General features: G+C 59.9%; 1 protein-coding gene and 1 long non-coding RNA gene across 9 annotated transcripts; both read left to right on the forward strand.

Moving 5' to 3' along the window:
• Positions 1-979: 979 nt before the first annotated feature.
• Positions 980-8,956, forward strand: LOC138849471 (uncharacterized). The gene is made up of 2 exons (XR_011388316.1): positions 980-1,213; positions 8,701-8,956. It is a non-coding gene; the product is annotated as an uncharacterized lncRNA (long non-coding RNA).
• A 21,063-nt stretch (positions 8,957-30,019) lies between these two features.
• On the forward strand, positions 30,020-48,396 carry ZBTB21 (zinc finger and BTB domain containing 21). 8 transcript variants are annotated; one of them, XM_070073129.1, is made up of 3 exons: positions 30,045-30,170; positions 39,190-39,413; positions 41,617-48,396. In XM_070073129.1, exons 2-3 carry the CDS (start codon positions 39,392-39,394, stop codon positions 44,826-44,828), a joined length of 3,234 nt encoding a protein of 1,077 aa, XP_069929230.1. In that variant the 5' UTR covers positions 30,045-30,170; positions 39,190-39,391; the 3' UTR covers positions 44,829-48,396. The 8 variants fall into 8 exon arrangements, with proteins under 8 accessions (XP_069929232.1, XP_069929230.1, XP_069929233.1 ...); XM_070073128.1 differs by lacking the exon at positions 30,045-30,170 and adding an exon at positions 30,295-36,730 and having other exon boundaries at positions 36,891-39,413; XM_051830714.2 differs by lacking the exon at positions 30,045-30,170 and having other exon boundaries at positions 30,297-39,413; positions 41,617-43,233; positions 43,837-48,396.
• The last annotated feature ends 17,221 nt before the right edge of the window (positions 48,397-65,617 follow it).

Consider the following 65,617-nt stretch of genomic DNA (forward strand, 5'->3'; position numbering starts at 1 on the left):
GGCTCGCAAGTGGATAATGTGCAGGCAAACTGTCCTTTCACACAGAGCTGGACCACACCACCCTACCCTGTAACACATGAACACGCGTGCACACGCGTGCACAGTCAGACGTGCTCCATTCCCCCGCCACCAGCTGTCAGCTCTCCACCTAAAGGGTCCGCGCACACACGCTCTCCCCCAGCCGCAGTGCCCGGACTTCCCCCTCATCGCGGTGGGGTTAAATGTCTGCACAGTCTTGTGTTTGGTATCCCCTGTCTTCTCCAGGAAACCGTGACTTCTTAAGGTCGGAAAACTACAGAATCATCCAGCCTGGCGCCCAGCGGGCCCTCAGCCAAACGCCCCCTGGGGAGTGGTGCAAGAACGGGTCACAGGGAATCAGAGCGGATCGGGGCAGCTGGCCTGGTGTCATGTATCTTGGGGGCCAGACGGAAACCCCTCCAAGGGAGCCCAGAGCTCAGGGCCACAGGGCACGGGGATGGTGGCTCCGGTCTGTCACTCACTGCGGGGGAGGAGACTTGGAGAGCCGGGCCTGGGGGAGGAAACCGGCAGCCCCTGCCCCACGGATGTCCACGTTTCCAGCCAACTGGGCCCATGGAGGAGGGGCCTCCTGCAGACCCAGAGCCACAGTCACTGCAGAGCAGACACCCAGACACGGACCCATGGCCGTGCGGACCGCCAGGGACTGGAGCCATGGAGCCCCCCGCCAGGCACCCAGGAGACGGCGTGCAGGGAGATGCAGTGCCACCTGCCACCAGACGGGCGCCCTTCTCCCGTGGCCAAGTGCCCTCCCCCGCCCCCTGATCTGGAGCGTCTCGGGGGAGGAGTGCCAGGGCCACGTGCAAGTCACGCAGAGACAAGATCGCATCCCTGCAATCTCACAGCCTGGCCAACCCCAGGCCGGGCAGCAGGGCGGCAAGGCCAGGTCACCCGGGGCAAGACGCGCCTGCGCAAGTACTGCAAAGCTTCCTGGGTAAGCTTCAGCAAAGAGCCCGAGGAGCAGCGGTGGCCCGCGAGGCGGGGGAGGGCGGTGTCCACTGCTAACCACCCACGTGGCTCGCAGCTTCCCCGTCTCACAGCCTCGCCAGCGGCAAACCTGTCTCGGCTTCCTGTCACTGCTCCAGGAAGCAACACAGACGGCACTGACACAGAGCCTCCCCAGGACGGAGCCTGCCGTCCGTCCACACTGCTCACCTGTCTACAACCTTCCCGCCAGGTGAGGGCAGGGGGGAGCGGGCGTTGAGGGGGAGCCGGCGTGAGGGGGACCGGCGCCCCGAGGAGAGACCCTGGAGAACAGGACATGACCGGGAAGCACTCAGCACCGCGGAGCCGACAGCCAGGTCCTGCGCAGACTCCGCAGCCCCCCGATGAGTGAGCAGCGGGGGTCCTGCTGCCGCTAAGTCACCCAGTCCAGGATCCCGCCTTGGCAGCCCCCGGGGACTGGCCCCTCGCCCCCCAGCTCTGGATGTCAGAAGTCCAAACTCCTGGGTTCAGCAGGGCCGCCTGCTCCGGGAGGCTGTGGCCGCTGCACCCCCCGGCCCCAGCCCTGCCCACCGCAGGTCTCTCTGATCTGCTCCCTCCCCAACCCTCCCCCTCCTTCCCCTCAGATGGACCCTTTGATGGCACGGGCGGGGGGTGGGCCGCCTTGAAAACCCGGGAACACATCCCCCTGCCGGGCTCTCGCACCCATCGTATCTGCGAGGTCCTTTATGCCGTGTGCAGGCAGGCCCGGCCTCCTCTCGCTGCCCTGCCCACCACAGTCCTCGAGAATCACAAAAGCTTGCGTTCTTGAAACAGCAGAGAGCAGAGTGCAGTGCGAACTGGAATTCAGCTCCCAAGTTCAAGGGCATGGGCCAGCTCTGTGGGCCAGGGCTGCGGCCCGGCATCCCATGTGGGCTCCAGTTCAGGTCCCTGCTGATGCACCTGGGAAAGTGGGGGAGGGAGACCCAGAAGAAGCTCCTGGCTCCTGGTTTCGAATCAGCTCAGCTCTGGCTGTTGCGGTCTTGGGGGAGTGAACCAGCGGATGGAAGACCTCTCTCTCTTGCTCTCTCTCTCTCGCTCTCGCTCTCTCTCTCTGGTTCTCTGGCTCTGCCTCTCTCTGTAACTCTGTCTTTCAAATAAATAAAATAAATCTTTTAAACAAAGAAGTTCAAGGGCAGGGGGCAGGGCGTATCAGGGGAACCCAAGGGGGCCGGGGTGGGGAGAGTCCTGGCCACAGCAGAGCCTTGGAAAGCCCCAGGGCAGCAGGAGGGGAGGGAGCAGCCCGGGAGCCCCATGTTTCAGGGGCAGGAGCCTGGGCTTTGCAGCCTGGTGCAGGCAGGGCTTCGGCGACACACTGCGGAAGGGCCACCCTCTTCCTCAGCCGTGTGACGGGAACCTCAGAACCCTGGCAGCACCCGGAGCTGTGGGGCCTGCTACTTCTCTGAGATCCAGAGCACGGGGCTCCAAATGGGAAAACAAGCCTCGTGCCAAGAGCCGGAGCCCAGGCTGCACCTGTTGACATTTCTGTCGTGCACACACAGTGCGGTGCAGCAGTGACCCTGCCGGCCCAGCTCGGAGACCTTGGCTCTGCTCCGGGCCCTCGGCCTCTCTCTTCCACTTCCACTCGGAGAGCCAGGGCTGGGCACTGACGCCCTGGGGCCAAACGCCAGGCAGAGAGAGGAGAGAGAGAGAGAGAGAGAGAGAGAGGTCTTTCATCCTTGGACTGTTCCCCAAACCACGGCCAGGGCTGTGTCAGGCCAAGGCAGGAGCCAGGAACCGTGGGAGGAGGTCACCACTAGGGGAGGGGCTGGAGCCACAGGTCCTGGGGAGCAGCAGAGCTCCAGGTCGGCCTCGGTGACCCGAGACCCTCCCCAGCTGCCCCGTGGCCAGCCCACCAAGCAACCCCAGGTGGACTTCCTGTTTCTTTGAGTAGCTGTATTTGGATGTCTCCTCGCCATGCAACGCCCCAGGCGAGGTGTAAACCGCATCTCCCCTTAGCAGAGCCATGATCAACACTTTCCTCACAGACAGGAACCCCCCCCCCCAGCAAGCGCTCCCCGGTCCCCCCGAGCCCCTCCCGCTGCCAGCCCCCAGCTGCCACTCACCGCCCTCTGTGTCTGCAGTCTCTGCGGACGGCAGGGTCGTGTGTCCAGCAGAGTGTGAGATCAACAAGTCCATCCACGGGGCCTCACCCCTGGGCATGGCTGAGACGGCCCCCGTGCGGTGCTGGCACACTTTCCTGCTGGCATCCCCAGCCGTTCAGGCTTCGGGAACCAGACCCACACACTGGGTGGCTTACAAAGAACCGAAACTGATTTCTTTTTTTTTTTTTTTTAAGATTTATTTATTTACCTGAAAGTCAGAGTTACACAGAGAGAGAAGGAGAGGCAGAGAGAGAGAGAGAGAGGTCTTCCATCCACTGGTTCACTCCCCAACTGGTCTCAATGGCTGCAGTTGCACCAACCTGAAGCCAGGAGCCAGGAGCTTCTTCCAGGTCTCCCACGTGGGTGCAGGGGCCCAAGGCTTGGGCCATCGTCCACTGCTCTCCCAGGCCACAGCAGAGAGCTGGACTGGGGTGGAGCAGCCAGAACTCGAACCAGTGCCCATATGGGATGCAGGAACTACAGGCGGCGGTTCCACCCGCCATGCACAGTGCCAGCCCCTTGAAACTGATTTCTTACCATTTTGGAGGCTGAAGTTCAAGGCCACGGTGCAGGCAGACGCTGTGTCTGGTGAGGCCCCGCCTTCCCATGGATGGCGCCTTTTTTTTTTTTTTTTTTTTTGACAGGCAGAGTGGACAGTGAGAGAGAGAGAGAGACAGAGAGAAAGGTCTTCCTTTTGCCGTTGGTTCACCCTCCAATGACCGCTGCGGCTGGCGCACCGTGCTGATCCGAAGCCAGGAGCCAGGTGCTTCTCCTGGTCTCCCATGCAGGTGCAGGGTCCAAGCACCTGGGCCATCCTCCACTGCACTCCCTGGCCACAGCAGAGAGCTGGCCTGGAAGAGGGGCAACCGGGACAGAATCCGGTGCCCCGACCAGGACTAGAACCCAAGGTGCCGGCGCCACAGGAGGAGGATTAGCCTAGTGAGCCACGGCGTCGGCCCTGGATGGCGCCTTCTTGCTATCTTCACATGGTGGAGGCGAGCCAGCTCCCTGGTGCCCCCAGGGATGGGACCCTTCCTCTGCCAACCACTCAAGCAGGCTGTGCGAGATTCTCAATTTAAAAATTAGCCTGGGGGCCAGCGTGTGGTGTAGCCGTTGAGGCTGCTGCCTGCAATGCCAGCATCCCATGGGGCACCAGTTTGAGTCCAGCTCCACTTCCAATCCAGCTCCCTGATAATGCACCTGGGAAGCCAGCAGCAGATGGCCTGAGTGCTTGGGCCCCTGCACCCACGTGGGAGACCCGGATGGAGCTCCTGGCCATTGCGGCCACCTGGGGAGTGAACCAGCACATGAAGACCTCTCTCTCCATCTTTCCCTCTCTCTCTGGAGCTCTGCCTTTCAAGGAAAATAAGCAAATCTTTTAAAAAAATACCTGCTGCAGATGTGTTGAATTTGAGTCCTGTCTGTGGACGCCTAGGAAGGGTCAGACAGATGTCCTCACGGTCCCTGGGCTGGACCTTCACCACCCCTGCAGGGCCCATGGCCTGATTCCCTCCCAAAGGCCCCACCAGTGATGGCCGGCACAGTGGGGGTGAGGGTGGGACAGGGGGGTGGGGGCAAGTACAGTGACACAGAGGCCGAGGGTGCGACAGGGGGGTGGGGGCGGGTACAGCAACACAGAGGCCGAGGGTGCGACCGAAGGGGGGGGGCGGGTACACCGACTCAGAGGCCGAGGGTGGGACGGGGGGGTGGGGGCGGGTACAGCGACACAGAGGCCGAGGGTGCGACAGGTGGGGGGGTACACCGACACAGAGGCCGAGGGTGGGACAGGGGGGTGGGGGCGGGTACAGCGACTCAGAGGCCGAGGGTGGGACAGGGGGGTGGGGGCGGGTACAGCGACTCAGAGGCCACAGCACTGATCGCGTGCAGTGGACACACGGCTGTTCCCACCTCTGATTCAGTGCTGAGGCCCCATTACTCTGCGTTTCAAATAAGCAAATCTTTAAAAAAAAAAAAAAAAAAGAGGAGGGAGACAGAGAGAGACGGGGAGAGGGAGCCGTTTCTGCACCCACACCCCCATCTGTTGGACAACAGCAGTGCCAGGTGCTGACTCGGCACTGAGCGCACACAGTGTCCCTCGCTGGTCCTGTGCTCAGGGCTTGCAGCACGTGTGAGACTCTTCTTCTTCTTCTTTTTTTTTTTTTTAAGGTCTATTTATTTATTTGGAAGGTAGAGTTATAGAGAGGCAGAGAGAGAGAGAGAGAGAGGTCTTCCATCTGCTGGTTCACTCCCCAGTTGGCCACAATGGCTGAAGTTGGGCCAGTCCAAAGCCAGGAGCCAGGAGCCTCCTCCAGGTCTCCCACGTGGGTGCTGGTGTCCAAGCACTTGGGCATCTTCCACTGCTTTCCCAGGCCACAGCAGAGAGCTGGATCCATGCACGGCACACACACACACTTAGACACACATGGCACAATCCAGGCACCACATGCACACAGCACACATCAGACACATAGCACACATCCCACACACTTATCCATGCACGGCACACAGCACACACTTACACACATGGCACAGTCCAGGCACCACACACACATAGCACACAACACACACACACACAGCAGATACCATACACTTAGACATACATGGCACACACCATACACCACACTTACACACACAACACACACATCATATACCCCCCACACACAGCACATACACAACACACATCACACTTATATATAGCACGTATCATATACCATACACTTATACACATACCACACACATACATGGCACATACCACACTTATGCACACATCACACATACACACAACATACACTTATACACCACACACAGCACACAGCACACACTCATACATATGCCACATAGCACCCACTTCAACATACATCACACATATGCACATATATGTACAGAGAGACACATCTAGATGCACACATACCACACACACAAAACCGACACTCACACGTCCCACACACACACACACACACACACACGACTCTCTTTCCTCCTCCAAACTGTGAATGAAGCCTCCCACGGTAGCGACTGACACTCAGCACCTGTTTCAATCCTCCATGTTGCCCAGGGGCCATCTAAAAATACATTAAAAAAATCTGTCCCTGGGGCTGGCGCTGTGGCACAGTGGGTAAAGCCGCCGCCTGTGGTCCTGGCATGCCAGAGGGGCCCAGTTCGAGTCCCAGCTGCTCCCCTTCCGTTCCGGCTCTGCTGTGGCCTGGGAGAGCAGTGGAAGATGGCCTGATGCTTGGGCCCGGCACCCGCGTGGGAGACCCGGGAGAGGCTCCTGGCTGCAGCCCGGCCCTGGCGGTTGCGGCCCTTTGGGGAGCGAATCGATGGGTGCTCGTTCACTCTGCCTCTGCCTCTCTGTAAACTCTGCCTTTCGAACAAAATAAATAATTTTTTTAAAAATCTGTCACATAAAGTTCCTGAATCCAGGAACGCAGCCTTTCTCAGGCCAGCGGCCAGAAGTCCCGACGCGGGAGTCAGCGGGAATGACGGGCCCTAGGGGAACCCCGCGAGCCGTTCCGGCTTCTGTCCAGGCTCCACGTCTCCCCTGGAGGGCGCCAGGGTCGGGGTGGGGTCTGACCGCGTCCTCTCTGCAAATCAGGGCACACCAGGGTCCCGGGGTGCACAATACCAGAGGGCACACAAAGCTTCCCCCAGGAGTGCTTGTCCGCCCTCCAGGGCGTGAGGAGCCACAGGGAGGCAGGAGGCTAGCCGACCTCCCGGGCGCCCCCGGAGCTGGCGCCCCCTGCCCTGCACTGGGAATGTGAGTGAGGCCGCCACAAAACACCCCGAAGGCCGGGGAAGGGGAAGGGGATATTGATGGGAGAAACCCGACAGACCGGAGGGAAGGGGCGAAGAAGGAAAAAGAGGAGAGAGAGCATGAGAGAGAGACCAGGAAATGGAGAGAGAGCCACGTGTCAGGAACAGGTCCTGTGGAGCCTTTGCCCGGGGCGGGCAGAGAAGTAGGAGCAGCGAATCCCGTTAGGGTGGGGGTGGAGCTGACACCGGTGGTTGGGCCATGGGGTCACCTGGCTTCCAGCAATGATGGTGTCGGGAGGTGCAGATGGCGCCATAGATAAGACTGCGCCATTTTACTACAGGGAGGCTGGAAAAGCCTGGCTCCCCAACACACCTGCACCCCTGCCCACGCCCAGGACGGCCTGGCTCCCCAACACACCTGCACCCCTGCCCGCGCCCAGGACAGCCTGGCTCCCCAACACACCTGCACCCCTGCCCACGCCCAGGACGGCCTGGCTCCCCAACACACCTGCACCCCTGCCCGCGCCCAGGGCGGCCTGGCTCCCCAACACACCTGCACCCCTGCCCGCGCCCAGGACGGCCTGGCTCCCCAACACACCTGCACCCCTGCCCGCGCCCAGGACGGCCTGGCTCCCCAACACACCTGCACCCCTGCCCGCGCCCAGGACGGCCTGGCTCCCCAACACACCTGCACCTCTGCCCGCGCCCAGGACAGCCTGGCTCCCCAACACACCTGCACCCCTGCCCGCGCCCAGGACGGCCTGGCTCCCCAACACACCTGCACCCCTGCCCGTGCCCAGGACGGCCTGGCTCCCCAACACACCTGCACCCCTGCCCGCGCCCAGGACAGCCTGGCTCCCCAACACACCTGCACCCCTGCCTGTGCCCAGGACGGCCTGGCTCCCCAACACACCTGCACCCCTGCCTGTGCCCAGGACAGCCTGGCCCCCCAATACAGCTGCACCCCAGCCCATGCCCAGGGCGGCTTGGCTCCCCAAGACAGCTGCACCCCTGCCTGTGCCCAGGACAGCCTGGCCCCCCAATACAGCTGCACCCCTGCCCGCACCCAGGGTGGCTTGGCTCCCCAAGACAGCTGCACCCCTGCCTGTGCCCAGGACGGCCTGACTCCCCAACACACCTGCACCCCTGCCCACGCCCAGGACGGCCTGGCTCCCCAAGACACCTGCACCCCTGCCCACACCCAGGACGGCCTGGCTCCCCAACACACCTGCACCCCTGCCCGCACCCAGGGTGGCTTGGCTCCCCAAGACAGCTGCACCCCTGCCTGTGCCCAGGACGGCCTGGCTCCCCAACACACCTGCACCCCTGCCCACGCCCAGGACGGCCTGGCTCCCCAAGACACCTACACCCCTGCCTGTGCCCAGGGCGGCCTCTCCGGGCCTCACCCTTGCCTCTGGGTCTGCAGTGCTGTGGCTTCCTTCTAGGCCCCCAGGGTTTTTTTGTTTTTCATTTAAAAGGCAGAATAACAGAGAGAGAACCTTCCATTGGTTGGTTCACTCCCCAGAGGACCTTGATGGGCATGAACCCCAGCCAGGTCTGGGCTATTTCCACCAAGAACAACACGAGCACTGTTTGCTGAGTGCCAACGCGGGGCCAGTCGTCATGCAGAACTATAAGTCCAGGGCAGAGACTGTGAGGGGATGGGAGACAGGCAGTTAGGTCAGGTCCCTGCGGCCATGAGAAAAGGGGAGTCCATATGCTGGCTTTGGGGCTGGCACTGTGGTGTAGGTAAAACCTCTGCCTGCAGTGCTGGCATCCCATATGGGTGCCGGTTTGAGTCCTGGCTGCTCTACTTCTGATCCAGCTCTCTGCTATAGCCTGAGAAAGCAGAAGAAGATGCCCAAGTCCCTGGGCCCCTGCACCCGTGTGGGAGACCCAGAAGAAGCTCCTGGCTCCTGGCTACGGATCGATGCAGCTCTGGCCATTGCAGCCGTCTGGGGAGTGAGCCAGCCGATGGAAGACCTCTCTCTCTCTCTCTCTCTCTCTCTCTCTCTCTCTGCCTCTCCTCTCTCTGTATAAATCTGACTTTCAAGTAAATAAATAAATCTTTCAAGAAAAAATACGCTGGCTTCTACACTGGCGTGAAACGTACAGTCTCAGAGGTTGGCCACACTGTGGCACACTTTCTGGTCACCTTGTGCAATGTAGAGTTGAAGTACAATGGCGAAAACATTAAATGTGACATTTGGACAAAAAAATGCTGGCTTCTCCCCAGAAGGTGCCTTTAGAACAAAATACCCATCTCGGCCCTGAGTTCTAGTTCTATGAGAATAGAATAGGTGGTCACCTGTCCCACCCTTCCAAGGGTTTGTTTTATCCAGAGCAGGCTGGACAGGATTACAGCCCCGCCCTCCGATGGGCTGTGTTCCGACTGATCGTTCAGGTTGGTGCCTAAGACCCCGCCCTGACATGTTCTGGGGTCTGCGTCTCTGGGAGCACCCCCCACCCCCACCCCCACTGCTGCAGCCAAAGACTCCTGCCTTCAGTGACACGGCTTTGCCTACTGCCACGTGAGGGCAGAAATTCTACGTGAGGCAAGAACCGAGGTCCCTGCTTCGTCGCCATTTCCCGGGGACAACATGACCAAGGCGGACTCGGCTCCCTCCAGGCCCAGTGCTGGGCTCCCCTCTCCAACTGTGGGGTCCCATTCCGCCTCTCCCACCTTCTTCTCAGCCCCAGCAGCTCTCTTCATGTCCCCACTGCAGGCCAACCTACTCTCAGTCACCCAGTCCCCATGACCACCACCTCTTGCCATGGGGCCACCCCGGCCCCGCCCACTGTGAGCAGTACCCCAGGATGGTCCCCGGAGCTGACTCAGCTCTGTCCAGTCCTCCCAACTCCACCAAGCAGCCCCCACCTGGCCCCATCTTGCTCCCTGCCTTCACTCCCCTACCCTTCCCAGGGGCCCGTGAGACCTGCGCCCTCTTCTCTCCGGCACTGTTCAGGCAGGTAGCTCTGCGTGTAGGCGGGGCCAGTGGGAAAATGGGCATTTCTGTGCTGTGGGATGGACCAAGGAAGCCAGGCGAGGGAGCTGACCAGTATTTACATATCAGAGGTCCAACTAACGGGTTGGGTGGGTCCCAGCCCCCCAGCCCTCTCCCTGGGGGTGGCACCAAAGGGGCTATTGTGAAGTTCCGGGAGGGATTCCACACCCAGCAACCCTCCACCCATCAAGGTCCCAGAAAGGGTGTGGGGGACGAACGGAGGGCCCAAGCCCACATCCAGAAAAGCTGCAGTCGGAATGCAGACGGGGCTCTGAGCTCTGCCAAGAGGCCGCCTGGGCTGGCAGGTGTGCTCTCTGCCTGCAACGCGGCCTGCATGCCCCCCCACCCCACCCCCACCCCCACCCCCCGAGCAGCCGGTGCTGGCAAACAGGACCCGTGAGCCATAGCACCCACCTCTGCTGGCTCGCCCGTTCTGCTGGGCTGCCTGCTCCGCGTCTCTCTCCTCCCAGCCAGGGCCCTCGTGGGACTGCCTCGACCGGGATGACCTGGCCCCTGTGGGCCGATGGCTGCAGGGGCGTCTCCATGTAAAGGAGTTCCCGGGAGGGGACCCCTGGTCAGGACAGTGTGAAGAAGCATCAGAGAAGCTGCCTGTCGCGGTCCCAGCCCTGCCCACTGAGGGGACCAAATCAGACACAGCAGAGGGAGGCAGCTCCCGCCCCAGCGGGCTCTGGTGGCACCTGCTGTGGCACGGCCCCCCTCCTGCAGGGCCACGGCATTCCACGTGATCAGGCCTCCCCAGAGTGCCGGAGGGAGGGCTGGTGACAACACTGTCAGGGGGCCCCTCTCTCCCGCGAGGACCGTCTGGCCCTCAACGTGCCAGCCCCGAATCCCAGGTTCCAGGACCTGGCTCCTCCTGCTCACCCCTGCTCAGCCCCAGCTCCTGACTCTCAAGTTTCCTCACTGTCCCGACACCTTTGAGCCCTGGCTTCATCCTTAGGCTGCATCGTGCCCAGACCCCAGGCGTCGGCAGGCAGAAGCAGGGGACAGCTACAGCCACCACAGTCCCTAAGATGCTCAGACCTTCCATTTAAAAACGCACACTTCCACACGCGTCCCCTAGGGCTGCCGTGTCCCGGGCAGCTGCCGCCAGGAAGGCAGCGGGACTGGTGCCTCCACAAGGGGTCTGGGATAAGCAGCCTCTTAGCACCTGTGCAGTGCCACCCACCCAGTCTCCTGAGCTCAGAGCTACTTCCTGGAGGGACTGCATCAGGCCTGCATGGGAAGAGGAGTCCAGGCTCTCTCCTTTTATTTAGTTGTGGTGAGAAGACAACGTAAGAGCTACGCTCTCAAAGCTCGGGGTGTGAGAGATACAGCAATGTTGCCTCCGGCCAAATCGTGCACGCGGACCAGACTTCCTGCAGCCTGCTGCACGGACTGACAGCTGCTGCAGCGCCCCTGCCCCTCCCCCAGCCCTGGCACCCACGCCCACCCCTGCGTTCTCTGGATTTGACTGCTGTACACCATCAGTGTGTGATCGAGCAGTCTTGGTGCTTCTGAGACGGGCGGACCTCACCTAGCACAACGTCCCTACTCTTCAGCCACGCTGTCCCATCCATGCCGTCATGGGATGGAGTTGGTTGAATTAAAATTGCAGGGGCCGGAGCTGTGGCATAGTGAGTTAAGCCTCCGCCAGCAGTGCCGGCATCCCTTATGGGCGCTGGTTTGAGCCCCGGCTGCTCCTCTTCCCATCCAGTCTCTGCTACAGCCTGGGAAGGCAGTGGAAGACCTGGAAGAAGCTCCTGGCTCCTGGCTTCGGATTGGCTCAGCTCTGCCTGTTGCGGCCATCTGGGGAGTGAACCAGGAGATGGAAGACTTTTTTCTCTCTGTCTCCCTCTCTCTTTGCCTGTAACTCTGCCTCTCAAATAAATAAATAAATTCTTTTAAAAAAAATTAAAATTGCAAGAGGCCATTGTTTTGGACAAAACTCCTGCAAGGGCCCTCAACAGACCGGCTAAGTATCAGAATGGAATCCCTCGGGCTAACGTTCCCAGCCACAGAGCTGAAGCTAAGTTGTAGATCTGAGCTAACAGCCGCGTTTCCCCAAGAGGCAGCATGAAGTTCACGGTGCCCTAATCCCCACGCAGAAGTGGCCCGCTGTAAGCTGCTGCTGACCCATCCGACTTCCTCCTGGGTTCTGTCCTCTGATGTGGGCAGGCACACAGGTTAAAACTGTTCAGGGCTGGCGCCACAGCTCACTAGGTTAATCCTCCGCCTGCGGCACCGGCATACCAGGTTCTAGTCCCGGTCGGGGCTCCGGATTCTGTTCCGGTTGCCCCTCTTCCAGTCCAGCTCTCTGCTGTGACCAGGGAGTGCAGTGGAGGATGGCCCAAGTGCTTGGGCCCTGCACCCCATGGGAGACCAGGAGAAGCACCTGGCTCCTGCCATCGGATCAGCACGGTGCGCCGGCCGCAGCGCACCGGCCGCGGCGGCCATTGGAGGGTGAACCAACGGCAAAGGAAGACCTTTCTCTCTGTCTCTCACTCTCACTGTCCACTCTGCCTGTCAAAAAACAAACAAACAAACAAACAAAAACATAACAAAACAAAACAAAAACACACACACAAAAAAAAAACAAAAAACACCTGTTCAGGTTTGTGGGCTGGAAGACCACGCCTTCACCACGCCCCTGTGTGACCTCACGCCCTTCTGGCCACACCTGAGCGCCCACCGGCCAATCAGGTTCATTAACCGTTCCCCTCTGGAAGTGGATTAAAAGCCTGGGGCACGGGGTGCCCCTCCCTTCCTTTCCTTGGCCTCTTGCCGGGAGGGGACCTCCAGGGCACGCAGCCTTTGGGCCACCTGCCCCTCCACGGGGCTGGTTGCTGGTGCCCGGTGTGAACCCAGATTTACCTCTCTCCTATAGATAAAGCCCTCACTCTCCCGTGCATCTTTCTCAAACAAAAGCTTACAATGTACCACGCTGCCTCGGTCACCTGTGCCAGTATTCAGAGTTCTTCTCTGAATGTTAGGAAGAACCCACACAGGCTCATTAATACTGGGAATTTATCAATAAGCATACGGTGATATCGTGTGGCACCCCAAGTCCCGGGTCCACCTGTGCCCGCCTTCCAAGGAAAGTGACCGAAGGGAGCAGTCTGCTTCAGCCCTTTCTATGAGACCAAACTTCTCTGGCAGGCCACGGGCTGCTGACTCTGAAATGAAGTCTTGCTGATTCTAACACAAGCAAGCCAATCGGACCATCAAACGAGGTGGTCGCGGTTTGGTCTTTGATAGCTTGTCTCCACAGGTCGCCTGTGACCAACGAGGCTGCAGTGCACCTGCGGGGTGCTAACCTCTCTTCCAGGCCCGATCTCCATGCTTTTGCACAAACACCAGGCCTGATCACGCAGTGGAGCAAGGGTTGGGCAGGCGGGCACAGGGGGGCACGGCAGTGTTCCAAGCAGAGCTAACAGCCCGCACCAGGGTGTGGGAAGGGAAGGGGCTGTCTCGGGGTTGGGCTGTCCATTGCAACCGGCTCCGAGCCAGAACCTGGGTGTCGTCACAGGTGCCTCCCTCCTCCCCAGGCCCTCACCCCCAGTGAGTCACGGGTCTTCTAGAATCTCCCCTTGGAAACAGTGTGGCTGGGCACCTGCTAGGAGCAGACACTGTCCTAACAGCCAGTAGGACGTCCCACACACGGTGGAGTCTAACCGTTGGGTGGGTAACCTCCATCGACAAGAACGCTCTGGGAAGAGCCATGGTGAAAATGTTGGGGTGGGGGGCCGACCACCGTGAGGAGGAAGCAGTCAGACACTAGAGCGCCAGTGAGGAAGGGCGGGCTAGGTGGACAGGCGCCCGCGGGAGGCCACTCAGGAAGCGACACAGAGAATGGCCACGGGCCATGCCCAGGGGAGCCCCAGGGGCCACCTCAAGACCCAGAGGTCACAGGCTGGGTGTCCCCAGGAGCAGCCACTCACTGCCGGAGGTTTGGGGAGTGGGAGAGGGACCGGGATGAGGTGGGGGGGGCCGGGAAGCTGCATGCAGCCTCAGAGCGAGCTGTGGCCGCCCTGGGAGGAGCTCTGAAGGTCACATGACCCAGCCAGAGCCGTCAGGGTGGGAGGCAGGGCCTGTCCTGCTCAGCCATCAGAAGCCCACTGCTCGGGGATGAACCACGGCCCTGGGCGAGGCCGCTCTTCAGCCCTCTCCATGAGGCCGAGGCCGTCTGCCAGCCACCTTGCCAGGAGAGCGAGGCCTTCGTGCCTGGAGCCGGGTCTGGGCCGCACCCCGCTTGGCAGAACACCTCGGAAACTGTGGGGATGTCCTTGCAGGAAGCGCAAGGAGCCACTGGCAGCTCTCCGTCTTTAAAAGGGGATGATGTGATCAGGGTTTGTTTTTTTAAGATTTATTTCTGCGTTGGAAAGGCAGAGGGATGCAGAAACGGAAAGAGAGACAGAGGTCTTCCATTTCCTAACTCACTCCCCACACGGAAGCAACCACAGGGCTGGGCCAGGCTGAAGCAGAAGCCAGGCGCTCCGTCAGGGTCTCCCACGTGGGCAGCACAGCCCCAACACTCGAGCCACCAGCTGCTGCCTCCCAGGCGCACCCGCAGGTGTGGATGAGAACCGGGGTAGCCAGGGCTCCGCCAGGCACTCCGACGTGGAACGTGGGCCTTCCTAGCCAGCTCAGCCCGCTGCGCCACCACGCCAGCCCACTCGTGCCTCCATAGGAAAGGGCCTGGAGTATTTCAGGAGGACCCGGGAAGCAGGAAACAAGCTATCTGGAGAGACGCTGGCTCCGTGGGTGGCTGGGTGGAGAAGGGCAGGTGGCAGAAAGCGCCCTGCACTGCGGGTCTTGCTGGGAAACTGGGTAAGAAAGGTGAAGTCGGGGACGAGAGGGATCCGAGGGGCTGTGGAGAGGATGCTGGTGGCTCCACTGCAGGGGAGGGCAATGGATTCTGGAGGAACCCGGAGGCTGGGAATTCCTCATGGCTGTGAACAGCCCAGCTGAGGCCCAAATGGCCAGGAAAACTAATGGGATGCAAAGACTGGAGCCGCATTTGAATCAAACACAGACATGGTGTTTAAAGCCAAGCACGGCGAACACAGCTTGCAGAGAAGAGGGCCCCAAGACAGCAGGTTGGGCGGAGAAGGGAGCCGGGGCCACTGAAGGGAATGGGGGGCCCACTGAGGCAAGAGGAACACTGGGGTGCAGGGAAGGGGCCAGGCAGGGCTCCTGTGCAGCGGTCAGTAGACAGGTCGAAAGCCAAGGGCCAGACAGAGGTCGCCGAGGCTGGCGCTGCCTACAATGCCAGCATCCCATATGGGCACCGGTTCGAGTCCCGGCTGTTCCACTTCTATTCCAGCTCTCTGCTGTGGCCTGGGAAAGCAGTAGAAGATGGCCCAAGTCCTTGGGCCCCTGCACCCACGTGGGAGACCTGGAAGAAGCTCCTGGCTCCTGGCTTCGGATCGGCGCAGCTCCAGCAGGTGCAGCCATCTGGGGAGTGAACCAGCAGATGGAAGATCTCTCTCTCTCTCTCTCTCTCTCACTCCCCTTTGCTCTCTGCCTCTGCCTCTCTGTAACTCTGCCTTTCAAATAAATAAATAAATAAATCTTTAAACAAACACACAGAGGCAGGCATGTCTCAGCAGCTCCGCTCGGGCACCCCTGCCTGCTACTGCTCAGAGTGGCCCGACCCCCTCGGCCTCCGCCCTGCGAAGTCTTTGCTTGAGGATCTTCTGAGGGCCGGCCCGCCCTCACCACCCACATGAAAGTGCACCTTCCCGCCGCTCTCTTCCCTTTCCTCACACTGCTGTCACCTGTCCCTCCATGCGGGGGGACTCCCCGGGCACAGGGGTCTTTTGCTGGCTCAAGGGTCCTAAGGGCTGGGACCGTGAGTGTACTGTGCTGAAGTGACGCAGAACAAAGCATGATGCTTGAATGAGCACCAGACTGGGTTCCACAGAGGTCACTGGTGCCTTAGCAAGTGGACAGGCTCGAGAAATTAAGGGCCCTGCGGGTGGTGAGAGCAAGCGGGCCACAAGCAAGGTTTCAAGGCTCCTGGGCTGTGCTGACGGCACTGGTGCTGTGGACAAGCGGGTTAAACCACCACTCACAATGCCGGTTTGAGTATGGCCGCTCCACTTCTGACCCAGCTCCCCGCGAACGCACCTGGGAAAGCAGCGGAAGACGGTCCAAGTGCTTGGGCCCCTGCACCCACGTGGGAGACCCGGATGGAGCTCCTGGCTCCTGGGTTTGGCCTGGCTGAGCCCAGGCTCTTGCAGCCATTCGGAGAGTGAATCAGTGAATGGAGGACCTCTCTGTCCTTCTGCCTTTCAAATAAATAAACCAACCAACCCTTTAAAATGATAAAGTGCGTATGGACAGCCTTGTCCACTGACCTCTAAGACTGCCCTGGTTGGGACCTGAGCCTCCTGCGTCCCTGCACCCCACCAGCCCACACACTGCACTTCCACCTATTGGCACATGCTCAAAAAGCGTTGGGGCCGGCGCTGCACCCTAGTGGATAAAGCCACTGCCTGCAGTGCCGGCATCCCATATGGGCGCCGGTTTGAGTCCCAGCTGCTCGTCTTCCCATCCAGCTGTCTGCTATGGCCTGGGAAAGCAGTAGAAGATGGCCCAAGAGGGCTGGAGCCGTGGCTCACTAGGCTAATCTTCTGCCTGCGGCACCGGCACCCCGGGTTCTAGTCCCGGTTGGGGCGCCGGATTCTGTCCCAGTTGCCCCTCTTCCAGGCCAGCCCTCTGCTGTGGCCCGGGAGTACAGTGGAGGACGGCCCAAGTGCTTGGGCCCTGCACCCCATGGGAGACCAGGAGAAGCACCTGGCTCCTGCCTTTGGATCAGCGTGGTGCGCCGGCCGCAGCGGCCATTGGAGGGTGAACCAACGGCAAAGGAGGACCTTTCTCTCTGTCTCTCTCTCTCACTGTCCACTCTGCCTGAGAAGAAGGAAGAAGAAAGAAGAAGGAAGAAGAAGAAGGCCCAAGTGCCTGGGCCCCTGCACCCACGTGGGAGACCCGGAGGAAGCTCCTGGCTCCTGGCTTCAGATCAGCGCAGCTCCGGCCATTGCAGCCATCTGGGGAGTGAACCAGCAGATGGAAGACTCTCTCTCTCTCTCTTTCTCTCTCTCTCTCCCCTCTCTCTGTAACTCTGACTTTCAAATAAATAAATCTTTAAAAAAAATGTTCACTGCACACATGGGTAAAGTTGGTGAGCCATGAGGTGACAGATGTCACTTTCACTCACAATCCACACAGGCCCCAACGGGTCACATGGTCTACGCGTCACATGGCACATGGTCTGCGTGTCACATGGTCTGCGTGTCACAGGGTAATGGCAGGGGTGGGGAGGTGCAATCCCCGCGTTTGCCCTGGGCGGGGTGGGGGCGGGGAGCAGGCCCAGAGACAACAGGGCGTGTCTGCCGCTAGCAGGGAGGACCCCTCTCAGCCCACAAATACACGGGGGCTCTGGCTTGGGGCCCGGGGTCTCCCCGCCCGGTGTCTCCCAGCCGAGAACTGAGGGGGTTCGTGGCAGCCGTGGAGGCAAAGCCACGGCGCAAACACAGCAGCTGCTGGCGTGGGCCGCAGGCCAGGCCTCGCTGCTGCCGCTCTGCGGGGGGGATCAGCGCCACATGAAGTCCTGCCCCCTGCACCCCTGGGAGACACAGCTGGGGTCCCCGGCCCCTGGAGCTGCAGATTGGACAACGTCGCACCCACCCCTCCCCGCCCCCAAAGGACCTTGCAGCGCCCTTGCTCGGAGCCGCCGCTGCGTGTGAAGTCCCGGGTCACGACTGCTCTGTGTGAAGTCCCAAGTCACAGCTGCTCCGGGTGAAGTCCCGGGTCACGGGTGCTCCGTGTGAAGTCCCGGGTCACGGCTGCTCCGTGTGAAGTCCCGAGTCACGGGTGCTCCGTGTGAAGTCCCGGGTCACGGGTGCTCTGTGTGAAGTCCCAGGTCACGGCTGCTTCGTGTGAAGTCCCGAGTCACAGGTGCTCCGTGTGAAGTCCCGAGTGACGGCTGCTCCGTGTGAAGTCCCGGGTCACGTGTGCTCCGTGTGAAGTCCCGGGTCACGGCTGCTCCGTGTGAAGTCCCGGGTCACGGCTCCTCCGTGTGAAGTCCCTGATCACGGGTGCGTTGTGAAGGGTGGTTTGGAACCTCCCGCTCAGGGGAATCTGTGCTCACCACGTTTCCACAGCGCTGTGGTCGGTGTCGTGGACCTGCCGGAGTGCCAAGTTCCGACAATCCGGCGCGATGATCGCAACCGGCTCTCTGACTCTAGAGTCGGCCGAGGCTTACGCCACAGACGGGGGAAGCGCTCCTGCAGGCCACGCCGAGGGGGCCGCGCTACGGAGAAGGGCTGAGCAGAGGCACACGCGCTCCCCTGTTGGGGACGAGGAGACAGAACCACAGGAAACCGACCCCGCGCGGGGACGGGGGTGGAGGGAACCCTGCCCGCAAGCCGAGGGCGGCCCGCTCGGGACATCTCGTCCTGCTATCTCCAGCCCAGTGGTGTGGGCTCCATTCTGCTATCTAGCCTACCCTGTGGAGGCCCAGTTGAAGGAGCTTAGTGCAAAATAACGGCCTCCTAGAATCTTTATTTTTTATTAAACACAACACACGAGGACCTCAGAAATTGCCAGGCACACGTTGTTTGTTTGAAAGGCAGAGTCACAGAGAGAGGGGGAGAGACAGGGGGAGAGAGAGGTCCTCCATCCACTGGCTCACTCCCCAGATGGCCGCAACAGCTGGGACTGTGCCGGGCTGAAGCCAGGAGCCAGGAGCTTCTTCTGGGTCTCTCACACGGGTGAGGGGCGAGACCTGGGCCATCTCCCGCTGCTTTCTCAGGTGCATTAGCAGGGAGCTGGATTGTAAGTGGAGCAGCTGGGACTCGAACCAGCACCCACATGGGTTGCCAGCGTTGCAGGCTGCACTCCTACCCGCTACGCCACGGCACCAGCCGCCATACTTGTTTTCAAGAGTGAACATGCTATTCTGAGCTAACAGTTCCACCAGCACGTGTTCATACAGGGCCCATCACTCGAGGGATTCTCGGTGCCCACCTGCATTCTTCCTCCCCCGCCTGCTCAGAGCCCCTGGCCTGCTGGGTGCCTGCTCCCTCCGCCCGGCCCCATAGACCTCACCACTCAGGCTCCACCTGCACTCTAGGCTCACTTGGAGGTCTGAAGATTCTTTTGTTGAAACAGCTTTTAGCCACAAAGTCGCTCTGTAAGTGAGCAGTGCAAATAACAATCGGGGGCTGGCACGGTGGTGTAGTGGGTAAAGGCACCACCTGCAGGGCCGGCATCCGCATGGGCACCAGTTCGAATCCCAGCTGCTCCTCTTCTGATCCAGCTCTCCGCTGGCCTGGGAAAGCAGTGGAAGATGCCCAAGTGCTTGGGCCCTGCACCCACGTGGGAGACCTGGAGAAGGCTCCTGGCTTCAGATCGGCCCAGCTCCTGCCGTTGTGGCCACCTGGGGACTGAACTGGCGGATGGAAGACCTCGCTCTCTCTCTCTCTCTCTCTCTTTCTCTCTCTCTCTGCCTCTGTCTCCCTGTATAACTCTGCCTTCAGATAAACAAATAAATCTTTAAAAAATAAAAGGAAACAGTAATCGTAACATCCAGTTCCTGGTGGGCGCTTGCTCTCCGCCAGCCGCTGTGTGAGACCCATTCCCTTCGCCGTCTCGTTGCACCCTCACACACAGTTCACGGTGAGGACGCCGCCGCTGCCGCGTCACCGGGTGTTAAGGGAAGAGCAGGCCCACGCGCCAGGACTGAGGTGCCCGACACACTCCGGCCATGCCCTTCGGCGCTCACCTTCATGGAGAGAAAACACCCACATAGATGAGGGGCTGGCAAAATAAAGCTCATGGAAAATGGATAGGATGGAAACGCAACGCGCGGATTTCCCAACGCCCTTGCGTCACAGTAAGCTTGTCCGGGACCCTCGCTGTCCGCGAAGCCTCTGCAGCTCCCTCGTGGCCGCGTGGCCGTGTCCTGGCCACACCGACCCTGCCCGGCAGACTCCCTGCGGCTCACGTCTCCCGTTCACCGTCCCTGACGGCACCTCTGTGCATCTTTCTTAATTTCAGAAGAAAACCACCACGGTCCCCGGAGTCCACGGAGGCCTCGTTATTCAGGGCGTGGGTCTCAGCCCACACGGTGCAGTGCCAGCGAAGTCCTCAAAGTCGCGCAGCCCGGCTCTGTGGGGTCTGTGTCTTACATCTGTCTGTGAGGCAGGAAGTTAGAAGTGAGCCTGCGCATGCGTGCGTGTGTGCGTGCGTGTGTGCATGTGCATGCATGTGTGTGCATGTGTGTGATTGCGTGTGCATGTGTGTGATTGCGTGTGCGTGTGCACGCGCGCGTGTGTGTGCATGCATTGTGTGTGTGCACATGCGTGCGTGTGCATGTGTCTGCATGTGTGTGTGCACGCGTGTGTGTGAAGGGCCTGAGGACCAGCACCTCCTTGCAAGCCCCAGGAGCCCAGCATCTTGCACTTCAAAGTCCTGGGGAGGAACCTGCTAATTTACCCTGCACAAACCCTGTGTCAAAGAGGAGGAGGAGGGGAAGGAGAAACCTGCCTTTTCCTTTATAAGCCGCAGTCTAAGCAAAGCGTGGGCGGCTCGGCCCTCTGCTCTGTGCTGACCGCCCGCCTGGCTGCCCAGGCGTGTTCCCTCCACTCAGCCACGTGACCTCGCTCCCCCCAGTCCCAGCGGCTGGGCGCTCTCTGTCTCTTCCGTCCTGACCGGTGCCCGTCCCCAGTGAAGCCTCATCACTCCGCTCTCTGTCTCACGCCTGGATTCTTTCTTGCGTTAAGACAAGAACCCCACGGCCTCCACGGCCTCCATGGCCTTCCCTCCAGGGACATCTGACGAGGGACTGGTTACCTCCTGCGTGTCTCTGCTCTTCTACACACCTGTTCGACCCCACTTCAACACGGCCTGGGAGCTGCACATCCCACATCAAAGTGCCTGGGCTTGAGCCCCGGCTCTGCTGCTTCTTTTTTTTTTTTTTAAGATTTATTTTATTTATTTGTAACACAGAGTTACAGAGAGAGGTAGAGACAGAGAGAGAGAGGTCTTCCATCCGCTGGTTCACTCCCCAGATGGCTGCAATGGCCGGAGCTACACCAATCTGAAGCCAGGAGCCAGGAGCTTCTTCTGGGTCTCCCACATGAGTGCAGGGGCCCAAGCACTTGGCCTGTCTTCCATTGCTTTCCCAGGCCACAGCAGAGACCTGGATCAGAAGAGGAGCAGCCAGGACTAGAACCAGCGCCCATATGGGATGCCAGCACTGCAGGCCAGGGCTTTAATCCACTGGGCCACAGCGCCAGCCCCCCGGCTCTGCTTCTGATTCCAGCCGCCTGAGACGAACATCTGGGAGGCAGCTGGTGACGGTCCTTGCCACCCACATGGAAACCAAAGGGCGTTCCTGGCGCCTGGCGTCGGCCTCACCCACCCTGGCTACTGCAGGCATTCGGGGAATGAACCAGTAGATGGAAGACCTCCCTGTCTTTCAAATATTATGAAAACAAATAACGTAAAAAGAAGATTTAGAGAACACAGGGGTTCATTTTAGAATCCTCATGATGCTGATGATAATACCGTGAAAACCGTGCCGTCAGACTGGGCTCAAATAATCACCAAGGCCCAGCGCCTGCAAGGAGGGACGACTGGACCTCCCGGGGAGGGGCCGCCCAACGGTACTCAGCCGCTGCCTTGCCACAGGCTCAGATCAACTCATTTTTTAAAACCAGAGATTTCTGTAAGGGGGAATTCTTTTTTTTTTTTTTTTTTTTTTTTGACAGGCAGAGTGGACAGTGAGAGAGAGAGACAGAGAGAGAAAGGTCTTCCTTTGCCGCTGGTTCACCCTCCAATGGCCGCCGCTGCAGCCGGCGCACCGCGCTGATCCTGGCAGGAGCCAGGAGCCAGGTGCTTTTCCTGGTCTCCCATGGGGTGCAGGGCCCAAGCACCTGGGCCATCCTCCACTGCACTCCCTGGCCATAGCAGAGAGCTGGCCTGGAAGAGGGGCAACCGGGACAGAATCCGGCGCCCCAACCGGGACTAGAACCCGGTGTGCCGGCGCCGCAAGGTGGAGGATTAGCCTATTGAGCCACGGCGCCGGCTATGTAAGGGGGAATTCTTGGGGCTCTTTCCAACTCGAGGTCTATTGTAGCCAAGAGTGCGTGCGATGAATTAAACGCGCAGATTCTGCACAGCCGCGCTGCCTGGCTGGTCACCGCCCTTGACGAGTCCCAGAGCTGGAGCGGCAATGAGGGCTTTCCTCAGAGGGAAGCCCAGCGCGTCCGTTTCCAGAAGCAGCCATCTCACAGGTGTCAGAGGGCCAGACAGCACCGCGACTACTGAGTCACCCTGAAAGGCGGGAACGGGGCGGAGCGAGGCCGCTGGCTCTCGGGGAGAGCAGATTAAGTCATCTGACCCAGTTTTCGTGAGACTGCTTTGCAAGCAAACTGCCAGCGAAGTTCTGTGCTCTTTCACCAAGTCCAGCTCTAAAGCCAACGACCACGAACTTGAGGACAGGTGTTTGTTTAGACATCTGAGGGCATCAGGTTTGGCACAGAAGCCACCAGCCACCTCGGAGATAAATGCCTGGAGAGGAGATTCGGCCCATCTTAGAGGCACATCCAGACTCCTATCCAGGAGGTTCTCACTCCAGGCCCACCCCACCTCGGGTGAAGGAGAGAGCGCAGGATCTCCAAGGCTGAGAAACAAAGCAGAGGAAAGTCCTGTCCTAAAGGCGTCAGCGTCCAATCCTGACTCAGCAGTTCCAGCCTCGCGCTCGTGATCCTGACTCAGCACTTCCAGCCACGCACTCATGGCACAGCTGGACTCCAGGTGGAAGCCACGGGGCCGCATCGCGCCGTGGCGCCTGCGTACTCGGTCTCCTTGGCCGGGGCTCCCTGGGAGCACAGACCACCTCTGCTGAGCTCCTCCTCGTCTCCCACAGTCTGGGGTCCCAGCCCCCAACTCCGAAACCGTAACTGTCGGCTCCCTCGTGAGCACAGCCGCACCCTCTCGACCTGTGGCCATGGCACAGGAAAGGGACAACGCGTGGGTCCCAGAGCTTGCTTCTGTCTGGCTCCCACCCAGGGAGCTCCCCACGCTGAGAGGACAAAGGTCTGGCATCCACATCTCGGGCCTCGGGCCTTGGGGGACAGAGTAGCCCCCTGCACTGTGTCACGTGACCCTGACACCCCCATGTCTCACAGCACTGACCTGGCGCAGATGGTCCCTGTCCATCTCTCCGAAGAGGGTGCGGATCCCTTCCGTGTGGAGACCTCCTAGCGTCATCTTCATAGCCCAGAGCCGGGCCCGAAGGCAGAGAGAAAGGGAGCGAGGACAAGGGCTGAAACAGCGGAGCCGTCAGGCCACGGCCTGGGAGGCTCCAGAGCCACGGCCAAAATGACCCTTCCCTCCCTAGCCGGCTGGTCCAGGTCACGGAGGGCACGGATGACAGCAATGAGACGGCTAGGGCCCAGGCACACCTGCAGTATCTTCAGAGCGGCCTCTGTACTGGACAGGTCATCTGTCATTCCTACTCCCCTGCCTCCACCTCCTCACGAGCTCAGGGTAAAAACGGGAATGACGCTTCCTAGAGCACAGGGAGCTGTGCAGACCACAACCGAGGGACGTGGGACACCGAGCAGTGGCTGCCACGCCTCCCTGCGGTCCACGGGACACTCAGCAGTGGCCGCCACGCCTCCCTGCGGTCCACGGGACACTGAACAGTAGCTGCCACGCCTCCCTGTGGTCCATAGCCTTGATGCTACAGAGTGCATCTTTTCTAAAATAACCCTGGAGTGGGGGCCGGCACTGTAGCACAGCAGGTTAAGCCACGGCCTGCAATGCCAGCATTCCGTATGGGCACTGGTTCAAGCCCTGGCTACTCCACTTCTGCGCCAGCTCCCTGTTAATGTGCCTGGAAAAGCAATGGAAGACGGACAAAGTCCTTGGGCCCCTGCACCCATGTGGGAGACCTAGAGGAGAGACTCCAGGCTCCTGGCTTCGGCCTGGCCCAGCCCCAGCCACTGTGGTCATTTGGGAAGTAAACCAGCAGATGGAAGATATCTCTCTCTCAATATGTAACTCTGCCTTTCAAATAAAATAAATCTTAAAAAAAAAAAAAGGATCCTGGGATGGGATTTTTTTATAGTTTTATTTATTTATTTATTTGAGAGGTAGGGTTACAGAGTGAGGTCTTCCACCCACTGGTTCACTCCCCAAATGGCCGTTAACAGTTGGGCTGAGCCAATCCAAACCCAGGAGCCAGCAGCTTCTTCCAGGTCTCCCACGTGGGTGCAGGGGCCGAGCACTGGGGGCCATCCTCCACCGCTTCCCCAGGCCACAGCAGAGAGCTGGAGCAGAAGTGGAGCAGCCGGGACACAAACGGGCATCTATACGGGATGCCAGCGGCACAAGCGGAGGCTTAGCCGACTACGCCGCAGCACTGGCCCCTGGCTGGGGTTTTTAAAGAATTGCATTCCTCATCTCCTTTCAGGACAGCAACTTACGAATACCACACAAGAAATCCCATCTAAATCCATTTTCTCATTGCACACAAAGCGAATCATCAAATAGCCAATCACCAGTGTCGTTACAGAGTCCTCTCCCAAACTGAGGCACAAGCCTGCTTCACACTGGTGCTGGAGGTAGGGACGCAGCCCCGTGACCATCGGGGGGACTTGATTCCTGGACCGCAGGGACCGTGCACCAGAGAGAGGAGGGCACGGTCGGGTCCTCAGTGAGAAGCCCAGCAACTGGTGCGTCCGGCTGGGGCGACCCCATGTCTTTCATGATGGTTAAATCCAATCAACACCCGTGCCGCCCAGCTTCAGTCATGTCGAAGAGCGCCAGGACCCCGGCTGTGTGACCCCGGCTCTGGGCCTGGGCCTGACAGAGGGGGTGAATGCCGCAGCAGAGGGGAACCATTCATCTACACGGCAGTCTGACGCTTTGCCCCTTCCGCACTCCCCGACGCCCGGTCCGGTCTCCTTCTTCTGTGTCACACACTTTCCAAAGACCTGCATGCACACCGATTACGGCTGAACCTGTAGTCGGCTACACCCGTAGTCGGCTACACCCCGTAGTCAGCTGAACGCCTGGAGGCCCCGGGGCCTGAGCCTGAAGTCTGCAAGGGGCGTTATGGGGTCTCTACAGATGTGGCTAAAGATCTGGAGGCCGGAGAGAGTCCTGAACACTCTGGGCCCTGAGGGCCATCCCGAGTGTCCCGCGACAGGCAGAGGGAGACTTCCCAGGACAGAGGCCGTGTGACGCGGTGGCAGCGCCAGGGCGCAGTCTCGAGCCCAGGAGCGCCAGCAGCCACCAGAGCTGGAGGAGGCAAGGAGGGGACTGCCCTGCCCGTACCCTGATGTCTGCCCAGGGACCCAGATGGGAGACGGCCCTGCCCGTACCCTGATGTCTGCCCAGGACCCAGATGGGAGACGGCCCTGCCCGTACCCTGATGTCTGCCCAGGACCCAGATGGGAGACTGCCCTGCCCGTACCCTGATGTCTGCCCAGGACCCAGATGGGAGACGGCCCTGCCCGTACCCTGATGTCTGCCCAGGGACCCAGATGGGAGACGGCCCTGCCCGTACCCTGATGTCTGCCCAGGACCCAGATGGGAGACGGCCCTGCCCGTACCCTGATGTCTGCCCAGGACCCAGATGGGAGACGGCCCTGCCCGTACCCTGATGTCTGCCCAGGACCCAGATGGGAGACGGCCCTGCCCGTACCCTGATGTCTGCCCAGGGACCCAGATGGGAGACGGCCCTGCCCGTACCCTGATGTCTGCCCAGGGACCCAGATGGGAGACGGCCCTGCCCGTACCCTGATGTCTGCCCAGGGACCCAGATGGGAGACGGCCCTGCCCGTACCCTGATGTCTGCCCAGGGACCCAGATGGGAGACGGCCCTGCCCGTACCCTGATGTCTGCCCAGGGACCCAGATGGGAGACGGCCCTGCCTGTACCCTGATGTCTGCCCAGGGACCCAGATGGGAGACGGCCCTGCCTGTACCCTGATGTCTGCCCAGGACCCAGATGGGAGGCTGCGGCCTCCAGAACCGAGCAAGGATGAATTTCTGGTGTTTGAAGTCACCAGGTTACCATGGTGATCTGTCACAACAATCCCAGGGAAGTCACCACTCTGCTCCAGCCCAGTTTCTTAAAGGGACAGCCACGAACACCACAGGCTGGGCGAACTTGGAGACCAGACAGTGTTCCGAAGAAAACGACGGTTCAGAGAATCCCGCTGAGTCAAACGTCCCGCTTCCAGGCACGCAGAGGCCTACGCACTAAACCCCCAGCTCACGACAAGGCTGTGTGTGTTGGCACAGGAAACACAAACAGGACTGTAGTATTACAAACACCACACAAGTGGCCATCGTTGCAACACTGCCTCTGCGGGAAAACGCGAGCTGTGGGGAGATGGCCCAGCGCACAGCCCCAGCAGGGCCCAAAGCTCTGGAGCACACAGGCGACCAGACACGGCCTCTGCCCCGACAGAGCGCGCCAACCAGAGGGCAAGGCAGCCTCCTGGGGCGCACAGCCATCACCGGGGCCACGGAGGCCAAGGGGGGGGCAGCCTTGGGCTGACTCATGGGAGAGAAACCGGGGTTTGCTGGGCAAATGGAAGAGGAAGGTGGGGAGCCTGAGGCAGGTCCAGAGCAAAGCCACCCGCTGGGCAGCACCCCCCACCCCCGTCCTGAGGCGCAGACACCCAGAAGTCACGGGAGGGCGGGGCTCCGCAGCAGAGCTAGGCGATCAGAGGGGATTTGACTAAAAACAGATTAGACTGGGCGGGAAAGGATTCAAAATTGAAGCCCAGACTTTTTAAGATGTATTTATTTATTTGAAAGGCAGAGTTAGAGAGAGCAGAGGCAAAGGCAAAGAGAGAGGTCAGTCTTCCATCTGCTGGTTCTCTCCCCAGTGGCTGCAACAGCTGGAGCTGCGCTGATCCGAAGCCAGGAGCCAGGAGCTTCTTCCGGGTCTCCCACGTGGGTGCAGGGGCCCAAGCACTTGGCCCATCCTCCACTGCTTTCCCAGGCCATAGCAGAGAGCTGGATCGGAAGTGGAGCAGCTGGGACTTGAATCAGCACCCATATGGGATGCCGGTGCTGCAGACGGCGGCTTTAACCCGCTGGGCCACAGCACCGGCCCCAACCCAGACTTGTTTGGGTGGCTACAGATTGGCCAGAGCTGCTGGTGGCCAGGCACAGCAGAGGACAGGCTGGAAAGGCATGGATGAGGTGGCCTGAGAGGACTCAGCGCTGCTGAGTGGACACTGAGAATAACCACGGCGTTTCCTGGCGCAGGCAGCGGGCACAGCTGCCCTTTGAGGGGACGAGGGACGCACAGGAAGTCCAGCTGCGAGCTCGCCTGCGTGCATAGCTCCGGTGACCCAGATGGAGACGTCTAACAAGAACACGGCCAAACACACGACGTGGATGTTCAGACAAATACATGTTTGTGTGCCTGGTGCCAGAGGTCCTGTGTGAATGCTTCCGTGTTCGGAGTTTGCACAACACAAATGCCGAGCTCCTACGATAGGCCAGGCACGGGCTGGGCAGAGGGGAGCCAGCCTCCTGGGGGATGCGAGGGTTGGCAGGCAAATCCAACAGCTCCCACACAGGGGGCACTAGCGAAACCGACAGAAGGGGGCGCCAAACCCAGAATGGGGTTGAGCAGGGGCTGGGGAAGGCGCAGGGAGACGGGGAGAGGGCCAGGACCCAAGGACCCAAGGACCCGAGGCGTCCACAGCCAGGAAGATGAACCCATCTCAGAAACAGCACGCGCTGCGGTGGGCGCCACAGGACAGCAGCTTGGGCCACAGCTCGGGGTGCGGCGGGCGCCACGGGACAGCAGCTTAGGCCACAGCTCGGGGCGCGGTGGGCGCCACGGGACAGCAGCTTGGGCCACAGATCCCGGCGTGGCGGGCGTCACGGGACAGCAGCTTGGGCCACAGCTCGGGGCGCCGCGTCGCACACTGGATGGCCCGGGTTCGAGTCTCCCATCTGTTTCAGGCCCAGAATCCTGCTCATGCGCTGAAGAGGCAGCAGATTCACGGCTCAAGTGCCTGGGTCCCCGCCACCCGCGTGGGAGACCCAGGCGGAGTCTGGTTCCCGGCTCAGGCGGACCCAACCCCGGCTGTGGCAGGCACTGGGGGAGCGAGCCAACAGCAGGAAGCTCGCTCGCTCGCTCTCTGCCTTGCAGATAAACACCAAGGAGAAAGCGTGTGGTCGGCAGCACTCGAGACAGAGGGAGACTTGTCCAGAGGAGAGCGCGCCTGCGCGGGGTGGGGGCGCGGCCTAGCCATCTCCTCCGCACCCCGCACACCGCAGTTTGCGCCGGGAAACGCTACGCAACCCCGGCTTCTCAACGCCCACTCTGGTGCACAGGGAAGGCGACTGCAGAGAGAAGTGCGGAGGCTGTGCGCGCAGATGGGAAACCAGGGCGGAAAAAGTGATTGAGACGTTCAGGGGTCAGCCCGGGAGGACACACAGCAGGGAGGGGCCGAGGCCGGCGCCCAGGCAAGCGCCTGGCTCTGCCCAGACGGACGAGACCGCACAGCTGCGAGTGTAGCCAGAGCCACCGCCTGCGCCCCTAGGGGGAACCCCAGTGTGTGCACAGGCAAGGGCAGAGGCGCCGTCAGCTCAGACAGGAAGCCTGGGGCTGAGAGCTGCAGCCCCTGGCTCTGAAGGAGCCGGCTCGGGGGCCGGAGGCTTCGGCTGGATTCGGCGCCAGGTGGTAGTGAGCCGGTGAGGGCCCAAGCCGACCACGCGGTTTACAGTGGAGACCGCGGTGTGCGCCCGGCCGAGGAAGCTTGTCCTGAACACCAGCAGGCAGGCAGCGCCGTGGCCAGGCGGGGCTGGTGCGCCCGCCGCGGCCAGGTCTGCTTCTTGCAGGCAGCGGGGAGTCGCGGTGGCCAGGCGGGGCTGGGGCGCCCCAGGCCAGGGGAGCCAAGGCTGGGACTCTGAAAGACAATGGCTGCTCCTCCCACCGTCTTTCAAACGCAAAGCCACTTTCTGTTTTACCACAATAGTTCAAAGTAGAAAGACAGGCGTCAACGCTGTTAAAGAGCTCTAGGAAAAAATTTTCCGGGTCCCGGGTCTCCCCAGGAACGAGGGGAGCTAAGACATCTCCAACGGAGGCACCAAGTTGCAACTCCCATCCGCCTGACGCAAGATCACACGCTTCAGGCCGCGCAAAATCACGTTAGCCCTGGCCACGTGCATCAGCTCAGGCTCCAAAAGCCAGATACACCTGGAAAAGTAGTAAAGGGGCCGGCGTGCGGAGCTACGCCAGGCCTGCGGCAACAGCATCCCACGTGGGCGCCGGTTCGAGTCCCGGCTGCGCCCCTCCGGTCCAGCTCTCCGCTGTGGCCTGGGAGGGCCGTGGGCGACGGCCCGGGTGCTTGCGCCCCTGCGCCCGCGTGGGAGACCCGGAAGCTTGGCCCTGCCGCCAGCTGGGGAGCGCGCCAGCGGCCGGAAGCCCCCTCTCTGGGAGATCAACAGAGCCCAGGAACCTTCCAGCCTGTTCTAGAACCGAGAGGGGCTCCGCGGGCAGGGCCGGCCCCCGCGTTCCCGCCCCACTTCACGGTGCGGGAGCGGAGCCGCGTCCACGGGGCCCGATGGGGACCGGATCACGGGGAGAGCCGGCCCCCGGGCCGTTTCTCCAGACCCGAAAACACCGCTCCCGCCCGCGACGTGGACGCCACGGGAGCCGCCACGCGAGGCCACGGCCCGCTCCCCCGGGGCCACCGCGGGCCCGGCGCCGCGCCCCACGAGCGGCCCCACCGCGAGGGACCCCGGGCGGAGAGGACGCCCCGCCGGCCGCGCCCCCACGCGCCGCGGCACGGCAGCGAGCACCCCCAGCAGCAGCTCCCGCCGGGCGGCAGCGTCCTCCGGCGCCGCCTCCTCCCCGCCGCCGCCGCCGGCTCCCCTCACAGAGCCGGGGCGCGGGGCGCGGGGCGCGGGGCGCGGGGCGCGGGGCCGGGGCGCGGGGCGCGGGGCGCGGGGCGCGGGGCGTGGGGCCGGGGCGCGGGGCGCGGGGGCGCCACGGCCGCGGCGCGCGGCGGGCCCGCCCTCCCGGCCCCGCCCCCTCGCTCGCCCCGCCCCCGGCGCCCGGCAGCCAATCGGAGGCCCGCGCACGTGACGAGCGCTGCCTGCGATGACTTCATCCCTGGTGTGGGATGACGTCAAATTCAAGATGGATGGAATCACAGCGGCAGCGGCGGCTGCGGCGCGCGCGAGCCGAGTGTGAGCGGAAAGGGGCCCGGCGTCTGCCTCGGGGCTGAAGAGCGGTGAGTAACCGTCACGCCTGTCGTTCCGGGAGAACGGCGGGGCCCCGTGGGAGGCTCCTGCCTCCCCGCAAAACGCGGCCTTTCCTGACGTAACTCTGAGGTGATTTCTCTCCGCTTTTTTCTTCACCAGCGGGTTGCGGGCGGCGGGCGTTTCTGCGCCTGCGCGGGGCCTGGGCGCTCACCGAGCATGCCCCGGGCTCCCACGTAGCCCAGTGTGCCTTCGCACTGCGCATGCCCCGTGCCCGCACTTGGCCTCGCCCTCGCCACTGCGCATGCGCCGTGCGCTGCCGGGCCTCGCCGCTCGCCGTGGCCGGGCTGCCCCGGGGGCGGCGGACGCGCTGCCCCGGGCTCGCGCCCCCCGCGCGGAGCCGTTGAAACGCCTCGCGGGAGGGGCGCGCGCCCGGGCGGAGGCGGGGGCGGCCCGGGGCGGCCGTCGGGCCCGCAGCGGCGAGCAGCGTGCCCGGAAGCGGGACGGCGGCCGGGGGCGCCCGCACCTGCAGCCGGTCCCGGAGCCCTCGGCCGCCCGCCCCTGCGCCCGGCGGGCGAGCATGACCGCCCGGCGCGCCCCCCGTGCCCTCCCCAGACCCCTCCCGCGGACGCCCTCCCAGACCCCGAAGCCCCCGTGTCCGACCCCTGGGGGCCGCAGCCCACCTGCTCGGCCGCCGGCCGCGTCTCCGCCGCCCCGCAGCCCCCGGCCCCCGTGTCCCGGCCTGTGCCCCTGGCTGCGCTCCGCAGCCCGCGTGCGGACGGCCATGCCTCGGTCGTAGCCGGCCCCGGCCCGCGGCCGCCGCGTGGTTCCGGGGAGCTGCACCCGAGCGGCGCGTTCGGAGGTGGGGGCTGGGGCCGGGGGCGGGGGCGGGGGGCCTGCCCGGCGCGGGAGTCGGACCTCGCCCAGCCTGGGGTCGGGTTTTTCCAGGCACCGCGGGCCTGGGCGGGCGTCTGGGCTACTGCACAGCCCGGCGGTTGGTGGTGCTGACCCTGAGTCATCGGGGGCCCGGGCCGCGTCTCCGACTCTGCCAAGGAGACGAGAGCGAGCGGATTGGTTGTAGGGAAATTTCTCCTTGAAAGTTTTTAATTTTTTTTTTTTTTTTTTTTTTTTTTTGAGAGGCAGGGTTAGGGACAGATCTCCCATCCACTGGTCACAGCCGGGGCCCTAGAACTCAGGGCCCCCACACGGGTGCAGGGGCCCAGGCACCTGGTGGCCTCTGCTGCTCTGCCCGGTGCCTTAGCAGGTGCTGGTCGGGATGTGGGCGGCCGGGACCCTCGCTCACCCACGTGGGATCCGGTGTGGCAGGAGCGGCGGAACCGCCGCGCCCCGGCCCTGGCCCCTGGACATTGTTCTTAGGTCCACTCACCCACGGCTATGGGTGCAGGCCGTCAGGTTGAACTCGACCCCTAAGTACGAGTGTGTAAAGGAATGGGGGCTGTAGGGATGGTACCGTGTGGTAGGGGACTGGATGTGACCTGGGAGGAGCCGTCTTAGCTGTCGCCAAAGCCTCGGGGCCTGTGGAAGAAGGGGGATTGACAGGTGGCCGCCAGTGGCTGGAGGGGACCAAGAAGAGAGGCCCGGAGGCCGGCAGCACACCAGGCCAAGCAGGGGGCACGCCGGACGTGTGGGGCGCCTGGAGGGCAGCGTGCAGTCGGCCCCGGAGCTGGAGCCCCGCGAGGTCTGTGACTGTGGGGTAGGCACTAAAGGCACACGGATCTCGTAGGAAAAGCTGCCCGGCGCGGTGCAGACGCAGCTCCGGCCCTTCAGCGGGAGGGTGGACGATGGCTCTGCCTGCCCAGCAGGTACCTGTCCGGCCTTGTGCCGGACGTTAGGGCTCCACAGGTGGAAACCAGAGCTCGCCGGGAATAACGGCGCCAGTGCCCAGAGGGACGGCGCAGGCATGTGCCGCTGGACGGTGATGTCACCGTCGCATGGACATCAGAGGGTGCCGACACGGAGCGGGACAGCCGCCGCCGTCTTCCTAGGGTGAGAGACGTGTGCCCGGGAGACTGCGCTGGGCCTGTGGATAGCGTGACACATGGTCAGCCCTGAGTTGCCTGCATCGTCCTGGGGAGGCGTAAACGGCTAACGCCGAAGGCAGGGAGCAGGCAACTCCTGGCGCGGGGCTCGGCTAACGGCGCAGGCAGGGAACAGGCAACTCTTGGCGCGGGGCTCGGGTGCAGGTTTGCTCCGTGTGCAGTGAGTACGGAGGAAGGAGGAAGGCTCGCGTGGCTGCCGCAGACCGGGCGGCTTTCACAGCAGATCCCGGGAGGTCCAGGGTGGACGGTGCGGGAAGGGCCCCGCCGTGTCGGGTCACGGCCCACCCTGAAGACTTGGTTCTGACTTCATTACCTCTTTAAAGATTTGGTCTGCAAGTGTGAGGCGCGAGGGATCAGGACCTGGACGTCTGAATGGGTGGGGCCGGCAGGTCAGCCCACAGCAGACGCTCCGTGCGCCGTGAACGGGGCGAATGTTTGCAGGAGCGGGGGTCGGAGGGGCTAGGACGGGCTGCAGGGGTGTCTCAGACAAGGCAACCAGCAGGGCATTGCCACAGGGGACACACGAGGGACGAAGAATTTTAGAGTCTGAAGCCAGATGGTTTGTGTTTCAACAAATTTTGCATTTTAGCTTAATGGAGACCTATTGCTTTTATTTTTTTAATTTTTAGATTTATTTATTTATTTGAAAGACCGTTACAGAGAGAGGGGCACAGAAAGATCCCCTTAGTTCACTCCTCAAGTGGCCCTAAGAGCCGGGGCCGGGCCAGGTGGAAGCCAGGAGCCGGGGTCTCTCTCCCACGCGGGTGCAGGGGCCCAAGCACGTGGGCATCTTCCACTGCTTTCCCAGGCGCTTTAGCAGGGAGCTGGATCGGAGGCGGAGCAGCCAGGACTTGAAGTGGCACCCGGATGGGACGCCAGCATTGCAGGCAGCTGCGTGGCCTGCTGTGCCGTAACGCCAGCCCGTTATTTTGTCTGGCTGAGGTCAGGGCTGACTCTTCATTCAAACCCTAGGTCTCAACTGAAATCTCGTCAGGGTGTCCTCGCCGTCCCCTCTGAATCCCTACTCCTGCAACCAGCCGGGCTCCCGCGGTGCCCCTCCAGGCGCTCCGCACAAACGGAAGCCAGCGGTTGACCTCACCAGGGAGCGGCGGGCCTGCTCTGTGTGAGCACGCCTGTGTTTGAGACACATCCAGCCATGCCTGCACATGGAGGCAGTAAATAAGCCGATTTACTGATGGTCATGGGTCACCCGAGCAGTGTTTGGGGCTCAGTCTGCCAGCGGGGGGCGGGATGGGGAGAGTGCGTCCCCGTGAGGGAGCTGGTTGAGTTCTTTAATAATGAGCAGAAACTGATTGGCTTCAGTAGAGACAGGAGTTTATTGTAAAGATACTGGCTGCTCTTGGAGTTTCAGGAGAAACTGTTAAAATGTATATATATGGGTCAGGAAGGACAAAAACCAAGCGGAGCCCAGCAATCTGTAGCAGGCAGTGTCGTGGGTTCAGGCGGTCACTCACTGTCTTCGCTCTCTCAGGAGCCCTCTGCCAGGGAGAGAGTCTGTAGTTGGCTTGGCTTAGTGTGTGCCTACCCCAGAGTGAAAACGGGACTGTCGCCGGGAAGAGCAGTGTCTGGGGCGGCCGGCAGAACCACAGCTCTGTGACCCGAGGGGCAGAATAGGGGCCGAGCCAGGTGACGGGGGGGCCGTTGGCTGGATGTGGCCGAGAATGCACCTCTGCACCAAGATCAAATCCCAGAGAGGGGCTGGAGATGGCGTGTGAGGCCGTAACGCGACTCTCCCCCAAGGGGTCACCTCAGCCAGCCTGGCTTTGAAATCCGAGGCTTTCAGATAAGTTCTGAGAACCGACTTGTACTGTCGAGAGCAAGATCAGATGGAGAGAGGTGCGGGCTCGGGGTGAGCTCTGTCCAAGCGTAGGCCTTAGGATTTCTACCACATGTTCTCCTGTTCCATGCACCCCTGTTTTCCCAGTGTCATGGTCAGGACTGTGTGAGCGGTCTACGACATTCCCAAGGACCAGCGTTCCCTGGGTTCAGTGTCAGGTTGATGTTTTGGACGTCAAGAGGCGTTTTCCTGCAGGATCTGTGAGGATGTCCTGGGCTAGTCCTGGAATCGGCTGACTCGTGCCTTAGCTCCCAGCCCAGCCCGGGTCTGCTGGGACTGTCTCGCCGTCCCTGTCTCGCTGCTCACTTCCTGCTGTCGTTCCTGGTGCCCCACTGTGCTCTGCTTCCTTCTTTCTGCAGAATGATCTGGATCCCAAAGCCACCCGCTGTCCCGTGTGCCCCACATCTTCCTCCCTGCAAGCAGAGAGCACTTAGGGGGAGTTAAACGTGTGAGGGAGCCCTGCCCCTTGGCGCGTGTGCAGAGGGACTGAAGGTGCCGTGGAGGGTTGTCTGCATGCAGCTGTCGAGGACTTCGCTTCTCAAGAGCGCTCTGGGGGCCTGAGGCCGCTTCTTTACTTGAAAGGGAGCAGGCAGAGATCTTCCATCTGCTGGCTCACTCCCCAGCTGGCTGTACAGCCGGAGCCGGGCCAGTCTGACGCCAGGAGCGTCGGAATTCCGTGTCTCCCACGTACGTGCAGGGGCCCAGGGCTTGGGCCGTCCTCCACTGCTCTCCCAGGTGCATTAGCAGGGAGCTGGACCAGCAGTGGAGCAGCCGGGACTCGAACTGATGCCCACATAGGATGCCAGCGTTGCAGGCGGCAGCTTTACCCACTACACCACGGCTGCAGCCCCGCCTCCAGGAGTTTTAAGCCCACCAAGATCAGATGAACATTTCAAAAAGTGGATGTGGTAGAGATTTGAGGATTAGAGCCTTTGACTACTGTAATTGTCAGGTAAATGATGGATCCCGTGTCTTCCCTCACGTCCTCACCAGTCACTCACCCACCCGTTCCCCACTGTGCTCCTAACGCGAGCGTTGTCACAGCCCTCTGCCTCCTTCATCATACTCCTGTCTGCTCTGTCCGGGAGTCTGAGCCGCTGGGGAGCAAGGCGGTCAGCTGGCTGTCCCCACCCAGTGCCGGCTGCGACCTGTGCAGGGCAGGGCACAGGAAGTAAGGAGGGAAGAAGTGCGCTTGCCCGGTGGGAGGGCTGCACACACCCAAGGCCTGCAAGCACGCTGCATCTCCTCGCAGAAGTGTCAGCCGTGGGTAGCGTTAGCCCCGAGTAACAGGTCAGGTCACCTGGCCCGTGAGAGGTTGCACACCCAGCCAGCGGCACAGCCGGGATCGGCGGCAAGTAGGCCGATGGGAGAGGCTGTTCCGTGGAACTGTACTGTCTTCCATGAATCCTGACCATAATGATGTCTCATTTTGGAATGCCAGGAGACAACATGAAATGGAGCTGCGGCAGAGTTTGGGAAATGTGTGCGAGAATTCCCGTGGTTAGTGGGACGCCCTGTTCCAGATTCTGATTTTCCTATGCGGTTTTTGCTCAGCTTTTCCTGCAGCTCAAACAGGCCGTTTGTGCGCACTTCACCCATGTTTCCACGAGCCCCAAGGTTTTCCCGCTGCGACTTCAGTGGCAGAAATCCTGCAGCGATGGGTCGGGTCGAGACGAGCAGTGGGAAGGGAGTGGGCCGGAGACAGCAGCAGCGGTCCGTGCAGCCCGGCTTAGGAGGACTGGACTTGGGCTTTTTCTGCGTCTTGATGATGGAGAAGTGTGATGCTTTCAGTAGAAACCATGCTTTGGATTGTGAGCCTGGCCCTCTTCCGGGTTAGCACTACGTGGTTGTCGTCCCTGATGCTGGCATCACCCCGCGGTCACCAGGGAGACCCCTGACGCTATGCGGGGTGGCCGGTGGGTTACATGGACGTGTACTACGGGTCTTTTATCTGGACACAACCCTGTTGTGAGTTAGGGGGCATCTCTATTTGTGCACGAGAGGCACTGTCTTCTGAGGTTTTCATAGTTAGAATGTGCAGTTTGATGTGCCAGCAGATTTATTCTGTCTGGATCAGGAAAATACGTTAATACACCGAGCAACAAAGCAGGCCTAATCCGAGTCCTGAGTAGTAGAGGAGTAGAAAGGTTTGGGGATTCCGTCTACACCCGCCAGCCGCGGGGCTCTGCTAGGCTGCTCACAGCGTGCGGCTGTTAGCTTTTATTATGTTCAGGTTAAATGCGATGCACATATCTACTGTTGTTTCCAAGATTTAATAATCAAAGGTGTAAAAACAAGGATCTTTTTCTTTAAATTTATTTGTTTGAAAGGCAAAGTTAGAGAGAGATAGGTCACCCACCCTCTGGTTCACTCCCCAGATGGCCAGGACTGGGCCAGGCCAAAGCCAGGACTCCATCCAGATCTCCCACGTGGGTGCAGGGGCCCCAGCACTTGGGCCCCTACTGCTGCTTTCCCAGGCACATCAGCAGGGAGCTGGATCAGAAATGGAGCAGCTGGACTCAAACCAACACTCAGGGGTGCTGGCACTATAGGCAGCACACACGCCTGCCCAGGTGTTACTCAGAGACAGGGAGCGCGTTCATTGGAGGAGAGCGTGAAGACGGAAGCCGTCCCAGAGGATGAAGAAGTAGGAGAACGATGCTCCTCGGCGCAGGTGCAGGTGACTGGCACGGTGTGTGCTCCTCCGCGCAGGTGCAGGTGACTGGCACAGTGTGCTCCACGTTGCTCCTCGGCGCAGGTGCAGGTGACTGGCACAGTGTGTGCTCCTCGGCGCAGGTGCAGGTGACTGGCACAGTGTGTGCTCCTCGGCGCAGGTGCAGGTGACTGGCACGGTGTGCGCTCCCTGTTGAGGAACATAGCAAATCTCACGTCCCTCAGCCGGCCGGTGGGTGCCTTGGCTTGGGCTCCCCCAAGAGCAGCCTGAGACGGGCGTGCAGATGCGGGTGTTTAGGTGGGATCCCGGGGAGCAGGAAAGGGTGCCCGTAAGAGCAGGGTGCGTTCCCTGCAGGTTTCTGCTCGCGTCCAGGATACCAGAACGAACTCAGGAGAGCAGTCTGACCCCCGGGCTTGTCTGCCAAGCCCCTCTCCATGTAGGACGTCCTCCAGTTACCCTGGCAGAATGGAGCTGTCCCTAACTCCTCCCCTTCTCCTACCTGCTGGCCCTCCATGAGGAATCCCATGACTGCCTTTGCCCCCACCTGGGCTGGCCGCCATCATCCCTCACCTGGGTCATTGCGTAGACTTCTGACCTCCTGTGGTTTCCACCCTTGCGCCATCCTCCTTGGTGTGTTCTCAACAACATGGCCAGACTCATGCCTTTACAGTGTGACAAGGGGCTTTGTCACTGCACTGCCCAGAATCTTCCGGCGGCTGCCTGTTTGTCACGTAGCGAAAAGCCAAGTCTTCTGGGGGCCCCGCCAGCCCTACACAGTCTGTCTCATCGGTCCTTGGTCTTCGACGCTCCGCAGCTCCTGGCCCACCCCACTGTCCACCCTGCTGTCCCGGCTCTCCCTCTGCTGTGATCATTCTCCATTATCCTCAGGACCCATCCTTTCCACCTGCAGGTCTCCTCAGGGGCCGCTCGTTGAGTGAATGAATGAATGAGGATTTCCTGGCGGCGTTGGTTGTGTGTTGTGGGTGCTGAGTAAGTAAGTGACTGCCTGACTGCTCTCGGTGGCGTCCTGTGGGAACCGATTATCTGTACTTTACGGTGGGGAAAACCGAGGCTCCAGAGTGGCAGCCCCCGCCCCCGAGGTTGACTGTAGTTAACATCCCAGAGGTGCAGCTTGCGTGTGGACAGACGTGTCACAAGCCTGTAGGCAGCCTCGCCACGCTGGATGCATCCTGAGGTTTCCGTGCTGTCCTAGTTGCTGTACTATTTTTTTTAATTACTGGTTTCAAGCCACAAGGTCGAGTTTAGGAACTCCTTTTGACAAATACGAGTCCAACCTTCGGTTCTGCATCTGTTGCATTTCCCTGTGGCAGCATCGGAACTAGCTCTCCCCAAAATAATTAGTGCCGCAAGCTACTGAGACCCTGCTCCGTCAGTACCAGCAGCGTCTGGGCGCTGGGAAGGCGCTAAGGATGGCAAGGCTGCCTTCCATTCCAAAGAAAGTAGAGTCGAAGGAAGGGGAGGGGCCTGTCAAGTGACTGCAGATAGAGTAATTGGGATTTACTCAGAAGGAAAGTGTAGGCCGGAGTGACCAGCAGCCTGGGACCGTCTGGCAAGGCCGTTGTTTGTCACTGGTTGACGAGCAGCATCGTGCCTCAGTTAGTGCCTCGACAGGGAGTGGCTTACAGACCCCACACGCTGCTGGGTCACTCAGGGCTCCTGCAGACTGCCTGTCCCACACGCCGCTGGGTCACCCAGGGCACCTGCAGACTGCCTGTCCCACACGCCGCTGGGTCACCCAGGGCACCTGCAGACTGCCTGTCCCACACGCCGCTGGGTCACCCAGGGCACCTGCAGACTGCCTGTCCCACACGCCGCTGGGTTATTCAGGGCACCTGCAGACTGCCTGTCCCACACGCCGCTGGGTTATTCAGGGCACCTGCAGACTGCCTGTCCCACACGACGCTGGGTCACCCAGGGCACCTGCAGACTGCCTGTCCCACATGCCGCTGGGTTACTCAGGGCACCTGCAGACTGCCTGTCCCACACGCCGCTGGGTCACCCAGGGCACCTGCAGACTGCTCTGTCCGGCCTGCAGGCCGAGGTGACTAGCACGCGCTCCTGAGGCCAGGGGAGAAGCTGCAGAGGTCTGGGCCGAGGCTGTTTGGCTACAGCTTGCTTTCTGGAGACTGTCAAAACTGCCCTAAATATCCCTGGTTGCTTGGGACTACTTCAGTTTGAAAATGAGTGTCATGATAAGTCAGCCCAGGAGAGGAGGTGTGGGTGCAGTGGGAGCCGGCGTGGAGGGGTGGATAAGGAGGGGGCCTTGTCTGTGGAGTGGAGAGCGCGGGGAGTGTGAGCACCCTGCTGTGCTCTGCACAGAGCACCTGTCAGTCCTGCAGCTCCTGAAAGTCCTCGCACAGCGCCTGTTGAGTGGACGCTAGCCCATCTCAGCAGCAGCCCTGCGAGGGGGCACAGCTGCTGTTCCCACTTTACACAAGGGACCCGCCACGCGGAGGAGCCGGCAGCCACGCCAGGTCCCTCAGCCCGCGAGGGAGGAGCCGCGCCTCAGCCCCAGCGTCTGGCACCAGAACTCGCACTCGCCATCGAGGCCTCGCGTCTGGTTTCGTAGTTGCAGAGGATTTCAGTGACATCCCAGTTCAGAGCCTTCACTGGAGGCGGAGCCCTGTCCAAGCTTCCTTCATGCTGCTGTGGGCCTCGCAAGGTGACTAGCACAGCAGACAGAACACACCTTTTTATCCTGAGGGCTTCTACCCTTGGTCAGGGTTTGAGTTACTGGTAATCGATGACATTTTCTTTTGTTGTTGTTCTTCCTGAGCTTTATATATTGAAAGCAGAGGGACAGAAAGACGAGAGATCTTCGTATCGGGTCCCCTCCCCAAATGCCCACCACAGCCAGGGCCGTGCCAGGCTGAAGCCAGCAGCCCAGAGCTGTCTTGGTCTCCCGGCATGTGTGACAGGGACCTAATCACTGAAGCCACTCTTGGCTGTGAACATGGTGCCGTCAGAGCTGGGATCCAGAGCGGGCTGGGACTCCCCTGTGGGACGGGGTGTCCCGAGCAACATCTTCACCAATGCACCGAACAGTTCTTACGTGTTTCTAAAGGTCTGACAAGACCCCCGCTTTGCTATCTACTGTTGATGAGTAATGTTATGTTTAAGTGTATGCACTAATAAAACAATTTTCTCTCAATTATAGACTTTAGGGGTTTTGATAATTCATATTTATTCTCTGAATTAATAGGAATATAACCAAGAATCGAGTTAATAAGGACCCTAATAATAAACGTTTCTTTTCATTTTAATTTTTTAAAAAAACATTTATTTATCTGAGAGGTAGAGTTACACACAGTGAGAGGGAGAGACAGAGAGAGAGGTCTTCTTCCGTTGGCTCACTCCCCACATGGCCGCAATGGCCAGAGCTGCACTGATCCGAAGCCAGGAGCCAGGTGCTTCTTCCCGGTCTCTCATGCGGGTGCAGGGCTCAAGCACTTGGCCCATCTTCCGCTGCTTTCCCAGGCCACAGCAGAGAGCTGGATTGGAAGAGGAGCAGCTGGGACTCGAACCGGCACCCACATGGGATGCCGGCGCCGTAGGCAGAGGACTAACCTGCACCACAGCGCTGGCCTCTTGTTTTAATTTGTACTTATTTTATTTGAGAGGCAAAAGGACAGGTAGCTTCTATCATTGGTTCACACTTCAAGTGCTTGTAGTGCCTGGAGCTGGGCCAGGCTGAAGCCAGCAGCTTGGAACACAACCCGGGTCTCCCTGTGGGTGGCAGGGACCCAGCCAAGTCCTAGAGCCTTCACCTGCTGCCTCCCAGAGCACGCACGAGCAGGGAGCTGGTGTTGAGACTGAAGCCAGGACTCAAACCCAGGCACTCACAGGTGAGATGCCAGCACCTCGGCCAGTGTCTTAACGCTACACCAAACGCCAGTCCCATAAATTTCTCTCTCTCTCTTTTTTTTTTAAATATATTTATTTCATGTAGAATGACAGAGGCAGGGGAGAGAGAGATCTTCTCTAACTGCGGGTTCACTCTGCAAGTGACCACAACCATCGGGCTAGGCCAGACCAAAGCCAGGAGCTGGGAACGCCGCCTGGTCTCCCGCACGGGTGTCGGGGCACAGGCACCTGGGCCATCCTCAGCTGCCTTCTCGGGCACGTTAGCAGGAAGCTGGATCAGAAGTGGAGCAGCCGGGACTGGAGCCAGCGCCCACATGGGATGCCAGCATCGAAGGCAGCAGCTCAACCTGCTGCTCCGTAGCACCAGCCCCTAAACCTTTGTTTTCAAATATTTCTAACAATTTCTAACAGCTTTTTTGATATAAAAATGCCTCTGTTGACTGGCGGTGCGACTTACTAGGCTAATCCTCCGCCTGCAGCGCCGGCACACCGGGTTCTAGTCCCGGTCAGGGCGCCGGATTCTGTCCCGGTTGCCCCTCTTCCAGGCCAGCTCTCTGCTGTGGCCCGAGTGCAGTGGAGGATGGCCCAGGTGCTTGGGCCCTGCACCCCATGGGAGACCAGGAGAAGCACCTGGCTCCTGCCATCGGATCGGCGCGGTGCGCCGGCCGCGGCGGCCATTGGAGGGTGAACCAACGGCAAAGGAAGACCTTTCTCTCTGTCCTCTCCCTCACTGTCCACTCTGCCTGTCAAAAAAAAAAAAAAAAATGCCTCTGTTACAGTTCTTAGTTTACAGTTCTGCAGCTTTAATGCTGAATGAGGCATTTGAACCCTGAGACTTGTTACTTTATGTTTTCACAATTATTTAAACAAGAGTGTTCATCTGCAAACTTTGTGTCAGCCTAGTATTGGCTCCTGGGGAACAAGAAACTAGCTGATGCCTCCTGGCCCGGGGGCGCCCCCTGCGGCGCGGAGCCTTGACCGCTGCTCCTTGTGTCTTTCAGACGGGCGTGCGATGGAGGGGCTGCTGCACTACATCAACCCGGCGCACGCCATCTCCCTCCTGAGCGCCCTCAACGAGGAGCGCCTCAAGGGGCAGCTGTGCGACGTGCTGCTCATCGTGGGCGACCAGAAGTTCCGCGCGCACAAGAACGTGCTGGCCGCCAGCAGCGAGTACTTCCAGAGTTTATTCACCAACAAGGAGAACGAGGCGCAGACCGTGTTCCAGCTCGACTTCTGCGAGCCAGATGCTTTCGACAACGTGCTGAACTACATCTACTCCTCCTCGCTGTTCGTGGAGAAGAGCAGCCTCGCCGCCGTGCAGGAGCTGGGCTACAGCCTGGGGATCTCCTTCCTGACCAACATCGTTTCCAAGACCCCTCACGCCCCCTTCCCGGCGCGTCCCAACAGGAGGAAGGCGTTCGCGGACGACGACGAGAACAGTTCTCAGAAGAGAAGTGTCATCGTTTGTCAGAGCAGGAACGACGCACCAGGAAAAGCCGCCGGGCAGAACCAGCCGGACCTCGGCCAGGGTTCCCGGCCCTCCGCCAGCGCGCCGGGGAAGGCCAGCGCCGGGAAGCCACACGCGCCAAAGCCCGCCGAGCAGATCCACAGCTTGGCATTCACGGAGAAGACCTGGCCCAAAGATAGCTGTGTGGGGCCGGCCAAGGCTCCCGAGCAGCCCGGCTCCCTGGCGGACGCTACCAGGAGCGGTCTGGGGAAGAGGAACGCGGCGCTGCCTTCCAAGCCACCCCCGGACAGGGACGGCGCCGATGAGAAGGTGGGCGCGGGCGCGCAGCTTCCCAAAGGGAAAGCCATAGAGCTGGCTCTGAGGAGACCGCGGCCGCCTGTCCTGGCCCTCCGCAGCGCGTCCGAGACCCCCTACCTGGTAAAGGAAACTAACCAGGGCGGCGGCCAGGGCGAGGACAGAAACCTGCTGTACTACTCCAAGCTGGGCCTGGTGATCCCCTCCGGCACGCCGCGGCCCGCCAACCAGAGCGTCGACAGGAGCGGCCCGCTGGTCAAGAGCCTGCTGCGACGGTCCCTGTCGATGGACAGCCAGGTTCCCGTCTACTCGCCCTCCATAGAGCTGAAGTCCCCCCAGGGAGCACCCGTGCTGTCCGGCGACGCAGCAGGGGGTGTCTTCTGCGCGTTGTCGCAGAAGTCGTCTTCGAGAGACGGCGGCGAGAAGCCGGCCCTGGACGACAGGCCTCCGGTGCTGCAGCCCCACCGCCTCCGGTCCTTCAGCGCCTCGCAGTCCACGGACAGGGAGGGGGCCTCCCCCGTGTCGGAGGTGCGCATAAAGACAGAGCCCAGCAGCCCGCTCTCGGAGCCCTCGGACATCATCCGGGTCACCGTGGGGGACGCCGCCGCGGCCGCAGCCTCGTCGTCGCCGCTGGTCACGAGAGACCTGCCTGTCAAAACAGAAGACGACGTTAAGGACATGAGCAGGCTCCCGGCCAAGAGGAGGTTCCAGGCGGACAGGCGGCTGCCCCCCAAGAAGCCCAGGGCGAGCGAGCATGGGTCGCCGGTGCCGGACGATCACTTCGAGGAGGGCTCGAGCCCCACCCTCCTCAACGCCGATCATTTTCCAGATTCTGATTTGAATAAAGACGAATTTGGTGAGTTGGAGGGGACGAGACCAAACAGAAAGTTTAAGTGCAAACACTGCCTTAAGATCTTTAGGTCAACGGCGGGCCTCCACCGCCACACTAACATGTACCATAACCCAGAGAAGCCCTACGCTTGTGACATCTGTCACAAGAGGTTTCACACCAACTTCAAAGTCTGGACACACTGTCAGACCCAACACGGCATAGTGAAGAACCCGTCACCAGCCGCGAGCTCCCACGCGGTCTTGGATGAGAAATTCCAGAGAAAGCTGATTGACATAGTGAGGGAGAGAGAGATTAAGAAGGCGCTGGTGCTTAGGCTGAGGCGCGGCAAGCCCGGGCTCCCGGGCCAGAGTAGCGCGCAGGCGCAGCAAGGCATCAAGAGGAACTTGCGGTCGCGGGCCAAAGGAGCACACACTTGCACTCCCTGTGGAAAAGCCTTCCGCTTTCTCTCGCAATTTAAGCAGCACATAAAAAGGCACCCGGGAGAGAAACCCCCAGGAGTCAATAAAGCGGTTAAGCCAGAAGCGCAGGCTCCTCTCGCCAGCCCGGTAGAGAACAAGGAGGTTTTCCAGTGCCGCCTCTGTAATGCTAAGCTCTCTTCTCTCGTAGAGCAAGGAAGCCACGAGCGCTCGTGCCGGAACGCCACCGTGTGCCCCTACTGCAGCCTCAGGTTCTTTTCGCCCGAGCTGAAGCAGGAGCACGAGGACAGGTGCGAGTACCGGAAGCTGACCTGCCTGGAGTGCATGCGCACCTTCAAGTCCTCCTTCAGCATCTGGCGGCACCAGGTGGAGGTGCACAACCAGAACAGCATGGCCCCCTGCGAGAACTCCCCCTTGCCCGCCCTGGACCACGACGGCGAAGCCACTGGCGCCTCCAGGCCCCAGCCCCCGCCCGAGCCCAGCAAGGGGAACCACGTGGCCGCCGCCAAGGACGACAGCGTGTTCAGTGACTCCTCGGAGCAGGTCAACTTCGACTCGGAGGATTCCGCCTGCCTCCCCGAAGACCTCAGCCTTTGCAAGCAGCTGAAAATCCAAGTCAAAGAGGAGCCCGCGCCCGAGGCCGAGGACGCGGCGCCCGAGGCCAGCCCCGCCCCCCGGGAGGCGGCCGCCAGCAAGGACGCGGGCTTGTGGCCCTGCGAGAAGTGCGGCAAGACGTTCACCGTGCACAAGCAGCTGGAGCGGCACCAGGAGCTGCTGTGCTCCGTGAAGCCGTTCATCTGCCACGTGTGCCACAAAGCGTTCCGCACGAATTTCCGGCTCTGGAGTCACTTCCAGTCCCACATGTCTCAGGCGACAGAGGAGTCGGCGCACAAGGAATCGGAAGCAGCGTGCCCCATTCCCACGAACTCGCCCTCGCCCCCGCCTCTACCCCCAGCCCTGCCCAAGATCCAGCCCCTGGAGCCTGACAGCCCCACGGGCCTGTCCGAAAACCCCACTCCGGCCACGGACAAACTGTTTGCACCCCAGGAATCGGACACCCTCTTTTACCACGCCCCGCCCCTCTCGGCCATCACATTCAAGAGGCAGTTTATGTGCAAACTCTGCCACAGGACTTTCAAAACCGCATTCAGTCTTTGGAGTCACGAACAAACACACAATTGAAAGATCAGCGCTCGCTCCTGGTTACGAAACGGGAGGCCCTCTCCAGAGGTCACCTGAGTTGTGAAATGTGTCATGAGAAACAAACAAAATATTTTTCAAAAAAGTAACAAGGGTTGGAAATTGTTATGCTTGAATTTTAAGTTTGAGATAAAATTGGTGTTCATTAGTACTGTCCTTACTCAACTTTAGAATAAATATACTGTGGTTCCAGACCTTACAGTAACAAGATAGTTTGATTTCGTTATCGTTGAAGTTGGATTACTTGGTTGTTTGCATGGTTGCTCATTCCAAGGTGTCAGTATAATCATTTAATTGAGGTTTCTGGTTTCTCTTTTCTTTTTTCTTTTTTTTTTTTTTTTTTTACTGATTTGTAACTAATGGAAAGCTGTCAAAGAATTTCTTCTTTTGATGATTCCAACACCCAAGTCCTGGCAAATCGCAGCCACGTGCTCAAGCCCACAGCTGTATCAGGAAGTGGGGCAGTGTGCTGTCTGGATTTAGATCTTAGAACACTTTAGCAATAAAAAGATGATAAAACCTCAACTTTAATAAGTTATCCTGACACTTGATAAAAAATATTTGGTATTTTGTGGTCATGTAGATCTTTTGTATGAAAATTGTAAAACTTTAAATCAGCAATAGTAACACTTTAGATTTTTACAAAATGGCAGAACTTGCTCTCAGCCACCTGACGTAAGGCGCGAGGGCCAGACCTGAGGGAAGCTGGGAAGTGGGAGGATCGCGGAGTCCACCTGTGGCCTCGGCGAGCGCGGGACGCCCGCCGTCGGGGTCGGCCAGCCCAGGCGCAGACCCTCGGAGGGCCTCTGGTTTCCTCTGATTTGAAGCTGTCACACACCGAAAACCCCGAGTGCAGCTGGCGCAGAGGCTAGCCGACGTGTGGCACTGGTTTGAGCGACAGACGAGGTCAGGGCCATCCACAGGCAGATCCCCCCACAGGAGACCCCTTGTCTTGCCTCTGTCCTGTGCGGTCATCTCTGGCGGGACTTGTGGGAGTCTACGGTTACTGTGCCGCTCCGTCCCTGTTCAGTGTCTCGTGAACGTGAGCTACCAAGGGTCCAGCGTTAGTTTTTGCTACTTTTGGCCCACAGGGTTTGGGCTCTTTTGTTCCCCTTTCTCCTGTTCTGTATAAGTTGCCACTGAACGCCGTGCCGTAGGTCTTACCCAAAGTTCCATGCGGTGTTGGGAAAGGCAACCTTTGATTTCACCGTATGGGGGGAGTTAGAGATGTGAAAGAAATTGTGAAGCCACAGTCGTCTAAGGTCGTGATCCCAATTAAAACTTCAGTTTTCTAAGTCTCTTACAAGCTGGTCTTTCAGATAGAAAAATGAGCCCCGTGCTGTGGTCGCCCCGAGTCTGTGCTTGAGACGAGCGCTCTGCCCGCAGTCGGGTGCCCACGTCCACGCCAGCGGGGGGACAGGGGCTGAAGAAGGAGCATTCGCATGAAATACTAATTGACTCTGTGCGGTACAGAAATGCTATGTGAAATTTTCCTTTTATTCTTTCGCTTGGGGAAAAAAAATCCCAAAGTACTTTAGTAGTTACTGTTTTGTTCTTCGTTGGGAAAAGGAAAATAAAACGAGATTCAGTTACTGATTGTTTCCTGAGGAGATCATGCATCTTAGAGTGAGACCAGGGGAACGCGTGGCGTCTCTCACCTGGACGTCTTGGTAGCTGTCACTGCTTCAAAAAGAGACGTTTCCCTCAGTAGCGCATGTGTGGCGTGAGAGCAGCCATGATGATTCCGTGACACCTACTGTCTTGGCTTTGTAAACTCACTATCCTAGGACTTGAACCTTTATTCTACACTTTTGAAGATTTTTTTAAGAATAGTGCTGTTAATCAGTAAAAAAAAATATTTTTGATCTAAATATAGACTGCATAACATGTTAGATTTAAACAGTTACCAGTGTTCCGTATTCACCTTTTTGTCTAGGCAGGAAATAGAAGATTTCAACTAAAATTTTGAACCAAAAACATTTATACCGCAGTTCTGGGTTTTCTATTACTTTTTATACTGTACCTTAAAAAGCAGTAGGCTGAAAGAGTTTATTTTGGTGGTCAAAAAAATAAAATATGCTTCTACTCGTGTAAACTATTTTAAATGTTGCGAAGTAGAATGATAAAAGACACATTAGTTGTTTTATTCAGTCAGAGAGTGTTGACTGCCTGTAGGCAGGCGTTGGCCTTTTCTTACCGGAGCTCCGTGGCTGGGGGAGACACTCTGGGGGACGTTTTTCCCGACTGTAATTAATTTCTGGATGTGTAGAAAGCGCACTGTTCCTTGTAAGTATTGAGGATGCCTGCTTTTTTATGCAGTTGTGGAAAGAATGTAAAATGTTTTAATATATTCTTTGTTAATCTAAAAATCTTACGGAGTCATTTTCTTTATGTGGGGGCGGGGGATCACAGGAAACGTGAGATAACCAACACCGCGACCTCTAGGCTGTCCTGGTGCAGGCTGGAGCGCCCAGTGTTCACTTTAAACTGGTTGGAGTTGGCCTGCGTTTGTCACTTTGCCAGAACCGTTCAGTGACTTGTTTGCGTTTGTGGAGAGGTGAGCGTGACTCCTGGGTGTTCGGGGTGGATCGTTTGTTTTTCCCCTCCTCTGTGAAAATTGGTCCTCGGCGCCCTCAGAGCCACACGTGGCCCCCACTGGTGCTGGGGAGAGCAGCGGCTGCCGGCGAGACCGAGGGAGGGCTCGGTCAGCGCGGCAGAGAAGCAGCAGAACCAAAGTTGGCCTTTGTTGCGTGTGTGTGTGTGTGTGTGTGTGCACGTCATAACCTGGAACTTCTTATGAAGTAAGATTACCCAGATTTTCTTAGTACAAAAACTATTCATCATTCCTAACATTTCACTTTGAATGGTCTGGTCAGCCATGACTGGAATATTACAAATCAGCCCCCCAGTCCGAGGCCTCTGAGGTCGGAAGGCGGTGTTGGCGAGAATGACGCCTGAAGTGTCCTGTAACACTGGCTACCGAGCTTGAGTTTCTCGCGCAGGTTTTCCCCTCCCCCGTGGCTTCCGCACTTTAAGACACTTGGGTGTTTGTGCAATTCCCAGGCGCCCCCCGGCCCCGCCACGACGGGGAGAATCCGCGTCTGGGTTCTGGGGGGGGGAGAAAAATGCGGTAACGGCAGGGTGTTCAGATTCCTTCAGAAGCAGTCATTTGGGAACCAAAGTGTTTTACTGTAACAGGTGAACTCAGGGCTCCGGGTTCTGTGCTGCCCAGGCTCCCCACAAAGCCCTCCGTGGTTCATACGAGTTGTCATTTCTTACTGACCTTAATCCAAGACTTTGCAGTTTTCCACCGAGTACGTATTTGTTGTGACAAATGAGTGGTTTTATAACTGTTTTGTCATCCTATGCCTTAGCGGAGTCCGTTCAGTGTTACTTAGGGATGAGCGCTTTTGGACTCGCTGGTTCGTGGTGCGGTGGGATTTCTATTGGAAGTTAATCCATGGCTTGCTTGTACCCGATTCTGTTTTCCGTTTACTTTGCTTAACCTTAACTGAGGCGATTGGAGTCAATAAATTTGTACTGTATTTTGCTTCGCGTCGTGGTCTCGTTGCTGTGCTCTGCACCTGGGTGGTGAGGTGGGCAGGGCCCCTCTGTGCTCCTCCTCTGAGACAGGCAGGGGCCACGCTGCCTCTCGAGTGGAGTTCGTACGGAGCCTTTGGTTACTTGGTCACCACAAGTACAGGGCGAAGTGGAATTAAAAGATAAGTTTATTTCAGTGCAAAAGCTGTGAAATCCATCAACTTTTTGAAGCGCCCTGTATGTGGTCATTAAAGCCACACGAGTAGCCACCTTGGCTTATGTGCCTTTAATTATGTTCAACCGAATGGTGGGTCTTTGGGGGAGGGGTTTCTCCTTTTGTCTTTTTTTAAGAGCGATCTTCCATCTTGCTGGTTTGCTCACCAAATGGCCACAGGGGCTGGGGCCAGGCCGGGCTGGGACTTGGGCCATCGCTCACTGCTTCCCCAGGTGCGTCAGCTGGGAGCTGGATTGGAAGCAGATGGAAGATTCTCTTTCTCAATTTTTTTAAAGATGTATTTATTTGAAAGGCAGAGTCAGATCTTCATCCGCCGGTTCACTCCTCAAGTGGCTGCAACAGCCAGGGTTGGGCCCGGCTGAAGCCAGGAGCTTCGTCCCGGTCTCCACGTGGGCCTTTGGCTCCAGGAAGTGAGCAGCCGGGACTCCCGTGTGGGCTGCCAACACTGCTGGTGGCGGTGTAGCCTGCTGTCCCACAGCGCCAGCCCCGGTCAGCCGGTCACTGCAGTAGCTGATCCAGCCATCTCTGAAGCGGGGTGGGGGGGTTTACTGTGGGTCAGGGGCCCCCACTGGTTTGGCAGCTGCTGGTGGCAGCCTTGCTGGCCACATCCCCAGGTGGTGTTGGGCCTCTCCATGGCAAGAAGGAGCAGGTGCATCTCCTTATATAAAAGCCACCAGGACTGATCCTGGGCCCCACGCTGGCAGCCTAACCCGGTATCACTTCCCACCGGCTGCAGCTTCAATCCCCAATGCCCCACTGCCACGATGAACTCCAGCCTTTTAACACCCCCGACACAAGGCTGGGGACCAGACCCTCAGTACACGGCTGCCCCCTTCCCTGTTCCTCTCTCGACTCGGTCAGCCTAGAAACTTGGCGCTCACTGCCTTGAGAAGTTAGGAGGCAGTTCAGCAGTCCTTCCATGGTGTGGCCCTCGCTGGGGTGTGTAGGGTGCCTCCTGGTGCCTGGACTGAAGCTGTGCACTTGGGGACCGGACTGCTACTGTGGGGGGCACTCGCACCTGTGGGGCCTGGGATGGACAATGGCCTGAAGCGTTTGCCTAGGGCGACTTCCAGGTTTCGCCGCCTGGCGCCGTGCTGTGCCCCCGCTGCGGCTGATGGACATTTGGGGAGGAGACACAGTGTAAAGTCTTCCTCACCGCTCGCTCACCCGCTGATTTCTGCCTCCTCGGGTGTTTCTGGCCTGAATTACTCTTGTTGCTGTTAAATGGCGATTTTCCGAGGCCACACTGCTAGTCCCGTGCACCTGTGCGCTTGCTTGTGTGCCGTGGGCTCATGGGTTCCTATTCTGTTCGTGGCGTTAGAGTCAGTTGCCATCTTTTTTTTTTTTTTTAAATGTTGATGCTCAAATTATCTTAAATTTAGCCGTGGGAGCTCCAAACCGGCCGCTCCGACGTTGGCAAGTCCTCGTCCTTCTTGGAGTATTTTTCGCACTCTGTGGCCCTCGTAACGCCTGTCAGGCTGCTCGCCCCTTCCCCGCCAGGGCGTCTGCCCCCCGGTGGAGCAGGTGCGGGAAGGCAGGATGCGGCGCCCCGTGTGCTCTGGCCTCTCGGCACTGGAGGGGAGAAGGCAGACGCGTGTACAGCTGGACTCGGCTCAGGCCTCGCGGCACACGGGGAGCCCTCCGGTCCAGCACAGCACCGCAGGGCTCGCTCCCCGGGGCGGCTTCCGGCCTGTGTCCTCTCTCTCGGGGAGACCAGGCTCCCATTCCCCGGGTCTCGCCGAGTTTCCTGACCCCGCAGCCCCTTGGCACTGCCTCCCTCGCTCAGGCTGAGTGCAGCCGCTTAGGGTCCTACCTGGTGGCTGCTGCTGCTTTTTCTGAGTCGGAGGCACAGGGAGCTCCGTCTTCTGGTTTGCTCCCCAAAGACCCTAAGTGTCCCTTGCACGGGTCTGAAGCTGGGGCTGGATGCTCCATCCAGATCTCCCGCGTGGGTGGCACTCAGCTTCTCGAGCCGGTGCTTGGACTGGGACCCGGCCTCAGGCACCGTGACACGGGATGCAGGCCTCCCAGCGCCAGGTCAGATGCCCACTCCCACCGAATGGCTTTTTGACCCAGGGAGCAAGGAGGGAAGATGGGACACAGGACCTAATCATTTATTTGTCTCTTGCTGTTTTTGCTTCTATCAGTTTTGGCTTCATGAACTTCAGCGCCATGAGACAGGGCGGCCAGTGGGGCTGGGGGCGGGGTGGTCTGAGGGTCTGTGGGTCCCTCAGACATAGGTGGAATGTCCTTTATAAGCAGGCCGTAGCTGCGGCTGGAAAGCCTGTCTCCAGGCCAGCCGGCGTCTCCCCCACCAACAGCTTCTTGTGCTGCACGCATGACCTTGCGCTTTAAAAAAAAAAAAAATATTTACTTATCTGAAAGGTAGATCTACAGAGATGGAGGGGGTTCTCATGCGCTGGTTCACCCCCCCGTTGGCCGCAACAGTGGAAGCTGAGCCGATCCAGAGCCAGGAGCCAGGGGCTTCCTCCAGGTCTCCCACGTGGGTGCAGGGGCCAAGGACTTGGGCCACAGCAGAGAGCTGGATCGGAAGTGGAGCAGCCGGGACTCGAACCAGCACCCATATGGGATGCCGGCACTGCAGGTGGCGGCTTTACCCCGCTACGCCACAGCGCCGGCCCCATCAATAAAGTTTTACTGGAACCCAGCCGCGGTGACACGAGGCCCCTGTAGCTCTCACACCACGGAGGCAGCGTTGGGAAGATGTTTCAGACACCAGCTGGCCCGCCAAGTCCAAACTGCTTTCTCTCCGGCCCTGTATAGAGCAGGGTTTCTAGAATGTTCCCGGGGCCGCGCTTGATGTCAGGGAAGTGAGCTGAGCTCTGCCTTCTGCCCGCAGAGCTGCCGGTGCTGAACGGCCCGGACCCCGTGGCGGAAGTGGCCATCCGGCAGTTCAGCAAGGCCTCCAAGCTCAAGGCTCGGCTCGCCGCACAACGCCCACCCTGAAAAAAGGTTTAAAGCGACCAACATGAAAGACCCATTATGGAGAGGGGAGCGAGGACGTGTCCTCTGAAACAACACCGTCAGACCTGTGGAGCAATGCTTTCAGAGTGCCCGAAGGGAAACCAGCAACACCGTGCACCCAGAACCCTGGGCCCTGCAGCCGGTTCCCTCCCAGAGCCCGCCTCGCCAGTACCGCCTCCACCCTGAGCGGGCGCAGATCCGGCGTTCACGTCCGCGGGAAGCATCAGTGACGATCACGCAGGGGGACACAGAGCCCCGGACGCTTGGCCCTGCGGCTGAACGTTCCAGATGGAAGTGGGTGCTGGGACGTTCTTCCTTCCTCGCTAATGAGACCTCTCCCAGCGCTAACTGGTCATTCAGAGCAACGTGACGAGGTCCTGGGGGGCTGTGACATACACAGACGTAGGACACACGCAGACATGACACACAGACATGTGACATACAGACATGTGACATACAGACATATGACATACAGACATATGACACACAGACATATGACATACAGACATATGACACACGCAGATGTATGACATACAGACGTATGACACACAGACATGACATACACAGACACATGGCATACACAGACATGACACACAGACATATGACGCACAGACATGTGACATACATAGGACACAGACATATGACATACAGACATGTGACATACAGACGTATGACATACAGACATGACACACAGACATATGACATACAGACGTCTGACACAGAGACATATGACACACAGACATGACATGCAGACGTGACATACAGACGTATGACATACAGACATATGACACACAGACATATGACACAGACATATGACACACGCAGATGTATGACACACAGACGTATGACACACAGACATGACATACACAGACACATGACATACACAGACATGACACACACAGACATATGACGCACAGACATATGACACACACTGACACATGACATACACAGACACATGACATACACAGACATGACACACAGACATGGAATACACAGACATGACACACAGACATATGACATACAGACACATGACACACAGAGACATGCTATAGACATGTGACATACGCAGACATATGACATACGCAGACATATGACATACACAGACACATGACATACACAGATGTATGATATACGCAGACATGACATACACAGACATATAACACAGACATGACACACAGACATATGACATATGCACACTATGACACAGACGTAGAACACACACAGACATGACATAGACATATGACGTACACAGACACATGACATACAGACATGACACAGACGTATGACACACAGATGTATGACATACGCAGACACATGGCACACACAGACGTATGACATATGCAGACATATGACATATGCAGACGTATGACATACACAGACATATGACATACACAGATGTATGACATACGCTGTGGGGAGCAACCCGGACTAGACTAAGTTACTGGAATTAAGACTTATTCTATGCATCTGCTCTCCCACAATATGGCGCTGGGAGAGGAGGAAACAGCTTCTACACAGCTGCCTCCAGTTCAACCAATAAACTGTAGGACTTGCTCCTGATTGGAGGAGAGCAGCGTACTCGGCGTGTGGGTAGCAGAGTTGGGATTGGTGGAAGAGGACTATAAGGAGGAGAGAGACAACATGCCCCGGGAACATCTATCTGAAGGAACACCTGTGCAGCCCCCGAGAGAGCCGGCCGGCGGTGTGCCGCTCCCCCGCGGAAGTGGGGAATGTGGCCAGGGGGAACCGCCCTTCCACGGAGGTGGAAGGGATAGTAGCCAACCCGGGAAGAACCAGCAGCAAACCCGGGGAGGGCCAAGCAGACGAAAGAACAGCGCAGGGTCCTGTGTCGTTCCTCCATGAAGAGGGGGAGTGATAATACGCAGACATGTGACATAGACATATGACATGCACAGACACATGACAAACGCAGATGTATGACATGCACAGACACATGACAAATGCAGACGTATGACATACGCAGACATGTGACATACACAGATTGTGACAGATGCAGACGCATGACACACACAGACGTATGACATACACAGATGTATGACACACACAGACGTATAACATGCACAGACATATGGCATAGACATGACTTGCAGACGTATGACATACACAGATGTATGACATACACAGACATATGACACACACAGACGTATGACACACTCAAACATGACATACACAGACATGACATACACAAATATGACATACGCAGACATATGAGACACACAGACGTATGACATACGCAGACACATGACATACGCAGACGTATGACACAGACGTATGACAGACACAGACATATGACAGACACATGACACAGACGTATGACATACGCAGACATATGACATGCAGACGTATGACATACACAGACATATGACATACGCAGACGTGTGACATGCAGACACATACGCAGATGTGTGACATGCACAGACATATGACACACAGACGTATGACATACGCAGACGTGAAACGTGTGACAACACGGAGGCCGGGACGCATGAAGGAAGCATGGGCTATAAATTCTTCTGTAGAGACTTATGTATTTGAAAGGCAGAGTTACAGAGAGGGAGAGACGTGGCGAGGAGGTCTCCCATCTGCTGGTTCACTCCCCACACGGCCACAGCGGCTGGAGCTGGGCCAGGCCGAAGCCGGGAGCCAGGGGCTTCACCCAGGTCTCCCACGTGGGCCTCCTTTTCTGCTTCTCCAGGCGCATTAACAGGGAGCTGGACTGGACGCAAAAAGCAAGCGGGACTGGGACCAGCGCCCACAGGAGATGCCGGCGCTGCAGGCCACAGCCTGACCTGCCGTGCAGAGCGCTGGCCCCGGCATAAATTCGTCTGTCAAACGCGGGGCAGCATAATGTTACCCGAGGGTGGTGAGGCCGAGGTGAGGACACACACTATGAACTCTGGTTAACAACAAAATAGAAAAAGAAACCATTGAAAAATTCAGTTAATCCAAAGAAGGAAATAAAATAAACGAGAGCGAAGAAGAGCTGGGAAAGTGGACACGGACCGCGATGGAAGGCGTGAATCCAAGCCCCGGGGTCACAGTGTGCAGGTGACCCACACACCCTGATGAGCAGGCAGACATCAGACGGGAGGAGTCAGTACCCAGCCATGGGCTGCCTGCAGGAGGCGCACAACACATAGCGACGCAGGTGGGCCAGCGTAAGCGGGAGGAGACAACACGCTGAAAGCCATGAAAGGAAGCAGTCGGGGGGTGGGGGGGCATCCCCGTGGCCACGTGGGCCACTTGCAGCCTAGATCAGAGAGCTGGGATGGCGTCCTGGCCGTCACGTCCACTCCAGCGTCCTGCTGACGTGCCTGGGAGGTAGCAGGTGCAGGCCCACACACTTCCGTTCCCGCCACCCGCGTGGGAGACTCCGAAGGAGTTTGTGGCTCCTGGTGTTGCCTGGTCCGGCCCTGGCTTGTGGGTATTTGGAGGAGCAAATCAGCTAATGAAGGATCTCCCTCTCTTTGTCCCCCCCTCCACTCCCCTTCTGCCTTTCAATTAAAAAACAAAAAGATGATTGGTTTCACAGTAGATAAACAGGGTCATTTAAAGACAGTAGAGGGGCAAATTCATCATCCCACTGCATTTGTTCACCTAATATATGTGACCAGTCGTGGAGGGTAGGGTGGTCGCATGATTCAGTTTTGTGGGTTCTTTTTTTGAGGGAGAGACAGGAAGAGACACTGGTTCACTCTCCAAATGGCCTCAGTGGCCGGAGCTGGGCTGATCCAAAGCCAGGAGCCAGGAGCTTCTTCCTGGTCTCCCCCATAGGTTCAGGGGCCCAAGCACTTGGACCATCTTCCACTGCTTCCCCAGGCCACAGCAGAGAGCTGGATCGGAAGTGGAGCAGCCGGGACTCGAACCAGCACCCATATGGGATGCCAGCAGTGCAGGCAGCAGCTTCACCCGCTACGCCACAGCGCCGGCCCCTCTATCAGGTTTTGCATTTAACCTGTGGTAAGTGGGCTCAGAGCAGCATTCAATCCAGGGCTGATTTTGCTCTTCCGTGAGGCAGGCTCCCCCGTGGTTCTGAACCGTGTGCCGACCCCAGGCTTTGTTTTTGATAGGCAGAGTTAGTGAGAGAGAGAGAGAGAGAGAGAGGTCTTCCTTTGCCGTTGGTTCACCCCCCAAATGGCTGCCACGGCCGGCACACCGCGCTGATCCGATGGCAGGAGCCAGGTGCTTCTCCTGGTCTCCCATGGGGTGCAGGGCCCAAGCACCTGGGCCATCCTCCACTGCACACTCCCTGGCCACAGCAGAGAGCTGGCCTGGAAGAGGGGCAACCGGGACAGAATCTGACGCCCCGACCGGGACTAGAACCCGGGGTGCCGGCGCTGCAGGCGGAGGATTGGCCTAGTGAGCCGCGGCGCCGGCCCCGTTTCTGTTTTTTCTTGGCCTGAGGAAGAGCTCCTGCGCCGAGGTCGGGGCTGTGTCCGCTGCTTCTTACCGGGAGGAGACGCCCGACAGCTGCTTGCGGAGGAAAGGAGTTGACTGGTGGCGGCACTCAGGAGGAGGCTGGGCGAGGCCTCGCTGCCTGGCACAAGGAAGCGCCCTGGGCTCCGCACTGCCTGCCGGGACACAGCTAGGCCGGCGGACACAGCAGCCCATACGGCAAAAGCTCCTGCAAGAACGGACGGGGCCGGCACCGGGCTCCCGGGTTAAGCCGCCACCCACGACGTCGGCGTCCCATAGGAACGCAGTTCAAGTCCAGGCTGCTCCGCTCTGACCCAGCTCCCGGTTGATCCGCCTGGGAAGGCGCAGAGACGACGCGAGTGCTTGGGCCCTGATGGCCACATGGGAGACCCGAACGGACACCCAGGCTGCTGGCTTTGGCCTCACTGGACTCTGCCTTGGTGGCATTTCAGCAGTGAGCCAGCAGATGAGACCTCTGCTCTCTCTCCCTCTCTCCCTCTCTCCCTCTCCCTCTCCCTCCCTCTCTCCCTCTCTGTGTCTCCCTTTCTCTCTCTCTCTCTCTCCCCCTCCCTCTCTTTCCCTCTCCCTCCCACCCCCCCTCCCCCTCCCTCTCTCTCCCTCTCTCCCTCCCTCTCCTCTCTCTCCCCCTCCCTCTCTCTCCCTCTCTCTCCCTCTCTCCCTCTCCTCTCTCTCCCCTCCCTCTCTCTCTCCCTCTCTCTCTCCCCCTCTCCCCCTCCCTCTCCTCTCTCCCTCTCCTCTCCCTCTCTCCCCCTCCCTCTCCTCTCTCCCTCTCTCCCCCTCCCTCTCCTCTCTCCCTCTCCTCTCTCTCTCTCCCTCTCCTCTCTCTCCCTCTCTCCCCCTCCTTCTCTCTATCCCTCTCCCCCTCTCTCCCTCTCCTCTCTCTCCCCCTCCCTCTCTCTCCCTTTCCCCCTCCCTCTCTCTCCCTCTCTCTCTCTCCCCCTCTCCTCTCTCTCCCCCCTCCCTCTCTCTCTCTCCTCCCTCTCTCTCCATCTCTCCGTCTCTCCCTCTCTCCCTCTCTCCCCCTCCCCCCCTCTCTCTCCCACCCCCCCCTCTCTCCCACCCCCCCTCTCTCCATCTCTCCCTTTCTCCCTCTCTCTCTCTCTCTCTCCTCCCCCCCGTTTCTGTAACTCTGCCTTTCAAATGAATAACCTTGTAAAAAGGTAAGTTAAATTTGGTGCAAAAACGAAGAAATTCACTCACACCTTCTCTTTGTAACTTTTTCAGATAAATAAGTAAACCTTAAAAAAGTTTTGGATTTTACATTAGCCAAAAACTTTATTAAATTATTGTGTTGGCAAATTATTGACAAATACAAAGCCAGTCCTCCAGATAAAATGCAGGAATAAACTCCCACAGCTTGTAAAGTGTTTATGGTTCATCGGATTTCGAAAGTTTCATTATATACTTGTTCACGCCTGTTAACTGAAAATGCACACTGTGAAAAATGATGCAGAGATTTCAAAATTTTTTGCACCAAAAATCAGCTTACATTTTATATAACAAACATACGCTTAACTTTTAGTTCCATTTTCCATGAACTTTTTAAACTCCCCTTGAATAAAGGAATTCTGCTTTGAAGAATGACTTGGGCACCCAGGGGAGGGCTCACAGGTGCAGGGGTGCCTGAGCAGGGCTCACAGGTGCAGGGGTGCCCAGGGGAGGGCTCACAGGGTGCAGGGGTGCCCTGGGGAGGGCTCACAGGTGCAGGGGTGCCCAGGGGAGGGCTCACAGGGTGCAGGGGTGCCCTGGGGAGGGCTCACAGGTGCAGGGGTGCCCAGGGGAGGGTTCACAGGTGCAGGGGTGCCTGAGCAAGTCTCACAGGTGCAGGGGTGCCCCAGGGGAGGGCTCACACGGTGCAGGGTTGCCTGCGCAGGGCTCACAGGTGCAGGGGTGGGTGCCCTGGGGAGGGCTCACACGGTGCAGGGGTATCCTGAGCAGGGCTCACAGGTGCAGGGGTGCCTGCGCAGGGCTCACAGGGTGCAGGAGTGCCCTGAGGAGGGCTCACAGGGTGACCTGGGTGTGATGAGAAATTAACACAGTGATTTAGGAGCACTGCCCTGGAGGGTGATGTGGGTGCCTTGAAGAAGAATGAACGGGGTCACTGGGAGCCTTGCAAGGGGTTCCCAGGGTGACGGGGTCCCTCGGGGGGCATGGGCAGGGTGATGGGTGCTGAGAGGAGGACGCACAGGGTGACTCTGTAGCCGGGAGAAGGGTGCACGGGGTGACTCGGGGGGGATGGGCAGGGTGATGGGTGCCGAGAGGAGCCGGGAGAAGGGTGCACGGGTGACTCGGGGGGGATGGGCAGGGTGATGGGTGCCGAGAGGAGCCGGGAGAAGGGTGCACGGGGTGACTCGGACACCCCGAGGAGAGTTTGCCCTCGGTGTCCTGACACGAGCCGGGTGCTGTGCGGAGGATGAACCAGCTCACTTGGGTGCTGGGAGGAGATACGAACAGCGTGGGGGACGGTCCAGAGGACGGACGGGCAGGACGACCTGGGCGGCTTCAGAAGGGCGGAAAGAACGACTTAGGGGCTTGAAGAAAGAGGAACGAGAGGAGCTGGCGCCCAGGGGCGGAGCAGCAGGGGTGCAGGACGGGAACTGCACGCCGGCCGGGAGCAGGGAGACGCAGGGAGCCGTGCTGCAGCCCGCCCTGGGCCAGATGCTTCGTGGGTGAGGTCTTATCAGCAAAGGCTACGCAGAACTTTAAATTCCCCACAGCTCCTGCCGTCCTGGAGAACACAGAGGCCCCGGAAGTGGCCATTCGCAATTCCTGGGCCACAGGACACGAGGATAAGAAAGGACCAGCTGCCAGCAGGAGTGAGTGCCGTTTCCAGCAGGTGCGGGGGCACCAGGAGGCCAGGAGGCAGGACTGTGGCTCTCAAACCTCCATCTACATTAAGCCACCGCAGGGGCTCTCACGACACACAGGCGCCAGGTCCATCAGAGCCCGACCTGGAAGCGACCCAGATCCTGGGAGCAGCAGCGGGTGCTCCCACTGTGGACCAGGAACCCGCATTGTCCAGGCAGGCGCGGGGTCTGCGGGATTCCCTGTCTTCTTCCCACCAGGGAGGCGGCCTTGGGGAGGTCCGAGCCGCTTTAAAACCCAGGTAGACAGAGAAGGGGCCTGCGGGCAGGAGCGTGCGCCCCGCGTCCCAGCGAAGCCAGTGGAGACCCCGCGCCCCGGGGCTGGCGGCGACCGGCCCGCGCCCAGCAGCGCCCCTCAGGGCCGGCCCAGGAGCACGGGGACGGCCGGCGACAGGGCTGCCGTCGAGGGTCGCACGGCACCGGCAAGAGAGCCGGTTCTCAGGCCCCGGCCCCCGAGCCCCCCTGAGGGACGGGCCCTGGCCTGGTCCTGTCCAGCTTTGCCGGGCTCTGGGCCCCGGCATGGGAAGAAGGCGGCGCCAGCCCTGGGGGCCCACCAGAGACCCTCGAGCGGGAGGTGCAGGCGGCGGGGGGAGCGGCAATGCCCCGGTCTTCCACAAGGTGGCGTCTGGGAAGCTCCGAGCTCGCGGGCGGCGGGGCCAGGGGCTTCCCGGGAGGGCACCGCCCCACCCCCGTGCCCGCAGCCCCCGCCGCAGACCCCCGGGGGCAATGGTGCCGCCCCCAGCCCAGCCCCCAGCTTCGCTGCCCAGGGCCCCGGCCGCACCCAGGGGTCTGTGGGGCAGGCCTGAGACCGGCATTTCTGTCTTAAGGTTTATTAATTTATTTATGTGAAGGAAACGGTGAGAGAGACAGAGACAGAGACATCTTCCATCGGCTGTTCACTCCCCAGATGTGCTGTACCGGGCCAGGCTGGAGCCAGGAGCCAGCAGCTTCCTCCAGGCCTCCCACGTGGGTGCAGGGGCCCGAGGATTTGGGCCACCTTCCACCGCTCTCCCAGGTGCGTTGGCAGGGAGTGGGATTGGAAGTGGAGCTCAGTATGGGATGCTGGCTTGGAGGGGCCAGCGAGCCCCCTGCCCCAGCCCCTGCTCCTGACAAGCCCTGGTGACACGGAAGCCGTTGGCCCCAGGTCTTGCTTGGAGAAGCTCACCCTCCCGGACGCCTCTCCCCTGCCTCATCTCTGGGGAAAACCAGGGCCGCACCCTCGTTTCAAAACTCACCTCCACCCGGCCCAGCCATGCAGGCGAACACTCATCCCGATCCGGCCAGAGCCGCCCCGCGCGGCTCCTCTCATTTCCTGGCCTTTGAAGGTGCTGCTCCCAGGGTCGAGAGTGTTCTGCCCCCACCCCCACTTCCTCTGCAACCTCCTTTGTTTCTCCTCCCACTCAGGACCCCGTTCAGCCTTCCCCTGCCCTGCCCCTGCCGAGTGCGGCTCTCGGGTCTGTACCCCAGGAAACGCTCCCTGTCGCACTCGCCACGCTGTCTCCTGGCTGCGTGGGCGCCTTTCTCTCTATCACTGGGCTGTGGGCGTCCCGTGGCCAGCCGTGGCCACTTTCCCCAAGTAACTGGAGTGTGTTCCCGTGGCTTTTGCGCTCACAGGTGGGGACTGGGGCGTCACTAAGCTACGGACAACAGGGCGCCCTCCTGCTGGAGCCCGGGGAACGCCCCTCTGAGGAGGCAGTGTTTGTCACTTGTCCCGCGTCTCCTGGCACCGTTCGTCAGGGCCTGAGTGTGTCCTGGATGGGGGTTCAGTGCCTGCGAAAGAAGCCCGGAGCCACTGGGGCAGAGCACGGCCACCTGTGCTCAGGCCGCGGTGCGAGGGGGGACGCCAGGCGGGGCCACGAGCACCTGGCACCGGGCAGGGATCGAAGCTGTCCTTGGGTACCCAACAAGCATGTTAGGCCTATGCCATCTGACCAGCTCACAAGCACGTTAGGCCTATGCCATCTGACCAGCCTGCTCTTCCGTGCTGGGCACGGTTCTCAGCCTGCATCGGTAAGGGGACAGACCGACAATGACGACGGCGCGCCGTGCTTGGGGGACGGGGCTGCCACCCCGAGGTGCAGTGCACCGTGCCTCTCCTGTGCTTATCCACCATCCGGTCCTCTGGGAGACTCTTAGAGAGAGGCACCGCCATTGACCCCACTTCACAGCTGAAGAGACGGAGGCCCCAGAGGTAAGATGACTTGCCTAAAATCACGGCAGGCAGAATTCTAACCCAGGCCGTCAGACCTGCAGCTGGCGGTCTTACGCAGTGACATCAGCCTGTGCGTGTGATAGAGGGGGGCCGGGGAAAGCCCGGCTTCTGCAGGAGCTCCCCGTGGAAGCAGCCCAGGGTTTCACACTGCAGAGTCCTGCCCAGACCCTGTCACCTTCCAGGTGGTCCCAGCCTCCCCCCAGGGAAGCCCCCAGGACAGTCCTCTCTCCCCAGCACCACAGGGGTCACCTGGCCTGGTAACCCAGCAACAAAACCCTCACAGCCTCCCCCCAAGGCAGGGCCCTAGGGTGGGCGCCTCTGCCCGGGGCTCCAGGTGGGCTCCCCCGTCTGCCAGCACTGAGTGGTGACCCCTGGGGAGGAATTCCACCTGCTTCACTCGCGGCAAACCCTTCATCCTGGGGGAGGAGGGGGAGGAGGAGGAGGAGGAGGAGGAGGAGGAGAAATGGCGGAATGGTGAGAAGAACTGGACCCTGTTCCTCATAAGCCCCAGTCTGAATATAGACTGCGTGCTCAGCTCTCAGCTCTCCTGAGCCGCCCGCCTGGCCTGCCAGGTGCCTCCTCTCCATTTCACCACGCAGCCTCGCCTTCCCCCGTCTGAGTGACTGCACCCCCTCTCGGATTCTGTCCCAGCCGTTCTATTTTTTTTTATTTATTTATTTTTATTTTTTAAATTTTTTGACAGGCAGAGTGGACAGTGAGAGAGAGAGACAGAGAGAAAGGTCTTCCTTTTGCCGTTGGTTCACCCTCCAATGGCCGCCGCGGCTGGCGCATTGCGGCCGGCGCACCGCGCTGATCCGATGTCAGGAGCCAGGAGCCAGGTGCTTCTCCTGGTCTCCCATGGGGTGCAGGGCCCAAGCACCTGGGCCATCCTCCACTGCACTCCCTGGCCACAGCAGAGAGCTGGCCTGGAAGAGGGGCAACCGGGACAGAATCTGGCGCCCCGACTGGGACTAGAACCCGGTGTGCCGGCGCCGCTAGGCGGAGGATTAGCCTAGTGAGCCGCGGCGCTGGCCCCTAGCCGTTCTGACGGAAGCCCCACCTCATTCTACCTGCTGCCCTGCTGCCCACTGCTCTCCGTCTCACGTCTGAATTCTCTCTGTGTGAGGACAAGAAGCTGCCCCACCCGTCTCCGCTAACAGGGCTTCCTAGAAAGGCCGACTTTGATCTCGTTCTGGGAGAGAGGAGAAAGGTTTTCAGATGGAGAAGAAGTGGGGGTGGGAAGGAAACTGCAGGGGCGACTCACTGAGGCCTGACGAGACCCCTGCCGTGCGGGCACGGAGGCTTTGCCCAGAGTCCTTGGCATCCGGTCAGTCAGGGGCGTCTGTGTCTGACCCTGTGTCTTTAAGGTTTGCTTCCTTGTTTGAAAGGCGGAGCGACAGAGAGGCGACACAGGACAGAGGCAGAGAGAGGCAAATATCTTCTATCTGCGCTTCATTCCCCAAATGGCCACAGACAGGAGCCTGGAGCTCCAGCCTGGTCTGCCACGCAGGTGCAGGGGCCCAAGCACTGGGGCCGCCTTCCTCTGCTTCCCAGGCGCGTTAGCAGGGAGCAGCTGGGACTCCCACGGGTGCTTGGTGTAGGACGCTGGCGGCAGAGGCAGCGGCTCCACGCGCTGCACCACACTGCTGGCCCCCGCCGTGTGACTTCCCGCCCATGACCCCCAGGTCATCATGGTCCTCACTGAGGAGCCCCCCATGTGACAGTCGGCGCGGGGGCAGCGTTTCCTGAGTCTGCGGTGTCGGTAGCCTGGGTGCCCTCAGTTCCCTGGGTGACCCGGTGCACAGTGGCCAGCAGGTGGAGCTGGCCCAGGGAGGGGTAGGGCTGGTCCACACAGAGCACCCGGCCACTCGCTGGGTGCCCTCCCGAGGCCACAGTGGGACCGGAGCACATCGCTGGTGACGACAGAACCTCCCTCCGATCGGTCCATCAAATCTGCATAACTTGTTGGGCCACTTAGACAAGCTTCACCGCCACCATCAACATTATCACCATCAGCATTTTCTTCCCAGCATGGTGGATTGCTGCGTCTCAACAAGCGGCCGTGCACCACCAGCTCTGCCCTCCGGAGCCTCCCCGTGCACGCCTGGCCCGGGCTGGCCTGGGCGCCATTTCCCCGTGCACGCCTGGCCTGGGCTGGCCTGGGCTGGCCTGGGCACCATTTCTCACCGCAGAGCCACCTTGATACAGCACGTCCGGGGGCCTTATAGGACCGCTTGGGCTGAAGGGCGGGCGGTCCCCCAAGCCCCGTCTGTGGGGGGACTGACGTCTTAGAGGGACGGCCCTGGGCGTGGGCACCGCTGCCTCACGCGCGCTCTTCTCTGCAGAGGCGTAGTCTCGGCTAACCAGGGTGGTTTGTAGCAGTCAGAGCTCCTGCAGACACACCTGCTCCCACCTCCGCCGAGTTAGGAAACACGGGGAGGCGGGCGCTGGGCGCGGCGGTTAAGATGCCGCGTCAGACGGCCTGGATTCCACGCTCCACTCCGGCTGCCTGCCAGTCGGCGCCCCGGGAGGCAGCAGACGAAGGCTCAGGGACTTCAGGCCCTGCTCTGCACGTGGGAGAGCGGACGGAGTTCCAGGCCCGGTCCTGGCTCTTGTGGGCATTTGACTAGTGCACCAGCAGATGGAAGACCTCTCTGCCTTTCCAAGAAAAAAAGAAATAATAATTAAAGAGAAAAACAGGAACATGAGAAGCCTGACAAGTCCTGGTGTCTTTGCGCTGGGAAATCCTCACTTGCCACACTAACCATTGCTTCGCTCACTTTGTTACAGCCAGAGCTGGAAGCAAACCCGGCTGTGTCTCGTCCTGCTCCCCCCCCCCAAGGGTGTCTCTGGTCCTCCTTGCGTACCGGCCAGCCTAGGTCAGTCGTCCGGGTGGGATTCTGGGTCGTTTATTCCCGCCTTGCCCAGTCTGCCCGCCCTCCCTGGAGGCTGTCACTCTGCTCCGGGAAGCTGTTGGCCTGGGAGTCCCCAGGCTGCCAGCAAAGGAGGTTGCCTTCCAGGGGGTTCCCGCCGCTGTCTGGCTGTCCCCAGCTGACAGCCCCTGCCGCAGGAGGTGGTGTATATGAGGGTGTGCATGAGAGTGTGTATGTGTGTGCGTGTGTGTGCACACACGTGTCCTCACGGTTCCTAGGTTGAAATCCTCACCCCCTGACATGATGGCACGAGGAGGCAGGGCTTTGGATCCCGAGGCGCGAGCGGCCCCGGCAGCCCCTGCCCCCCGAGCTCGCTGTCCAGCCTCACTTCCGCCGTGTGAGCCGCCCGCCGGCCCCGGGGTGCCTTGTCACGGCAGCCCGAGCACGGAGCAGCCCCTTCGGCGGGAACTTTGGCGTGGACCTGTAGCCCCCGGCAGCTCCCTTGACGTCGCCCTTCGCGCCTGGAACATTCTTTTCTGGTTTCCCCCAAAGGGCTCTGTTCTGTGTAGGTGAGCTCCTGGCCTTGTGCCCCCGCACACACCAGGAGTCACCCCAGCTGCCTTTTTCCTGTGGCTCTGGGGGAGCCCTAGGGCCCCTCTGTGTCCCGGGGAGGCAGCGGTGTGTTCGCAAGCCGGCAGCTCTCCGAGATGGGGGAGGGGGTGGTGCCCGGGTTCCCGTGTCCGGCACCCTGCAGTGTAGACAGCAGCAGGGAGAAGAGCGAGGCTGCAGCCTGCACCCGTGTCGTCTTCCTCCTCCCCTGGGGCTGCAGCCACTTCTCCCTCTCACCTGGGGCTCCTGCAGCCAACAGGAAGAACCTGGAGGGAGAGGCCCGGCCCTCCCCTCCTAAGACTTCCTGGCTCCCTCTCTGTTGTCCCTGAGCCAGGGACACGGGGTGACTGGGGAGGAGAAGCTCGGCTTACGGGCGCCGCTGGTGCCCGCTGTGGGTGTCCAGCTCCGCAAGGCTCCCCCCTCCCCGGGCGACTCCTCAGGGAAAGGACACTCCGGAGGGAGGCACCCCGTGACCTCAGGTGTGCACAGGTACGCAGAGCCCCTGGGAGCAGCCCGGGAACATGACGGCTCCCTTGGGATTGAGGAAAATGAGCCATCGCAGTAACTCCGTGTGGACACCAGTGAAGAGCTACTCTTTGTTTTTTCCAAAAAGATTTGTTTATTTGCAAGGCAGAGTTAGAAAGAGAGAAGGAGAGATAGAGACAGACATTTCCCGTCCACTGGCTCATGCCCCAAATGGCTGCAATGGCCAGGGCTGGGCCAGGACGAAGCCGGGAGCCAGGAGCTTCAACCCCATCTCCCACGTGGGTGTGGGGGCCCCACGTGCTGGAGCCATCGGCTGCTGCTTCCCCAGGCACATTAGCAGGGAGCTGGCTGGGAGGTGGAGCGTCCATGCGGGATGCTGGCGTCACAGGCGGTGACTAACCCACTTCGCCGCAGCGCCAGCCCCGGAGATCCCTTCTCGTTCCACAAGGGCTCTGTGTGGACTTGCACAGGCAGCACCGCCCACCTGGCAGGAGACACCTGCATTCCGGGTC

Source organism: Oryctolagus cuniculus, chromosome 4 (assembly GCF_964237555.1).
Source record: "Oryctolagus cuniculus chromosome 4, mOryCun1.1, whole genome shotgun sequence".
Classification (NCBI taxonomy): Eukaryota; Metazoa; Chordata; class Mammalia; order Lagomorpha; family Leporidae; genus Oryctolagus; species Oryctolagus cuniculus.

Coding starts and splice junctions, on each gene's coding strand:
- ZBTB21 (XM_070073129.1), top strand. CDS start 39,392: ATGCTGCTGTGGGCCTCGCAAG. Junction 39,414..41,616: donor GCTGCTGTGGGCCTCGCAAG/GTGACTAGCACA, acceptor TGTGTCTTTCAG/ACGGGCGTGCGATGGAGGGG.